Genomic DNA, 72,089 nt, shown 5'->3' on the forward strand with positions numbered 1-72,089 from the left:
CCAGAGATTTCTGTAAGTCTTCAGCTGACACTAGGATTCTTCTTAACCTTATTGAGCATTCTGCACTGTGTTCTTGCAGTCATCTTTGCAGGACAGCCCCTCCTAGGGAGAGTAGCAACAGTGCTGAACTTTCTCCATTTATAGACAATTTGTCTTCCCGTGGACTGATGAACATCAAGGCTTTTAGAGATACTTTTGTAGCCCTTTCCAGCTTTATGCAAATCAACAATTCGTAATCTTTGGTCTTCTGCGATCTCTTTTGTTCGAGGCATGGTTCACATCAGGCAATACTTCTTGTGAATAGCAAGTGAGTGTTTTTTATAAGGCAGGGCTTCTTTAACCAACATCTCCAATCTTGTCTCATTGATTGGACTCCAGGTTAGTTGACTCCTGACTCCAATTAAATTTTTGAGAAGTCATTAGCCTAGGGATTCCAACCTACACTGTGAATGTTTAAAATATGTATTCAATATAGACAAGAAAAATACAATAAGTTGTGTGTTATTAGTTTAAGCAGACTGTTTGTCCATTGTTGTGAATTAGATCAAGATCAGATCAAATTTTATGACAAATTTATGCAGAAATCCAGGTCATTATAAAGGGTTCACATAATTTTTCTTGCCATTGTATATAGAATTCTACATTTTGTTCTGGTTTCTTTCTATTGGGAAGGGCCTGATAGGTAAGCTTTGCATCTCTTCAGCTGCTGATGACACTTATAAATAATGGAAATGTTATCCTGCTAGCTAGTTTTTACAACACTGTTATTGTATATAATGATAGGGAACTGTACAACTACTAACGTAGCTAAAGTAAGTTAATAGTAATCTAACTCTATGTCTTACTAATTGTGTGCCTTGAATTATGCAAGTATTTGCTGTGGATTGCAGTGATTAGAAACAACCCAGGGACCATAGTCCATCTCAACTATTCCTGTGACCCATTTGTACTGCAAGGTAGCTAGTTAGCTAAGTAAAGATGACTAAAACTACCCATTTCATATACCCACTTGATCTACTGTTACCTGTGTGTTTTCTCTATTGCATCCCTCCGCCTCCCCGTTCTACTCCCCACTTCCTGTTTACTCCATTCTAGTTCTACAGAATCTACAGAGGGGTTCTGCAGCGCCAGACAGCAGGTACCTCCAGGGCTCCTTTCCTAACATCCAAAGTCCTCCCCCCTGATCTACCCAACATCACACAACCAAACTTCATCAAGATGCGTCATACTCCTAAATTTCATCTACCGCCATAACATTCTGGTTAAGTATTTTCTCAGTAAATCTTCCCTAAACGTATTTCAGCTGTAGGTGTGTGTGGTGTGTGTTAACGTGTGAAACGATTTTAAAATGTTATGAATGTGAGATGTCACAGGGATTTATTTTTATTATACAATGATTTTTGAACTGCCATTTTCATGTAGTATCTATGATTTACCTTTACTGTCCCTCATGCGGAAGACTCTCATTGTCTCATCCGACAGTTCCCACATCACACAAATCATTTCACTTCTTGCAGTTTTAGAGACCAAAGCCCAAGACCTGAACACAACTGCAGTCCAAAGTACTAGTAACACAACCACACGCCCTTAAGGAGATCACAAATATCATGGACACATTTTTTAAAATGTATTTAACCTTTATTTAACTAGCCAAGTCAGTTAAGAACAAATTCTTATTTACAATGACGGCCTAACGGGGAACAGTGGGTTAACTGCCTTGTTCAAGGGCAGAACGACAGATTTTTACCGTGTCAGCTCGGGGATTCAATCCAGAAACCTTTCGGTTACTGGCCCAACGCTCTAACCACTAGGCTACCTACCGCCCCACGTTAGTACTAGTGGATATATGGAGGCAACAAAAAAACTGACCTAGTGAGATATACATGGAGGAGACTTAATCAAGCTAGCCATCTTGAATAATTGATTGTGTTATTCTCTCTGGCACCAAAAGTTTAAAAAAGTATTGGTAGGAGACAGAATGCGATCGGACCACCATCTAATTAGCCTCCACATAATTCTTACAGAATTTCCATGTGGACGGGGGTAATGGAAATGTAATCAAGGCCTACTGGATGACAATTTGTTCTTAACTAAGACAAAATCATTTATAACTGAATTTTTCACCCACAATATACAGGTACAGCAGATCCCCTTACTGTATGGTACCCTTCCAAATGTGTCTTCAGAGGCCATGCAATGCAATGTTCATCTTTAAAACAAAGCAGTTTCGGTCAAAAGAGTTTATACTGCCTTCCAAGTGGTGCAGCGGTCTAAGGCACTGCTTTGCAGTGCTTGAGATATCACTACAGAACCGGCATCAATCCCAGGCTGTGTCATAGCCGGCCACGACCGAGAGACCCATGAGGCGACGCACAATTGGTCCAGCATCGTCCAGGTTAGGGGAGGGTTTGGCCGGATGGAATTTCCTTGTCCTATCATGCTCTAGCGACTCCTTGTGGCATTCCGGGTCCTTGTGGCTGACTTTGGTCGCCAGCTGGATGGTGTTTCCTCCGACACATTGGTACGGCTGGCTTCCGGGTTAAGCGAGGAGTGTGTCAACAAGCAATATGGCTTGACAGGGTTGTGTTTCGGAGGACACATGGCTCTCGTCCTTTGCCTCTCCCGAGTCCATAGGGGAGTTGCAGCGTTGGGACAAGACTGTATCTACCAATTGGATATCATGAAATTGGGGAGAAAAAGTGGTAAAAGAAAATATATATAAAACAATATTGTCACGCCCTGACCAGGTGAACTCTGCTATTTTGGTCAGGGTGTGGCATTTCTATGGTTTATTTTCTATGTTTTGGTTATAGCCTTTCTTTGTGTTTTATTTCTATGTTGGGCTCGGGGGATTTCCCAATCAGACAGCTGTCGCTTGTTATGTCTGATTGGGAATCACATTTAAGTTCCTTTTCCCCCACGATGTTTGTGGGTTGTTGTCTCTTTGTTTTGAGCACGTAACGTATCGACAGTTTTCTTGATTTTGTGTACATGTTTAATTCCAGTGTGTTCAGTAAACATGTGTTCGCTCCCAGCTGCGTTTTGGTCCGCTTCCTCGTCACCAGGCGACGATCGTTACAGAACAACCCACCGAACCAGGACCAAGCAGCGGGAGGAAAAGGAGCGCGAGAGATGGGCTCGCGAGGGAAAGGAGTTCTGGACCTGGGAGGAGATCATGTCGGGGAAAGGACCCTGGCGGAGGGATTCCCAGGTCGAGGAGGTGATGCCAGCCGGTGGATGGAGTCGCAGGCGGCGGTCGAGGAGGCCCGGAAGACACCCCCAATAATTTTTTTTGGGGGGGGGCTAATGGGGTGGTCCGGAAGGGCAGAGGAAGAGCCCAGACCACTGCTCTCGTGGGGGATAACGGCGAAGGAGGAGGCAGAGATGTGGCAGGTCCTGGAGGACCTGCGTAGGGACAGCGTGGAGGAAGAGCCTTGGGTGGCAGAGGTGCACACGGTATCGCCAGTGCGCCTGCACAGCCCAGTGCGCTCTGTGCCAGCGCCCCACATTTGCCGGGCTAGGGGGAGTGTTCAGCGAGGACGTGTTGTGCCGGCTCAGCGCTCCTGGCCTCCGGTGCCCCTTCTCGGTCCAATGTATCCTGCGCCGAGGACGCGCACTGTGTCTCCGGTACGGCTGCTCAGCCCAGTGAGTTCTGTGCCAGCGCTCCACACTTGCCAGGCTAAGGTGGGCGTTGAGCCAGAACGGGTGATGTCAGCTGTGCACTCCAGACCTCCAGTGCGCCTCCTCGGTCCAGGATATCCGGCGCCGCTTGGGCGCACTGTGTCGCCGGTGTGCGGTCACGGTCCAGCACGTCCTGTGCCAGCACCTCGCCCTTGCCGGGCAAATGTGGTGCGTGTCTACAGTCCAGTCCGGCCCATCCCTGCTCCCCGCACCAAGCCAGTGGTGCGTGTCCCCAGTCCTGTCCGGCCCATCCCTGCTCCCCGCACCAAGCCAGTGGTGCGTGTCCCCAGTCCAGTCCGGCCCGTCCCTGCTCCTCGCACCAAGCCAGTGGTGCGTGTCCCCAGTCCTGTCCGGCCCATCCCTGTTCGCCGCACCAGGTTAGTGGTGCGTGTCCACAGTCCGGCCCGACCCGTCCCTGCTCCTCGCACCAAGCCCACGGTGCGTGTCCTCAGTCCTGTCTGGCCCATCCCTGCTCCCCGCACCAAGCCAGTGGTGCGTGTGTCCAGTCCAGTCCGGCCCGTCCCTGCTCCTCGCACCAAGCCCACGGTGCGTGTCCCCAGTCCAGTCCGGCCCGTCCCTGCTCCCCGCACCAAGCCAGTGGTGCGTGTCCCCAGTCCAGTCCGGCCCGCCCCTGCTCCCCGCACCAGGTTAGTGGTGCGTGTCCCCAGTCCTGTCCGGCCCATTCCTGTTCCCCGCACTAGGCCCACGGCGCGTGTCCACAGTCCGGCACGGCCTGTGTCCGGTCCACCGGTGACCAGTCCTGTTCCGGTCGGCGGCCTCCACCGTGGTCCAGTCCGGGCCAGAGGGGTAGGGCTAGGGTGGAGGCAGGGGGAGAAACACGCCCGGGGCCAGAGCTTCCACCGAGGGTGAGGCGCCCACCCGGGTCCCCCCCCAATAGACTTTAGGTTGGTGCGCCGGGTGTACGCACCGTTGGAGGGGGGGGTACTGTCACGCCCTGACCAGGTGAACTCTGCTATTTTGGTCAGGGTGTGGCATTTCTATGGTTTATTTTCTATGTTTTGGTTATAGCCTTTCTTTGTGTTTTATTTCTATGTTGGGCTCGGGGGTGATTTCCCAATCAGACAGCTGTCGCTTGTTATGTCTGATTGGGAATCACATTTAAGTTCCTTTTCCCCCACGATGTTTGTGGGTTGTTGTCTCTTTGTTTTGAGCACGTAACGTATCGACAGTTTTCTTGATTTTGTGTACATGTTTAATTCCAGTGTGTTCAATAAACATGTGTTCGCTCCCTGCTGCGTTTTGGTCCGCTTCCTCGTCACCAGGCGACGATCGTTACAAATATATAAAAGTTTAGACTAACAAAGGAAATAGAGGAACTAACTGCACAGGTAGCTGGCAATACAAACAGTACTATAGAGGTTAGAGGAAAAACAAAAAGAACTTGAAGAACTTATTAATTAATTTATTACAAAAATAAAGAGAACTGGATGGAAAATGGAGACAAATGCACAACATTGTTCTTGAATCTTCAACATCGAAATGCTACCAAAAAGAAGTTACAGAAACCCATTACCAATGACAGAGTCATCCATGATCCACCAAATTATATTTTAAAAAAGGAAGCAAAATATTTAAAGCATATGTTTTCTTTCCATTCTCCTCCATCTCCACTGAATGATGTTAACTGTAAGGATTTTTCCCCCCGGGTTTAAGTAAAATTAACAAATGTACAGAAAGCCCTGTGTGAAGGCCAACTTACAGAGGAGGAACTTCTTGAGGCAATTAAATACTTTCGGTCTGGGAAAAACCCCAGGTCTTGATGGCATACCAGTAGAGATATATCAAACCTTTTTTTATGTACTTAAAGATACACTATTAGCATGTTCTAACTACTCCTATATAAATAGTCAACTACTCAACAAGGAGGTCTGATTTCACTATTACTGAAACGGGAGAGATAATATACAATAATTACTTGAAACAATAGAACAAAATGAAACATCAAATAAACCAGGCCTGATCTTTATAGCAGATTTTGAAAAGGCTTTTAATAAAGTATCACTAGAATTTATACATAATTGCCTGGACTATTTTAATTTAGATGAATCTCTTATACACTGGATTAAAGCTATGTATAGCAACCCCAGGTGTACAATAGTAAATAATAGTTACATCTCAGAAAGTATTGAACTGTCAAGAGCAGTAAAACAAGGCTGTCTGCTGTCTCCATATCTATTTCTTATGGTTATTGAAATGCTAGCTATAAAAATCAGATCCATCAAGAACATCTTGAAATCTGGTTAGAAATCCAGGGCTTTAAAACAAAAGTGTCGATGTATGCAATCTGGATCCCTGCCCGGTCTCATTGAAGATCACTTGTCTAGCCTCTCTGGACTACAATCAAATTATAATAAATGCACCATATTACGTATTGGATCTATAAAAGATACAACTCTTACATTACCATGTAGTTTAGCAATAAAATGGGCTGATGGTGAAGTATACATACTTGGTATTCATATTCCTAAAGATATAAATGAACTTACCATAACACATTTTTATTGAAAATTCGCAAAAATAGACACGATTCTGCAACAATGGAGAGGTAAATCACACTGATCAATTCTTTAGTCATATCAGAGTTTTACTTCTTTACTTATGGCATTGCCTACTCCAGACGATTATTTTTTTTCAATCATATGAACATAAAATATTTCACTTTATTTGGAACACTAAGCCAGACAAATTTAAAGTGCCTATTTATATAATGAATATTAGTTTTAGGCGCTGAAATTATTAAATATTAAAGCATTAAACCTCTCACTAAAAGCTTCACTCATACATAAATTATACTTAAACCCGAACTTGTTCTCCAGTAGATTACTAAGAAAGGCTCAACCTGTGTTCATTTTGTTTTGTCTTTTTACAGATTACAACTTCTACTTTTTGGTTAATTGAAAAATAAACTTTGTTCAAAGTATCGCCCTTTCTGAAACAAGCCTTACAAAGCTCGTTACAATTTCAATTTTATCCCCCAGAAAAGATAGAACAAATATTACAACAAATATTATGGTTAAACTCAAATATACTCATTGCTAAAAAAAAATACATGATGGACATTTAAAAAAAATATATTATATTTATTAAGGATATTATGTATAGTAATGGTGGATTTATGTCACACATGCAGCTATTGAAAATATATGGGAGTGTTTGCTCAGTCCAAACTTACAACCAACTGATTGCAGCATTACTGCAAAAATGGAGGAGGCAAGTGGAAGGGGGACAAAGTAGAGAATGTGTTAGTCTGCTATATATTAAAGACCAAAACTGTCTGAAAAAGATTGGCATAAATAGAAAAATATACCAGTTTCATTTGAGGACAAAAAATGTTGACAGTTGTGCCATTCAGGTAGCAAAAATGTTTTACTGATGTACCAATTCCATGGCACACGGTATATAAACTGTACACAAAAGAACACTTGATTCAACAGCAAGTTTTTCAGTTTAAATTATTATACAATATTCTTGCGTGTGGAACTCAAAAAGGGGTGGTCTTTGGAGACTGGTGGGATGGGCTGAGAGTAGCAGAGCACTGGGTTTATAAAGCTCATAATCGGTAATAGTTATTATTGAAAACACTAGGTAGGTTGTTTGTATATATTTTTTTTAAATGTTGTTGTTATGTAACTGTAACAAAAAATTTACCGTGTATGTAAAATGTGTGTAAAATGTATAAGTAACAGAAAAAACTGTAAAAGCAAAAATGTAAGGGAATTCTATTGTGTATTGCTGACCATGCAATACACTGCTACAGCAGAACTAACCTTCAGTGTCTCTCTTTCTCTCTCTCCCTCCCTTCCCTCTGTAGTTAGTGAAGCCCAGGGACAGGGTGTTTGTTGGTGGGGGACAAGGTGTTTGTTTACTATGTTGGCATGCTGCTGGATGAAACCCTGTTTTACTCTAGCTTCGAACAAGCTTTCGAGCTGGGCAAGGGTGTGTGTGTCTCAAGTGTGTCTGTGTGTTAGTGTGGGCCAGGCAATCAAGGTGTTGGACCTGGGTGTAGTCACTATAACTGTGTGTGTGTGTGTGTGTGTGTGTGTGTGTGTGTGTGTGTGTGTGTGTGTGTGTGTGTGTGTGTGTGTGTGTGTGTGTGTGTGTGTGTGTGTGTGCGTCATGCAATCAAGTTGTGATACCTGGGAGTGGTTACTATGAAAGAAGGACAACCAGAGTACGACTACGGCAGTCCCCCCAAAGATACCCCTCAACCACGTCTTCCAGGTCTGTCTGTGAGGGATTGAGAGAGTTTGTTTTTTAGCTATACATTCAGTCAACATTGACATGTGTGACTTTGTGAGAGCGCTTAAATTAATATTTTGTTTGTGTGTGTTAGATGGAGCTGTTTGAGTTACAAGGGAGGATGGAGGAACCATCTGTCGCGTCATCAGTAAGGGACCGGGATACGCCGAGCCTAATGAAGGAGCTGCCGTAAAAGGTACACACACACAAATGCACACAAAACCTATCATCATCATCATTAATAAGGATTTGCTTGCCGAGGCTGGGAATAAAGACTCCATCAGGTGCACCCTCTATGTTCCCAGGTAGAGTACCCAAAATGAACAAGACACTAACTGCAACTGCAGAAACCGACCACAAGATGGCAGGCTACCCCTTATAAAAAAAGTACTACTAAATAACTCGATAACAGGATCTTAAAGGCCCAATGCAGTCAAAAACGTGATGGTCCTGTGTTATATATATATATTTCTACACATTAGGGTTGGAATAATACTCAGAAAATTTGAAAATGATGACTGACAGTGGACTTTTAGTGTAAGAGCTGTTTGAAAAGGCTGCCTGAAAGTTCAGCCTGTTTTGGGTGGGAGGGAGTTTTGGCCTTCCATGGTGACATCACCATGTGGTAAGTTATGTAATAGACCAATAAGAAAGAGAGTTCCAATCCTCTCTGCCAATAACAACACATTTTCAGTTTCCCCCTCCCCACTCAAAGCTAACATTTGGAATTGTTTCGCTATTTGATTTAGAATTTTAGAACTTCTTTAGGTATTATTATTTGATAAAATATAGAATTTGGCCTTTACTACTATAGCCCATAGAAACTCTTTGAATAACACATTCATAAATGCCAAAAAAGACAGTCAAAAAATGGATCACAAGGAATACGGTTTTGAAGTGTCTGTTCTATATCTAAGAGATAAGAAAACGTTTATATTTACCCTCCTATTTTGAGTTTTTCCCCACTAAAGGGCTTCATTACAGACAGAAATACTAAATTCTCTAAAATGACGTTTGCGTCTTATGGTAGAGAAATTAACATTCAATTCTCTGGCAACAACTCTGGTGGACATTCCTTTAGTCACCATGCCAATAGCACGCTCTCTCAAGACTTGAGACATCTGTGACTTTGTGTTGTGTGACAAAACTGCACTTTCGAGTGGCCTTTTATTGTCCCAGCACAAGGTTCACCTGTGTAATGATCATGCTGTTTTTTTAATCAGCTTTTTGATATGCCACACCTGTCAGGTGGATGGATTATCTTGGCAAAGGCGAAATGCTCACTAACAGAGACGTAAACACATTTGTGCATACATTTGTTTTTTCATTTCAGTTCATGAAACGTGAGACCAACACTTTACATGTTGCATTTATATTTCTGTTCAGTATCGTTTGTAGCTCAAACAGTTTGGACACCACAGACAGAAGTTTTAGCGTTTAGTTTTAGTGCACTTTAGCGTTGCTGACTGTGGGGTCGTAGAGCAAAATGGAAAACACCTTTGAACACCAACCATTTGGACGCCACAGGCATTTTTGTGAGAAGACCATTTTTCATAATGTCTCATGGTCTGACAAACACAGCTGTAGCTCAGCCACATAAGCGAATTAGATTTCATTTAAAGTTTTGGACAGGTTGCATAGTGGCTGATTTCATAATCGCATTCCTCAGATGGGAGATTTTATGCCCTCTGCAACCCTAAACCTTTGTTTGTGTTGTATTTTAACATGCAGCATGTTTGGTTTATTTTCAGGTGGGCTAAAGGAGTTGGTGGAGGCAGAGCTGCAAGCCAGGGATGAGACAGGCCGTTATTCAACGTTTTTTTGTGAGACTATTAAAGACATAGACAAAGCTCAAAAGAGAGGAAAGTATCTCTATCAGAGGAGGCTATGTGTTGGCATGTCCCCCATCTAGACCTGTAGAGCTGACACTAAATGGTCCTAAAGGCCCCATTTACATTTGACATTTTAGTCATTTAGCAGACGCTCTTATCCAGAGCGACTTACAGTTAGTGCTATCATCTTAAGATAGCTAGGTGGGACAACCACATCTCACAGCCCTGGGGGACACCAGTAGTGAGAGTCCGTGGTGCAGACACAAATCCTCTCTACGTCATCTGGTAGGAGCGGCCTGCCAGGTAGGATGCAAACCAAGAGTGTGCAGAGCCTGAGACACCCATCCCTGAAAGGGTGGAGAGGAGGATCTGATGGTTCACGGAGTCGAAGGCAGCGGATAGATCTAGGAGGATGAGAACAGAGAAGAGTCAGCTTTGGCAGTGCGGAAAGCCTCCGTAACAGAGAAGAACAGTCTCGATTGAGTGACCCGTCGTGAAGCCTGACTGGCTAGAGTCAAGACGATTGTTCTGAGAGAGATAACGAGAAAGTTGATCAGAGACAGCACGCTCAAGTGTTTTGGAAAGATAAAAAAGAAAGGATACAGGTCTATAGTTTTTGACGTCAGATGATGTTTGGATGTCAGATGTTGGTCGAGTGTTGGTTTCTTGAGGAGGGGAGCAACTCGGGCCATTTTGAAGTCAGAGGGGACACAGCCAGTGGTCAGGGATGAGTTGATGAGGGAAGTGAGGAGTGGGAGAAGGCCTCCAGAGATGGTCTGGAGGAGGGGATGGGGTCAAGCAGGCAGGTTGTCAGGCGGCCAGACCTCACTAGTCGCAGGATGAGTGGAGAGAGTGGGGAGAAAGAGGTCAAGGCATAGGGTACTTCTATGTGAGTGAGACCAGTGGACTCAATAGGCTGAGTGAATGAGTAGCGGATGTCGTCAAGCTTTTTTCAAAGTGGACCGCAGAGAGGGAGGAGTGAGGGGGAGGGGTTGGGGGATTAAGGAAGGAGGAGAAGGTGGACAAGAGTTTACTAGGGTTAGAGGCAGAAGCTTGAAATTCAGAGTGGTAGAAAGTGGCTTTAGAAGCTGATACCTGGGAAGAGAAGGTAGGTAGGAGGGAGTGAAAGAATGATAGGTCCTCTGGAAGTTTAGTTTTCCTCCATTTTTGCTCAGCTGCCTGCAGCCCTGTTCTGTAAACTCGCAACGAGTCACTCGGCCACGAAGCAGGAGGGGAGGGCCGACCTGGTCGGGAGGAAAGGGGACAGTGCGAGTCATAGGATGAGGAAAGGGAGGAGAGTAGGGTCGAAGTGGCAGAATCAGGAGACAGGAGGGAGAAGGATTTAGCAGAATGGAGATAGGATAGAAGAGGAGAGAGTAGAGGGAGAGAGAGAGAGTGAAGATTGGGATGGCGCTTGACCATCTGGGTAGAGGCTGAGTGGTTAGGGTTGGAGGATAGGGAGACTGAAAAGGAAACAAAGTATTGATCAGAGACCTGGAGGGGGGTTGCAGTGAGATTAGTAGGAGAACAGCCTCTAGTAAAGATGAGGTCAAACGTATTGCCTACCTTGTGAGTTGGAGGGGATTGGGAAAGGGTGAGGTCAAAAGAGGCAAGGAGGGGAAAGAGAGCGTTGGAAAGAAATGAATCGAAGGCAGACGTCGGGAGGTTGAAGTCGCCAAGTACAAAGACCGATGAATGTTGTTATAACTGTTGCTTCATTAGTTAAGACACCACACCTACAACTGAAAATCATTTAGGGAAGATTTAGTTAGAAAATACTTAATTAACCAGAATGTTATGGTAGATGAGATTTAGGAGCATGATGCATCTTGATGGATGTCTGATGTTGGGTAGATACAGGGGGACAAATCTGGATGTTGGGAAAGGAGCCCTGGAGGTACCCGCTGTCTGGCACTGCAGAACCCCTCTGTAGATTCTGTAGAGATGTAACAGAGTAAACAGGGAGAGGAAAACGCCCAGGTAACTGTACAAAAAGTGGGTTTATCTGTACATCAAGTGGGTATATACGAATTTATAAGAATTTGTTCCTAACTGGCCTGCCTAGTTAAATTAAGGTTCAATAAAAATACAAATAAATAAAAATACATCACACTGACCCTTCCTCAGTCAGAGGGAATTAGACAATCTCACAGAGAGATCAACCCACTTCTTAACTTTATAGCGAGACTCACAGAGAATGATGGTGAATCGTGTAAATTGGTTTCTGTAACAGAGAGAAGGAAAGGGTTATGTGTTAGACAACAGAAATAACAAGCGAAGGACTATGCAATCACATTGTCACAATTCAAATTGTGGTAATGACACAAATAGCACACACCAGAGCTATGGAGGACAACGGCTCTAACCTTAAACTGATCTGTCTTGATAGTTGTGCAGCCCCGGCATTGTGAAGGACTGGTATATAGGTATGGCAACTGCTCGGCCTCCGACCGCAAGGCACTACAGAGGGTAGTGCGTACGGCCCAGTACATCACTGGGGCCAAGCTTCCTGTCATCCAGGACCTCTATACCAGGCGGTGTCAGAGGAGAGCCCTAAAAATTGTCAAAGACTCCAGCCACCCTGGTCATAGACTGTTCCCTATGCTACCGCACAGCAAGCGGTACCGGAGATCAAAGTCTAGGTCCAAGAGGCTTCTAAACAGCTTCTACCCCCAAGCCATAAGACTACTGAACATCTAATCAAATGGCTACCCAGACTATTTGCATTGCCCCCCCCCCCTGATTTACACTGCTGCTACTCTCTGTTATTATATATGCATAGTCACTTTAATAACTCTACCTACATGTACATATTCCCTCATTTACCTCGAATAACTGCCCCCGCACATTGACTCTGTACCGGTACCCCCTGTATATAGCCTCGCTATTGTTATTTTACTGCTGCTCTTTAAATATTTGTTACTTTTATTTCTTATTTTTTTAGGTATTTTTATTAAATTGTTTTCTCATTGTTGGTTAAGGGCTTGTAAGTAAGCATTTCACTGTAAGGTGATACCTGTTGTATTCAGCGCATGTGACAAACTGATTTGAATATCACATAACAACCCTAGAAAATGGATAGTTCAAGTCATCTTTACTTAGCTAACTAGCTACCTTTCAGTACAGACGTAGTTGAGATAGACTACGGTCCCTGGATTGTCATACTCATGGATGGCCAGGCAAATGTTTTGTTGCTTCTAATCACTACAATCCATAGCAAATACTTTGCATTGCAGTCCATAGCAAATGCATACTACTTTGTATTTCATATTTTTCATATTTCAAGGCAGCACACAATTAGATAGCTAACTGTAAAATATAGAGTAACTTATGGTTAACTACGGACCCTACTGAGTATTCCCAATCCCACTTTTACCTTGGAAGCCTTATAGTAACTCATACATGTATACAGTGTATTGCATTGTGGCCAATGGAATGGGTGGAGTAGAAAGTGCTGCTGAGTATTTAGATCTAAGTTCCCCAAAGAAATAACAGACTACTGAGTATTTTCAACCTCACTTTTACCTCGGCACATAGAATAGTATTTTCTATACAGCCCAATGTTATGGGCCAATGTTATGGGCCCAATGTTATACCAGTCTGAATTTTTTTTTTTTAAAGAATACTATCAAAAAATACAATGTTTTTTGAAACATATTTCTAATTGTTTTCATAACTTCCTTCTTGCATTTGCTTATAAGTACAATAAAAAATGGACTTTTCAATGAGTTATCCTCATGGCGATGTTTTTGAAATGGGGGTTTTTATGTTCAAGGTTTCCTCATTACCATACGAACGTGATGTCATAATGTGTTCTGCAGACAGAATACTAGTGGCAGCAACACCAAAAGGGAAGTTTTATTCGAATTCAGTAATTGATTACATAGATTTGAAAAAAAAGGCATGGTTAAAACCTTACAGGTTTTGTATACCAAGTAAGGCTAGAGACGTCCATTTGAAGGTGATACATAATATATCCAACAAATGCCTAGATTTTGAAGTGCAAAGATGTGGACAAGAATTCATTTTTTTGTAGTCATGTCACCTTTTTTAGGAATGTCATGTAATATCCAAATTCTGGGATGATCTTGATCTCGTAATATATTTTTTCAAATAGGTCTGTTTAAAACTTTACCTTGAGCAAAAAGGACATTTTTTTTATTGACAACATTGCTAAGAAGCTAGATTTAATTGTAAACATCGTTCTACTTTTACATTTTACATACATTTTATTTTACTTGTACAGCGCTTTTCGAAGAATCTCAAAGCACATCAAAAGTAAAACAGACCAAAAAAAATGGAAATAGTGGAGATTGAAAGCCGTCATCTTGGGATGAAGTTTAAGCAGTTTGGACTGGAAAGGCAGAGAAGGTTCAATGGAGGGGGGGCATAGATGGGACAGCCAAGGAGAAACAAGGGACAAATCGCAATTTACTGGGGGAGAGGGGTGGTCCAAAATAGGGGAGGGTTGCCAAACTTGTAATTTTGCTTTGGGGTGGGTTGTGTGTTTTTTTTTTTGAGCACAGGGGAGGGTAGTGCGTTTTTCCCCCCTGGTTTGCATTCGCTCTTTTGCAGGTTTTACTATATAATTTATTCCATCCATGTCACGTCCTGACCAGTAAAAGGGGTCATTTATCATTGTAGTATGGTCAGGGCGTGGCAGGGGGTGTTGTTTTTGTGTGTTTTGGGGTTGGTTTGTTTCATGGGGATTTGTTCTAGTTTTCATTTTCTATGTTCATTTTCTATGTGTGGCCGAGTATGGTTTCCAATCAGAGGCAGGTGTCTTTCGTTGTCTCTGATTGGAAGCCATACTTAGGCAGCCTGTTTTTTCCTTTGGGTTTGTGGGTGGTTGTTTTCCGTATAGTCTGTGTTACCTTATGGAAGTGTCATTTTGTTATTTTTGTTTAAGTGTTCACTTTACTTTAATAAAAAGAAGATGAGCACTCTACACGCTGCGCCTTGGTCCGCTCCTTCCGACAGATATGACAATCCAAGCCAAATTTCCTCATCTGCTTGCATGTGCTTGTAAGGGGTGTTTAACTGGTGGCAGAGAAGTCAGATGCAGGAGAGAAAAACTGTTTCCAACGGCTCAGTTTAATCATAAAAACCCACCGGATACAGAACAATAAAATAAATGGCTACATAACCCGACGCACACCAGAACATAACGTGCACAAGCACTGACAACAAACAATTACGGACAAGGACATGGGGGGGGGGGCAGAGGGTTAAATACACAACATGTAATTGATGGAATTGGAACCAGGTGTGATGGAAAACAAGACAAAACCAATGGAAAATTAAAAGTGGATTGGCGATGGCTAGAAGGTCGTGACGTCGACTGCCGAACGCCGCCCGAACAAGGAGAGGGATCGACTTCGGCGGAAGTCGTGACAGTGCTTCCCCTATATCAAGACCTTATGCACTATGCTTTTCCGTATGCTAACTTTTAGTATACCACAGGTCAGCATAGTTTATCAGTCTAACAGTCTATCCTGCCCTCTATCCACAATTCAAAGTGGCAATAATGGTAAGTGGATCGTTTGTCCAGATCTGCAATAAGCTAACTAGAAATCATACCACACATAAAAACATTCAAAGCAGCATACATACATTTTTTATATGAATGGACAAGAACAAATAGGATTAGCTGATAGGCAGCGGAGAGGCCAGGTGCATCATTGCGCATGAAAGAACAGTGAAGCCATGAGGCACACAACTCAAAAATCTTACTTATCTTGTTTAGGGACAATACAATGATCCTACCTATGCTAGCCTACAACACCAGGTGGCGCCGTTTCTGGAGGCGGTGGATCTTCTGGACCGACTGAGGAAGTCCACTAAACCACTCCAACGTTTCTGCAACTACCTCCCCCTAGCAAGCAAGGTTTGAAATATGTTCTATGCTCTTGTGGCGTTGAGTCAACATTCTAGCCTACTCTATGCTGCAGTGAAAGAGTCATTTGAATAACAGTGCAAAAGCACTGTGATATGAATGTTTCATTAGATTTGGATGAGTTGTGGGCTACTCTTGGCAGTTTGTAAGGTCTAGAAAGGAACAGTAGCAGGCCAGTCTGGCTGTATTTTTACTTTTGATACTGAATGCGCTGTTTGTTGAGACAATCATTCACCCAAGTCATCCTATAATAATGTGGCCACATATGCTCCCGGCATGCCCAGTGATCCAGGAAAGTTTAACACGTTCTGCTTCCGCTCCACTCCTCTCCAAACACCTAGAACCTAACGCTTCAATATAGCCAAAATATGTATCATGTAACTGTTTAGATGTATTACCTTTTATATATATATGGCATAAACACATCCAGTTACGATGTTTGAATGAGATTAGGCTACTTCAAAAGCGTCATGTAGGCATACGCACATTCATTCAACATAGAATTCCAACATCCTCAAAATGGCTTGTCATTAACCAGGTTTCCTTTCAACCTTTTTATGCGAGTAAAGTAGCCTACGTGTGTGATAGAAAAATGTCACCACGTCATGGGAAAGCTTGCAGATTATTAGGCTACAGATGCAATAAATTCAAATGAACTTCACATGGTGGTGAAACTGCACAGTGATGAAGTTGATGCTGCTTTCAATAAATATCGAGGGTCTTGTTTTGGTGACATGGTGATCGATGCTTGGCTCCCATTTGAAAAAAGAAAGATAATAATCTCATCATGTAGTAGACTATACCTGCACTGTAAACTGTTGGCTGGAGCGCACCCGCCAATACCAGAGTGGGCACATTCGCTACGCAACATGTTTTGTGACAAAACCATAAGTAAGACTTGAAAATGTGATGGAAACCCGGTACATTTATTCGATACATTGGAATTTTCATGTGCACTACATATTTACACACATACTTTTATCTTCAACAAGTACATTTGATGGAACACTATGACTTTTCAAATCACCCTCTGATGGGAAAATGCTCCATGGGTTCCCTTAGCTGGTAATTGCCTGCATTTGGCTGAGATTTTTTTTTTATTAAAGCAGATAAATAAAATTGTATCAGGACAAATTGTCCAGGAGAGGCTGTCTATCATAGCCTACACCCCGAATTGGCGCTTCAGTACCAATCTCTCTCGCCTTGCGCAGACATGCGCCTGTTGCTGAGGAGAGGGAGAGAGAGAGGAACAGAGGAGCCTTGGCCTAGGCTACAGATACTTGCAAAGATGGAGGCCTTTTTCAAGTCAACCAAAAGTTAGATGAAAAAGAGGATGTCTATACTGAAAAGCCTACAAGAGGTTTTTTATACGAGTTTTAATATTGTAGTGGACTAAGATAAAAAGAATGCAGACTACTGTGCAACTCCCTATTCAGGTAGGATGCAATTTTGGAACTAAAATGTAGTTTAATCATTTAGTTTAATCATCACAGTTTTATCATAATAATTATTATTGTATATCATTGTTATTATTGTAAGCCTATTTATTAATCGAAAACAGTTCTTTAAATATGGAACATCTGTTTTGTTTAATTCTGTTGAGACATTTTCATTGGCTAAATTAAATGTTAACTGTCTTTTAATTTTGAGCTCCGTCTTTAGTTTAAGATATGTTATTTATTTTACAACACACCTACTTATAACCTTAGCCTATTTCTGTCATTTTTGGTATGGTAGGCACTTGCCTTTGTTAGTAATTGCTGCAATATAGCTTGTTCAAAGCTTTTGTTAAGGTTTAAACCCGTTTGCAAGTGTTTTGTTTCATTCTGTTGAGCAATTTCCTTCAGCCAAAGTATCCTGCAGTCAAATGACTTAGTGGCCTCATGGGTGGAATGTTAATAATATTTTTCATGATTTCCTAATTAATACACTTTAAAAAAAAGCTGCAGATAATCTGGTGTTTCTATGTCAAACTGTTTTGTTATATTTCAATCTTCTGTGATGTGTATAAAGTGTAATATTTGTATGCAAACTCAAAATGTAATACATTTCATCTCTATATCTGACATTGTACAGGTGTCTTCTTTTTTTAAGCCCATAACCATATGTTTGAGGTGAATACTTTTGTTTCAAAGTAGACTTGTTTAAGACTACCAAGAAACACTCTGTGTGACCCTGATTTAGCCCACTGCAGTAAAAGGTTATTCAGTTCCAACTGTAATGCTGTTTGCCACAATATAATAGTCCGCTCATATTTTCACTATAAACAATGGCTTGACTCACTTTTTGATATTACCCTAATAAAGTTTAGAAATGTTTGGGAAGGTTTGGTGTGGTTATTATTAAGCTTTAGCTGCTGCAAGCCTATGATATGAAGGCAGTGTGCACCAGCGACAGTTGAAATTCGAGGTGAGGCAGAATGTTTCAGGCCTACCAGAGTTACTCCTATAATCTAACAATATAATACTTATTTTTATACATAATATTAACGAATTAGCCTCCTTCTGTACATCTATATCTGTATAGCAGAGGCAGTAGCCATCTGACATAAATAAGTATGTAAGTATGACATAAGTAAGTATGTCGGCAATGTAGCATGCTGCCAGCATCTCTCTTTCTCTCGCGCGCTCTCGGGCTAGGCCTAAGCTCTTCCTTTATATAGGCTATATATATATTTAAATATTAATAGCATACAATAAACACCTACGCCTGTAGGCTTATGCATACCCTGATGCATTTAGTGCTCAAATCTCCAACAGCTGAACCATGAGGTGGACAACTATTGTTTTAGAAAAGTAGGCTACAAAGCTATTCAAAAAAATTGTTATAATGTTTTGCATATGCTACACATGGAACACAAGGAATAGTGTTTTGTCATTTGTTATAGGCTGTTAAGGACATGTACACGTGGCTCATTTGACCAATATCCCTAGTTTATTGATGGCGCTGGCTGCGGAAAGTCGGATCTGAATGCATATGGATGTCTGGTAAATTTCTCAAATGTCTGGTAAATTAAAATCTTCCCGGTCACGTTGTCCAGCGATAAAATTAGAATTTTAAAACCGTGAAATGTGCATATGTGAAAACTATAGACAATCTAAAGTCGCTGGAAAGTGTTATTGTTCAGTGTCACTTTGATTATGCCTGCACATCACGGTTCACCAGCAGCCACAAACATCTAAATAAACTACAGACTAGTGTAGAATATTTTCCCTGTATTACAAATGTTCCATCCCGAGTATAATCCTTTTTCTCCCGGGTAACACAGTATATCCCGCCCAAACCGGAAGTGTCATTCTGAAGCGTATAAAATATTACATTTTAGTCATTTAGCAGACGCTCTTATCCAGAGCGACTTACAGTAATGAATGCATACATTTCATTTTTATTATTTTTTTGTACTGGCCCCCGTGGGAATCGAACCCACACCAACTGAGCCACAGGGAAGACTAACATATTAACATGTCTGGATTTGATTGGAGTTTTGATCGGCATGCAAATTCAAGTCTGATGCTACCTGAGCCAGATGAGCCATACATTTTATGAGCCCTATATTAAAGATTTTTTTTGTGCCCAAGCCCAAAAAAGCCAATGTGATTGTACCGTTATCCAATACATAGCCTATTAAATAGGCTACCACACATTACGCACGACAGAAAAACATAAAAGCCCATAGATGTTGCTATGTTAAACAATAAGGTGACACCAGAAAGCAAGATGGAGATGTGTAAATTAGACTTGCGATCAGTCCTTATATTACTGTAGCATGTTCTGCATGAAATAGGAACCACAATGGAAATCAGTCCCTGACTTTGTGCCATCCCGGTCACTTTAAAAATGATTGGTGTATACATGTATTTTTATAACTGGCAAATAAAATCAATCAATCAATCCAAACTGTGCAGAGGAAATTTGATGAATGGAAATATACATCTGTTCCAAAACACCAACAAGTGCAATGGCATTCAGAGATTGTCACCAAGTCTTCGATACCCGGCAAGACTACAAGGTAGGGAGGGATGTGTTTTCTGTTTGTCGAGATTGACATAGTCTATTTATTGTGGTGTTGAAACGCAAACCATGTCTGTATCTTTTGTTTATTGGTTGTGTGGTGCATTGGCACAGCAACCTGTTGGTGGAAAATGTGTTGCGTAAATTTTAGACAATTATGAATATGGCACCAAAATGTTGAAAATCTGATCATTGTCTGCAACCGGCTCTGATCGCGAAGAAATGAAGCAAACAGGGAGAGTGAGCTCCTCTGTGGTGATCGGTGAAACCTCAATCTGCGTGGCATCGACACGACTGTGCCACAAAAGCAAAGTAGATATCCACGTTTATAAAGACAGGGTTGATACAGTTATTTGTTGTTGCGGTCTAAGCATTTATTTCAGTTAATTCTATGAGGGGGTAAGATGTTCAATTTAGGGGAGGGTCATGTGAAAACACACCACATGGCCAAAAGTATGTGGACACCTGCTGGTCGAACATCTCATTAAAAAAGTTATGGGCATTAATATGTAGTTGGTCCCCCTTTGCTGCTAAAACAGTCTCCACTCTTCTGGGAAGGCTTTCCACACGATGTTGGAACATTGCAGGGACTTTCTTCCATTCAGCCAGAAGAGCATTAGTGAGGTTGGGCACTGATGTTGGGCAATTAGGCCTGGCTCGCAGTCAGTGTTCCAATTCATCACAAAGGTGTTAGATGGGGTTGAGGTCAGGGCTCTGTGCAGGCTAGTCAAGTTTTTCCACACCGATCTCGACAAACCATTTATGTATGGACCTCGCTTTGTGCATGGCGGCATTTTCATGCTGAAACAGGAATGGGCTTTCCCAAACTATTGCCACAAAGTTGGAAGCACAGAATCGTCTAGAATGGTATTGTATGCTGTAACGTTAAGATTTCCCTTCACAGGAACTAAGGGGCCTAGCCCGAACCATGAAAAACAGCCCCAGACCATTTTCCTCCTCCACCAAACCTTACAGTTGGCATTATGCATTGGGGCAGGTAACATTCTCCAGGCATCTGCCAAGCCCAGATTAATCCGTCGGACTGCCAGATGGTGAAGCGTTATTCATCACTCCAGAGAACACATCTCCATTGCTCCAGAGTCCAATGGCGGTGAACTTTACATCACTCCAGCCGATGCTTGGCATTGTGCATGGTGATCTTAGGCTTGTGTGCGGCTACACGGCCATGGAAACCCATTTCATGAAGCTCCCAATAAACAGTTCTTGTGCTGATGTTGCTTCGAGGCAGTTTGGAACTCGGTAGTGAGTGTTGCAACCGACGACAGATGTGAGCTTGTGTGGCCTAAAACTTTGCGGCAGAGCCGTTGTTGCTCCTAGATATTTCAACTTCACAATAACAGCACTTACAGTTGACCGGAGAAGCTTTAGCAGGGTAGAAATGTGACAAACAGACTTTTTGGACAGGTAACATGCTATGCCGGTGCCTCGTTGAATGTCACTGAGCACTTCAGTAAGGCCATTCTACTGCCAATGTTTGTCTATGGAGATTGCATGGATGTGTGCTCTATTTTATACACCTGTCAGCAACGGTGTGGCTGAAATAGCCGAATGCACAAATTTGAAGGAGTGTCCACATACTTGTTTTTGTATATATAATGTATCTCTCTTTTTCCATTTAAGGCTAGTAACATTTGAATGATATCACTTTTCCTGCTTTATTGTCTCTTGGCATTTGAAGTGCTTCAAAATTGTATGGGCAGCAACTCACTCCCTCTCGCACATCTAGTAGAGACAAACTGCCATCTAGTGGCAAAATGTAGTAGCCTACTATTGATTGCGGTCTGGTAGTGCGAAAAAGGCGCTCACATCAAAGACCCAACATGGCTGGTGTGATGGAAGGACAGTTTTAGCAATTATGATCTATTATATTGACAAGATAGTCGAGTGACCGCTCTAACAATGGAAATGCAAGTCTCCAAAGATGGAAGACAGGCGGGAGGAGGAGCGATCAGGTGGGACTATTCTAGCCAATGAGAGGGGCAGATACGCACGTGAACAATAGGCACAACTGCGATATAAAGTCGTATTTTTTCAAAGTTGACAAAATGCAACATGCGTCCAATTATATCAGTACATTCCTAACAACCTAACCATTACAAAACTTATATTAGACAAATAAGCCTCATGTAGCAAATTAGCAATTACATTTTTGTTGCGTTTGACACTCTCTCATTGACCTACATACAACATTTCCACACTTCGTGGTGTTATTTTCGTGCGCAGATTTTGGGTGGAGTAAATCCTCTTGCTTCGAATCACTCTCTGGTTTTAGCCAATGATGTGTAGACCTATAAACCCTGGATGACTGTATTGAAACCAGCAGACAGCCATTTTGGTACATCATCCATTGTAAAAATAACCAATTTTTTGGAAGCTATGGAAAACCATTCGTTTTTTTCAAATATAATATATTACTGACACCTTAATGTATAGCCTACTTTTAAATTAAATTATGATATGTGAACTGAACATAAAAATATATATTTGTTTATTAAAACATATTCCTTACAGTATTTTTCTTAGATAGTAATAATGTTACTGTCCCCACTACAACAAAGAAGTACATGTTATTTTGAATTCCATTCATTCCTATGGAGGACTGCGCCTTCTGTGGAGTACAAAAATGGCAGCCAGTGCCTTCAAAGCCTCTAAATTGAGACATGGATTGTGTATGTGTGCCATTCAGAGGGTAAATGGGCAAGGCAAAAGATTGACAGTGCATTCGGAAAGTATTGACTTTTTTCACATTTTGTTACGTTACAGCCTTATTCTAAAATGGATTCAATAAAAAAAATCATCATCAATATACACACAATACCACATAATGACAAAATGATAACATGTTTTTGAACATTTTTGCAAATTAATAATTTTTATTTTTTTAAATACAGTAATACCTTATTTACATAAGTATTCAGACCCTTTGCTATTAAAGTCGAAATTGAGCTCAGGTGTATCCTGTTTCCATTGATCATCCTTGAGAAGTTTCTACAACTTGATTGGTAAATTAAATTGATTGGACATTTGGAAAGGCATTCACCTGTCTATAAAAGGTCCCACTGTTGACAGTGCATGTCAGAGCAAAAAACAAGCCATGAGGTCGAAGGAATTGTCCCTAGAGATCCGATAGGATTGGGTCGAGGAACGGATCTGGGGAAGGGTACCAAAAAATGTTTGCAGCATTGAAGGTCCCCAAGAACACAGTGGCATCCATCTTTCTTAAATGGAAGAAGTTTGGAACCACCAAGACTCTTCCTTGAGCTGGCCGCCCAGCCAAACTGAGCAATCGGGCTAGAAGGGCCTTGGTCAGGGAGGTGACCAAAAACCCTATGTTCACTCTGACAAAGTTCTAAAGTTCCTCTGTGGAAATGGGAGAACCTTCCAGAAGGATAACCATCTCTGCAGCACTCCACCAATCAGGCCTTTATGGTAGAATGACCAGATGGAAGCCACTCCTCAGTAAAAGGTACAAAACACCCCTCTTAGAGTTTGCCAAAAGGCACCTAAAGGACTCTCAGACCATTAGAAACAAGATTCTCTGCTCTGACTAAACCAAGATTGAACTCCTCAGCCTGAATGCCAAGCATCACGTCTGGAGGAAACCTGGCACCATCCCTACGGTGAAGCATGGTGGTGGCAGCATCATGCTATGGGAATGTTTTTCAGCGGCAGGAACTGGGAGACTAGTCAGGATCGAGGGAAAGATTAACAGAGCAAAGTACAGAGAGATCCTTGATGAAAACCTGCTCCAGAGCCCTCAGGACCTCAGACTGGGGTGAAGGTTCACCTTCCAATAGGATAACTGTCACGTCTGCTCCCGCTTTTCCCTTCTCCTGGCGCTTGAGGGCGCCAGATTACCCTGCATCACACACTCCTGCCTTCCATCACGCACACCTGCCTTCCCTCGTCACTCGCATCAGCGTTATTTGACTCACCTGGACTCACTTATCACATGTTCATTTCCTCCCCTATATTTGTCTGTTCCCTTGCTCTGTTCCCTGTTGCTGCATTGGTTGTTTTTTGTCTTTAGTTTTTGTCTTTGACGCTGTTCTGTCTCGTGCCATGTCCGTTCTCCATTAATTGTTTACTCCCTGTGCCTGCTTTGTCTCTCCAGCGTTTTTCCGCGTGACAGAATACAGCAGCCAAACATACGAAGCATCGGGGAGTACTGGCGTTCCGGTTGGAATGGTGGCAGCGGCTCTGGGTCGCCATCGATGGAACCGGGGATGCCTAGCCAGCTCGTCGGGCTTCCACGCCCTAGCTGGTTCGAGAGGTTTCCTTGCCCCGGTTGGCTCGGAGGGTGCCCATCCCACGTCGGGCCTCAGCCGGATCATCAGTTTTTGTGCGCCCAACCGGTCCAGGAGTGTTTTGTTTGTGACGTCGCGGTGGAATCCGCTGCCGATGGAACCGGGGATACCTCAGCAGGCCCGTAGGGCTTTCACGCCCTGGCTGGCTCGAGAGGTTTCGTTGCCTCGGTTGGCTTGGCAGGTTTCCATCCCACGTCACGCTCCACTGGGTCTTTGGGCTTCCTCAGTGGGATCGACAGGCGTCTTGCCTCAGCGGGATCGACAGGCTCTCACGCTCCTGCCGGTTCGTCGGGTTTTCACTCCCCAACCGGCTTGCCCAGTGCCCATGTCTTGGCCGGTTCGCCCAGGTGGGACGCCGGGTGGCGTCCCGAGAGAGGGGTACTGTCATGTCTGCTCCCGCTCTTCCCTTCCCCTGGCGCTTGAGGGCGCCAGATTACCCTGCATCAAACACTCCTGTCATCCATCACGCACACCTGCCTTCCCTCGTCACTCGCATCAGCGTTATTTGACTCACCTGGACTCACTTATCACATGTTAATTTCCTCCCCTATATTTGTCTGTTCCCTTGCTCTGTTCCCTGTTGCTGCATTGGTTGTTTTTTGTCTTTAGTTTTAGTCTTCGACGCTGTTCTGTCTCGTGCCATGTCCGTTCTTCATTAATTGTTTACATTTTTACATTTACATTTTAGTCATTTAGCAGACGCTCTTATCCAGAGCGACTTACAGTAGTGAATGCATACATTTCATTTCATGCATTTAAAAAAAAATAATTGTACTGGCCCCCCGTGGGAATTGAACCCACAACCCTGGCGTTGCACACACCATGCTGGCATTGCAAACACCATGCTCTACCAACTGAGCCACAGGGAAGTTTACTCCCCGTACCTGCTTCGTCTCTCCAGCGTCATTCCGTGTGACAATAACGACCCTAAGCACACAGCCAAGACAACGCAGGAGTGGCTTCGAGACAAGTCTCTGAATGCCCTTGAGTGGCCCAGCCAGAGCCTGGACTTGAACCCGATCAAACATCTCTGGAGAGACTTAAAAATATCTGTGCAGCGACGTTCCCCATCCAACCTGATAGAGCTTGAGAGGATCTGCAGAGAAGAATGGGAGAAACTCCCGCAATACAGGTGTACACAAGAATACTCCAGGCTGTAATTGCTGCCAAATGTGTTTCAACAAAGTACTGAGTTAAGGGTCTGAATACTTATGTAAATGTGATTTCAATTTTTTTTTGTTTACTTAATTTGCAAAAAGTCGAAAAAAAAAACTTTTTTTGGTTTGTCATTATGGGGTATTGTGTGTAGATTGAGGGGAAAAACTATAAAATCCATTTTAGAATAAGGCTCTAACATATCAAAATGTGGAAAAAGTCAAGGGGTCTGAATACTTTCTGAATGCACTGTATATGTAATTGGTTTTAGCTAAATATAGGCTGTGTGTGGAAGAAGAATGTGCTTAAAGTAGGACAAGGAAAGTGTGTTTATGTGAGTTACAGAGAGAAAACACACACAGCCTGTTTACTTTTTTAATCGACATACAAGTTTAATCGCCATGGGCTTGCCTGACCACAGAAAATGATGCAAATAGATGAAAAATAATAGGCTATAATTCAAAGTCAGCTCTTGGCACCATGTCATTACCCAGACTCATTGGCGAAAATCTGATATCAACTTTGGAGGGGACAATTACATGAAATTTTCTCAAGAGCAATTCCTGAGGGGGACATCAAAAGTAGTGCTGTAACACATAGCCTACATTGTAATATGGTAAATGTATATTGAGGAACCAAAGAAATAAGGTGTTTGCCGTACTCCTAACTACCGGTACCCAAAACTACACAACTAATCACAACAGCAAAACCATTGCCTTTAACAAATCTTAGTTCAGTCACCAGTTTAAGTTGAGAGTGGGGGTATCCATGGCATTTTCCAATAATGTTCCTATTTTACAAGTCAAAAAAATGGAGAACCTTTCATAATGTTGCCAAACAAAGACTCAACAAACTTACCTGAGACTCCCTGTCTCTGCCAGTCTGTCCCTGCATATTTGTCCCCAACTCTGCTGTCTGTGTGCCATCTGTTGCCTGCTCTGCCTAATGACATCATTGTGAAACATTTCCATTAGAATTTCATTTCTTTCTTATGAACATTTTATCAACTAGTCTTTGAGATATTAGGCTACTAGGGATCTTACTATGCGTTTTGGTGTATTGAAAAATACTCTCATGTCTGTCTTTTATTTTTCTGCCATTTTTCTACCTGGCTGGCTGGCTGGCTACACACAGTGTGTAGGTTATTTACAGTAGGAGATGGGCTTCTATCATCTTCAATCATTCTATTTGGGCTTCGATCTAAAAGGTAGCTAGCAAATGTGAAACGGATTAAAATGACAAGAGTTGACAGCTGTATGAGTTCACCATTTACACAACATATGCTGCAACCTTTTGTAATTTTAATAGTTTGTTTCATATTGGCTGGCTTCCAACAATAGCTGAATTTGCAAAGCTAGCGAGCACCAATTCAGTTTCAGTGGTGTTTGCTATAATCTTTGCTACCCAGGTTAAATAAAGGTGAAATAAAATAAATTAATAAAAGTTCACTTGCGACAATTTAGCTTTTGCAACGAGACCATTAAATATATTTAAGACAATGGTAGGAGAGTGTAGTTCTGTTCAGTTTGGATTTCAGTTTATCGCTAACCTTATCACAGGGACTTTGAAGCACTAACTTACATCATCTGCATGCTGATTCCATCTTTGACGACGCCACATAAATGGAAGAGGTACTAGCTAGCTTAATAGTTAATATTTGCGCGCTAGCTCTGCATATTCAGCTAGTGTGTGTGCGCGATTGACTGGATTAACCTCACGTCAGTTACGTGCATTGAGTGCCTTTCAGACAGTAGATACGACCTCTCTGTTACCTAGCAAGCTAAGGAACTGGCAGTGGATCAAACCATTGTGAGGCAAAGGTTGGGGGGGTTGCAATCTTTTGAAACTTAAAAACGCGCTATTAAGTGTCTATAATCAGCACAATTGCTTTCATTGCGTATTATTAATATTATTTAAATTACATAGTTATGTTTCAGTGATATATTGGGGGGGACAAATCATATTTTTCCCAGGATGGGGGGGTCGTGTGTCCCCCGTCCCCCCCGGGATTTCCGCCCCTGCCCAGACTCCAGACTCCAGCTGACTAAAAGACGAATTTACTTATGATTAAAATCTATATTCATAAATGTACATTTTCAAAAAAGATGCCCAGATTTCAAACCTTAATTTATGAATTTGTAGCCTTACTAGGGCCGTTTTTGCATGAAACTCCCTTCCATCTCATATTGCTCAAATGAAGACCAAACCTGGTTTTATAAAACAGATAAAGCAACACCTCACGGCACAATGCCTCTCCACTAGTTGACCTAGATAGTTTGTGTGTATGTATTGATATGTAGGCTGCGTGTGCCTTTTTAAAATTGATGTAGTTCTGTCCTTGAGCTGTTCTTGTCTATTAATGTTCTGTATTATGTCATGTTTCATGTTTTGTGTGGACCCCAGGAAGAGTAGCTGCTGCTTTTGCAACAGATAATGGGGATCCTAATAAAATACCAAATACCCTCAAGTTTCATAGTAACAAAAATAGTATTTGCACCAGAGAATTTTATAATTGGATTTGATGTACAGGTATGTTGAAATGTGATCTGTCATCTTCCATTTCTATTTATTATATTTCTGGTGGTTGTTCATATTGTTAATTTCCCTGACCTATTTTTTTAATTATTTTGTAACACATTTATTATATATATATACACTATATATATATATACACATATATATATACACTATATATATATTATTATATATATATACTATATATATATATATATATACACACACACACACATTTTTAAATAGTGGCGCGACAGTTTTCGTCAGACCGTCGCGGGTCGTGGGATCAAAAGGGTCTCAGAAGGTGTAGATGGTTAGGGCGGGTCGGCGAGCTATGTTATTAGGGCTGTGTATAATCTTGACCTCAAAGACCATACGGGGAGAATGGGCAGGCGGATAATGGAGTTAAATGGGCACCATTCTATGGGCTTGAATCATTATTCTTTGTGTAGCTCTGGTCATTGTTTTCTTGTCCTCATTGTGGATTTAATCAGGCGTGATGGAGAACGGCCCAGTGACAGACTGGTGATGGAGAACGGCCCAGTGACAGACTGGTGATGGAGAACGGCCCAGTGACAGACTGGTGATGGAGAACGGCCCAGTGACAGACTGGTGATGGAGAACGGCCCAGTGACAGACTGGTGATGGAGAACGGCCCAGTGACAGACTGGTGATGGAGAACGGCCCAGTGACAGACTGAAGGGCTCGTTGAGAGTCCGAATCCTCCTGTGGACAAAGCAAGTGTCATAGACAATGTTTCCTTACATATTTTTTTCAGCACTGAGGAAATTTCAGGTCTGCAAACACTGAGGCTGTACCTGCTTTAAGTAACTTACTGTGGCTAGGAAGGCTACTGTGGCTCTTTGATAATAATGTCAAAAACAATGGTTAAAATGCATCCCATAACATTTTAACAAGAACATAGTTCTATTATTCAGCCTACAGTAGTAGACAACATGGGGTGTTCAATGTAGGCCTACATTCCATGACACCTTTGAAAAAACATGCAGGGTTTGTCATGAACCTGTTTATCCACCTGTTCTTCAGACAAGGATGTCACTGAAAATGCTGTTGTATTGTGTTTTATTTAACTATGCAAGTCAGTTAAGAACAAATTCTTATTTACAATGATGGCCTACCCCGGCCAAACCCGGATGACGCTGGGACAATTCTGCACCACCCTATGGGACTCCCAATCACAGCCGAATGTGATGCAGCCTGGATTCGAACCAGGTACTGCAGTGACGCCTCTTGCACTGCGATTCAGTGGCTTAGACCGCTGCACCACTCGGGAGCACCATAGATTTATGCAAGAAATCATTTTACAAAATAAAATGTATTATTATTCCCATATAATGTTTATTATTACAGAGAATCAGACAAAAATGTATGCTACCCTCTGCCTATTGGCTACTTAGCCAAGCATGTCTCAAAATAGAACACTGCTCTTTTAAGACATAAAAACAGCTACTTGACTCAGATAGTTAGAAATGTACACCGTTTCTGCTTTTGTATGAAGCAATCCCTCCCCTATTGCTGACCAGAAATGATCTATAACCGTGCTAATAACTCACTAACTAGCAAAGAATATCAACAAGTGTGCACACGTGGCAGTACATACAGCTCTCGCTTTTATCTCAAAACAAGCACATCTATCTACTCGCTTGTGCCAGTCGTTGCAATATAATTCTACTCAGAAATTCTCTGCAAAATATCGTGCATAGTTAGTTTTGCATACACCCTCCTACTAAGTCTTGCATAGTTCGTTTTGTTTCATATTTGTTGCATTGAAAGTGGCTAACACTTTGATTCGATCACAATTCCGGCCACAGTATAGGGAAACGTTGATTGTGTTAACAAAAGGGGAAAATTCCAAACCTCCCGGGGGCTCTGCATACCTTTCTGGGATGGTTCGAGTAAGGGAGGCGTCCCTATGTCTCCATACGGGTGAATGAGTGTGTGTGTGTGTATTTAAGAACTGGGGTTGTTGCACAAGTCCCAAAAAATAAGCATAGACGAGTGAGTCAAAATAAGAAAGCTGGCATAGTTTAACTCTAATTAGGCTACATTTACTATTTTTCCAAATTGATCTCAACTTGAACATTGAAAATGGAGACTCAGGTCGCAACCGGGTCCATTGCCAACCCTGTTAAATTTCGGGACCAGGACTATGTAGCCCTCCTAGATGCGTGCGTTAAATCCGGTTCGCTGTTCTCTGACTCAACCTTCACCCCGGACCAGAGCTCAATCGGTATGCCTACCGACCCGGATCCCAAAAAGGAGATCAAGTGGCTGCGACCCAAGGTAGGCTACTGTCCTATCAGTGTATACACAAGCAAGTCGAGATCTACAGCACAGATTTTTTTTAAACATGATTTCAAAAAATGAAATATTAAAATAAAACTGTTCTGGAGAAATGAGATTTGTGCAGCAGTCCAAATACATAATCACAGCATATTGGCTATATGCCTGGCCGGCCAAAATTGTTATTCTTAGGCCATATTATATTTCAAAACTCGAGCTTTGATAACAAAATAGTTCAGTTGTAGCACTTGCGAGGCACAGCATAAATTGAAAAAATGTTTGCTTTTTTTATTTTACTGGACTGATGCTAACTGCCTCTGATGGTCATGGTGCGTTCAAGACAACTGGGAACAAGAAGGGAAAAAAACGAAGTCAAATCATGATATTAGTGATTTTCAGGTCGGAAAGTCAGAGCTCTAGAAATATTTCCGACTTGGAATTCCGAGTTGGATTACCGTTAAAGATTTTTTTCCCCAAGTCGGATCTCGTTCTATTCCGAGTTCCCAGTTTTCTTGAACACACTGAAGTCTGAGATTTCCGAGTTGCTTTGAACACAGCATTAGTCTCAGCTGAGTGAGAGAGAGCAGCAGAGTTCCTGCTCTCTCCTTCCTTTCCTCTGGTGAGACTGACCAGAGAGAGAGGACACAATCTTCCACCTGATGGCGAAACTCGAATCATTCAAACCGCGTCTGCCTCATGCACAAATTAATGTTGTCCCTATGACCAGAGAAAGCTACATATTCCTTGATATTACAAGAGACAGGACGAAATGCTAATAATAATAAAAACGCAGGGCTATTTATAGCCTACACTTGGATACTCATTCATTGCAGCTCCAGTGGAAGTAGGAAGAAGAGCGTTTTGTTTGTAATAGTGTTTTAATAGGGCTCCTGAGTGGCGCAGTGGCCTAAGGCACTGCATCTCAATGCTAAGAGGTGTCACGACAGTCCCTGGTTCACATATGGCTGTGATTGGGAGTCCAATAGGGCGGTGCACAATTGGCCCAGGTTTGGAAGGGGTAGGCCTTCATTGTAAATAAGAATTTGTTCTTAACTGACTTGCCCAGTTAAATAAAACAGTACTGAATAAAAACTTAGACGTGAACTCACTCAGAATAGCAGCTCTTCGCTGTAGGTTATTCTTTGACAGTCTCTCTCTGGTCATGGTTTTAAAAGTTATGAAATCTCACATAGGCTAGTATCAAATTTTGTGGCCAGGGTGACGGAAGCTGTAGGCACGGTGATTTGAGCTACCAGATTGGCCAGTGCTGTAGGCACTCGATTTAGCCACAGATCTCCCGGTCTGCCAGGTTGGCAGAGTTGGCAGAGCAACACACGAAAAAGGAGGCCAAGCCTTTATCGTTGGCTTTACTACAGGAATGTTTGGTGATCGTCTAGGGATGCCTTGAAGATGGACCAGTCGATCGTGATCGACCGATTGGTGACAACTGGGCTACATCAGGTTTCCCCAAACTCGGTCCTGCCCACCCCCGTGCACATTTAGTTTTTTGCCCTAACACTATACAGCTGATTCAAAAAACAAACTCATCACCAAGCTTTGGATTATTTTAATCAGCTATGTAGTGCTAGGGGGAAAAAAATGTGTAGGGGGGGCAGGACAGAGTTTGGGGAACCCTGGTCTACATGATAGCCAGCCATGTGGTCACTCAAAAACACACTTCTAAATTGCAATAGTCAATTTTCTTACTCAAGATAGTCAAGCTTATTTTAGGGATATCTGTAGCCTACGTTATCATTTTTACAGTGACATTATGAATTGAGGTTGATGAGGATATGAGTAGGTCTAGTTGTGTACAATTGGATGATGCTCCTGGACAGATGTAGGCTACACCGGAGCTGACTCACTGTCAGGTGTGGTTCTGAGGAAGATAGATTGATCTGCTGGAGCATGTTCAGAGAGAGGAGAGAGAACGGACAGAATGGAGCATGTTCAGAGAGAGGAGAGAGAATTGACAGAATGGAGCATGTTCAGAGAGAGGAGAGAGAATGGACAGAATGGAGCATGTTCAGAGAGAGGAGAGAGAATTGACAGAATGGAGCATGTTCAGAGAGAGGAGAGAGAATGGACAGAATGGAGCATGTTCAGAGAGAGGAGAGAGAATGGACAGAATGGAGCATGTTCAGAGAGAGGAGAGAGAATGGACAGAATGGAGCATGTTCAGAGAGAGGAGAGAGAACGGACAGAATGGAGCATGTTCAGAGAGAGGAGAGAGAACGGACAGAATGGAGCATGTTCAGAGAGAGGAGAGAGCGAATTGACAGAACGGAGAATGTTGAGAGAGAAAAGATAACTTACAGAGTCTGTGCCAAACAGCTGGACAGGATATCACTAAAAGCAGAAAAGACATGGAATGATGAGAACAACCGAAGAAGCCATGAAACGTTTGTGATGCAGTTGAAATCATGAACATTGCTTTTGTCATCATCCAGTCAACTGTTATGTGAATGAAACAAGAGTTACACATTCCCTCAGACAGTGTAAACTGTAGTCTTGAACTCTGCCCCGTGTCTCTCTCTCTGCAGGAGATCAGTGTCAATGCTGTGTTTGTGGAGGACACAACCTGCACCACCGATATCTGCCAGGGCCAGCTGGGTAAGTGTGTGTGTGTTTTAAACATCGTAGGATGGGGTATCATTGCAGTAACCGGTAGACACTTAACTCAAACTCACAGTTCTCATGTATAACTAGATTGACCTCACCTCTCCCAACCTATTCTCCTGGGAATGGTGTCGAGATGATATCCTGGTTCTACTGTCACGGTTGTCGTAAGGAGAAGCGGACCAAAGTGCAGCGTGTGTGTCGTTCCACATTTTATTGTCACTGTGAAACTTTGCAATACATACACAATAAACTGAACGAACAAAACAACAAACTGTGATGCAGAGTAGAAACATACACTAACTCAGAAACAATCGCCCACAAAACCCAGGTGGAAAAAAACCCTACTTAAGTATGATCTCCAATTAGAGACAACGAGGACCAGCTGCCTCTAATTGGAGATCATCCCAAACAAAACCCCAACATAGAAATACAAAACTAGACCCTGACAACATAGAAATAGAAAACCTAAAAAAAAACACTGTCACGCCCTGACCTACTCTACCATAGAAAATAACATCTTTCTCTGGTCAGAACGTGACATATACTATCTGTATGGTTCAGACTCTGATAGATATCCTCTAATCACATTGAATATGTCACCCCTCCACACTGCCCCAGGGGCTCCGCTCCAAACACATGTCCCAACAGTATGGGGATCGGGGTGACATTCTGTGCTCTCACCTCCCAGTCCCAACCTCCTCGGAGTATCTGTGGGTCTAAAATGGACCCTGTGATCACACCCCTTTCTCCCATGAAAAACAATGTGCCTTCTTTATCACCGCTTTTCATGCGATGTCCAGTCTGTTTTTCATTGTTGTGAAGTAGGGAGAGTTCTCATGTTGCTTTCTTTGTTATTGCTTCATTATTTGTCCTCGAGGTTTGTGTAATAGTTCTGGTGGCAATGTGGCATCCCTTGTGTGTGTGTGTGTGCATATGTGCATCAAACATCAATACCTCTTTCTTTCCTCTACATGGACACAAAGAGCAGCTGTTTACTGTTAGAGAGGAATGTGCCTGTGTGTGTACAGGCATGTTTGTGTGCGCTCGTGCATGTGTGTGTGTTTGTGAGGGTGAGAGTGTGCGAGTGTGGGAACTCTGCAGTGTTAGAACTTCCTCAAACGTCAGGAAATGATTTGAAATGAAGAAAAAACACCCCATGTAGAATCAATTGAAATAAAATTGAATTCATACCGCTAGTTATCATGCCATTGGCCTGTCTCTTTCTTTTTCTAATAGGTGACTGTTGGCTTCTGGCTGCCCTGTCCTGCCTTACCATGCACCCCAATCTCTTTGTCAAAGTGGTACCACCTAATCAGAGCCTGACAGAATCCTATGCTGGCATCTTCCACTTTACGGTAAAGCGTGGGGAGGGTTCATGTGCTTGCTGTGTACATGTGTTCTGCATACTTACTTTGTGTTGTTACAATGAGAATGTCCCTTATTAATGCAGCATGCCATGTAAAAGAGTGAGAGTAGCAAAAGCAGGACTGAAAAGGAGTAGTGTCAAGTTTTAAGGTCACATGCACAAGTACAGTGAAATGCCTTTCTTTCAAAACCCAACAATGCAGTAATCAATAGCAAATGTATTAATAGAAAAAAAACACACGAGAAATAAGAATAAGAAATATGAAATACACAATAAAGTAAGTAGGTAAGCGTGCTATATACAGGAAATATTTTAAAAGTAAATTCCAATACCATATTTACATGTGCAGGGATACTGGAGTGATGGAGGTAGATATGTATTGGGGTAAGGGGACTAGGCAACACGATATAAGATAAACAGAGTAGCAGCAGCTTGTATGTGAGTGGTTGTGCGGGTGTGTAGAGTCAGTATAAATGTATGTGTGAGTGGGCAAATAATGGAGTGAGTGTTTCTGTGTGCGTTGGAGTGACAGTGTGTGTGAGTGCGTAGGGCCCTGTGAGTGTGCATATAGACAGAGCAAATATACAAAGATACAAGGTAAACTCGGTCTATGTAGCTATTTTGTTAGCTCTTTCTCAGTCGTAAAGTGGAAATAAAGAGTTCTTAAGGGAACAAACCCTAATCAGCCACCCTCCTTTTGTTTTTGCTTTTAGTAACCATCTGTCTTATGTAACCACACGAAACATGACATATCCTACTAAATGGAGTGGTTCGGGTTTACGTACAGAATAATACAAAATGCTTTGAGACCAGGTTGGGTAGTGTAACTAATATTCCTCTCCAGCCATTACCACGTGCCCGTCCACCCCAGTTAAGGTGCAAAACAACCTCCTGTGATATGGAGATATATGTGATCGTATAGAAATGTAAGCAAAGTTTGAAAGGGTTGTTTTAGTCAAATATTATATCTGTTCGGGCTTCTTGCGGTCATTTTGCAGTCTACAAATAATTTGTTGTTATGTTCTGGCCCCCTGACCATCCACTCAAGAAAAAATGGGCCTGTGGCAAAATCTAGTTGATGATCTCTGCCCTAGATTAACTTTGCTTGTACTAGTGTGCTTGTACTGCTGTATAATTACTTTACTAGATTTATGACCCCCCCACACACCTTTAATCCCCCCTTCCCATCACTAATGAGGGAGATCTCTAATTACTACCCCCCCCCACACACACACACATTTTCGTACACACACCTCTAAACCCTTCTATATCTTGTCTCTGAAAACTTGCCCCTGGCGTCATTATCATTCAATTGGTTTCAATTGTGTCAGGTTAAAGGGATTGATTACTAAAACATTGTCTCATGAAATAACATCTGTGAAAAGACATGCAATGGAAACATTAAAACATAGAGGTCATGAGTTATGACTCAGGGATTTTCTGTAATTGCTTTAATATTTTCTCATGTCCTCTCAGTGAAGTATGTGTGGCATGACTTAACATGTTTGTCGGAAGGAAGGGGGATAAATATGTGTAGACTTAGAGAGCTGGAGGGGTTATGTTGGAAGTGTAGTCCGTCCAGACTTGTAGGTAGCTACTAACACACACACACACACACACACACACACACACACACACACACACACACACACACACACACACACACACACACACACACACACACACAGCCTTGCTTATAGGCAAGCAATTAGAGAACATCACTAAGTCATAACTCATGACCTCTATGATGTTTTAATGCAGGCCTGTACTTGCCCAATGTTATGCAACACATTCAATGTAGATGTCTCTCTCCCCTTCTCCCTCCTCCCTCCCTCTCTGTCTCCCTCTCTCCCTACATCCCCCTCATCCCTTCTCCCTCCCTTACTGTCCACCCTCTTTATGCCTCCCTCTCCCTCCCACCTCCTCCCTCCCACCTCCTCCCTCCCACCTCCTCCCTCCCCCTCCCTGTGTAGTTCTGGCAGTATGGTGAGTGGGTGGAGGTGGTAGTGGATGACAGGCTGCCTGTACGCGGCGGCCGCCTGCTCTTCAGCTACTCCTGTACCCGCAACGAGTACTGGAGCGCCCTGGTGGAGAAAGCCTATGCCAAGTCAGTCAACCGGGGTGTGTGTGTGTGTGTGTGTGTGTGTGTGTGTGTGTCTGCGTGTGCGTGTTCGCGTGCGCGTGCGTGTGTGCGTAATATGCTACGTGGTTGTAGTGTTTGTGTGTGCCTGATAATGCCCTTATGAGGTTTCAGCCTCCTCATTTGAATGTGTTTATCGTAAGGCACTTTGAATAAGAGCATCTGCTAAATGACAGAAAATGTCCATCTAGAAAATGTCCCCTTCCTTTATCTCCCTCATTCCTCTCTCCTTCCTCCCCCCCACCATTCTATCCCCTCCCCCTTTCTCTCCACACACCCCTTTCGCCTGCTCCCTCTACCCCTATCTCGGAGCAGGCTGATCGGGTCATATGGCAGTCTGAAGGGGGGTAATATCTCTGAGGCGATGGAGGACTTCACAGGCGGCATAGCCTACTCCCTCCCTGTATCCTCACGCACCCCCAGGATCATGTGGAAAGCCCTCTCTGATGCCCTGTCCCGTGGCAGCCTGCTCAGCTGCTTCATACAGGTGCAGCACAAACATACGCATGCAAGCGAGAACGCACACACACACACACACACACACACACACACACACACACACACACACACACACACACACACACACACACACACACACACACACACACACACACACACACACTTCCACCCATGGCACATGGTGAATTCTGTACCAACATAGCTACACACCTTTCTGACACCCACACCTCTCCTTCGTCAATAGCTACTGTGATTGCAAGTGTGACTTTCACTGTGTAAGAATGTGCTGTGTATCTCTCTCTATGTGCTGTGTATCTCCACAGGCTAGTAACTATCTTGAGATAGGCACAGTGACTGCAGAGGGACTGGTGAAGGGCCATGCCTACGCCATCACAGACACTGACACGGTATGTATCATACTGAGCTTCCTTGAACTAAAGTCATCACAAAAGAATCCACTTTCCCATTTTGCTAACATAATTGTTGGTGTGTGTGTGTGTGTGTGTGTGTGTGTGTGTGTGTGTGTGTGTGTGTGTGTGTGTGTGTGTGTGTGTGTGTGTGTGTGTGTGTGTGTGTGTGTGTGTGTGTGTGTGTGTGTGTGTGTGTGTGTGTGTGTGTGTGTGTGCGTGTGTGCGTGCGTGTGTGGTTCAGGTGAAGAAGTCGGCTGGTGAGGCCTTGTTGCTGAGGCTGAGGAACCCCTGGGGCTTTGTGGAGTACTCTGGACCCTGGAGTGACAAGTGAGGAAGTGTGTTTGTGTGCGTGTGTGTGTGTGTGTTTCATTTTGTTGTTACACAGTAATCCTGTGCTCATTTTCCTGTGTGCGTAATTGCAGGAGTAAAGACTGGGATGATGTGGATGCTGCTGAAAAGAAAAGGATTGAGCTGAAAAACAGTGAGGATGGAGAGTTCTGGTAGGTTCTGGCATTACAATCACACGTAGACACAAACACACATAGACACAAAAACACGTAGACACAAACACACATAGACACAAAAACACGTAGACACAAACACACATAGACACAAACACACATAGACACAAACACACATAGACACATACATCGACCAGTTTCACCTTATTTCTGCTGTACTTTGTTTTGGTTTATGCACACATGTGTAAATACAATGTAATGTATAATAACTGATACCAATAATGCATAGATGATGTAATGTATTATAGACGACTCCAAATGAAATACTGTACCGTGTTGGACTATGGCTGCTTTTTCACGTCTCAAAACTCTATTTGAGTGGTCCACAATGTGGTCTTTTAAAATCATTGTGGAATGACACTTTAATAAATGTCTCTAACTCGAACATATCATCTAGTTTCACACAATACAACAACAGCACACAAACACATTCTAACAGTGTGCATCCCTCTCCGCGTGTCAGGATCAGTGCGGAGGACTTCAGCAAGCTGTTTGGCACAGTGGAGCTGTGCAGTGTGGACCCTGACCCCATAGTGGACGAGGATACACCCACCGACCCCGACTCCCCTGCCGCCCCCATCTCTGCCTGGACCCTCAGCTCCCACAAAGGCTCCTGGGTATCGGGCTCCACCGCAGGGGGAAGCTGTACTTACCCTCGTGAGTGTGTGTGTGTGTTTCCAAAAGCAGAACGTTTGTAATTTCATCTACTTGTCATTTACTACCTTCCTTTTCACCAATCCCTCCTCTATTGTAGGATCTTTCTGGAAGAATCCCCAGTTCCAGCTGATCCTTGCAGAGCATGATGATGATAATGCGATGACCCCGGAGGAGAAGAAGGTGGCAGGGAATCAGAAGGAGAAAGCGAAGCAGTGCACCGTGTTGGTGGAACTACTGCAGAAAAACCGTAGAAAGAAGGATAAAATCAGCTTCCTCCACATCGCCTTCCACATCTACAGGGTGAGAGAGGAAGGGAGCGCGAGGGAGAGAAAATGTGTTGTCCCTGTATGTGCTGTGAATCTGAATGTTCTACATGTTCAGTTAGTCTGACGTTTTTCCTGTCTCTGCAGGTTCCTCCAAAGGTGAGTATCATGTTGTGAAGTATTTGAAAAAAACGACATATTTTCATTAGTTAGATAATGTCATCACTTTTAATCTAACAACCATGTCTGCTGCCCCCTCTCTCCAACCACTACCTCCCTCTCTCCCCCTTTTCTATATCTGCCTTCTTCTTCCTCTCTCTCCTCTTCTCCTCTCCTATCTTCCCCGCTCCCCCTCTTGTAGCTCCAGGGCCTGTGTCTGGACCAGACCTTCTTCTCTTCCCAGCAGCCTGTGGGGAGTTCTGGGAAGTACCAGCCCCTGAGGTATTGTACCTCAGCAGCCAGTCTTCACTGCAAATACGGTGTGTCACATTTTCATGAAAACAGTCTATAAAGTTGTATCTCATCTCTTCTTCTTGTCTTTTGTCACCGTAGGGCTGTGTGGAGGGAGGTGAGGCTGGACCCGGGAAACTATGTGATTCTGGCCTCCACCTACAGTCCCAACCAGCCTGCGGAATTCTTCCTCCGCATCTATTCCAAGACTGGCAACAATCTGGGGTGGGTGGGGGCGGGTGATGATGATGATGCTGATGATGACAATTCAGTGACAATGTCATATTGTGTTGAGACTGATGGTGCTCCTCCTTGTATTCCAGGACCAAAGATTTCACCTGCTCCACTGGCTTCCTCATGGTGCGTTGAACCTTACAGAAGCATACTTCTACTGCACTACTGCTCTCCAGTTCAGAAAGCCAACTGTCTCTGTGTGTGTGTGTGTGTGTGTGTGTGTGTGTGTGTGTGTGTGTGTGTGTGTGTGTGTGTGTGTGTGTGTGTGTGTGTGTGTGTGTGTGTGTGTGTGTGTGTGTGTGTGTGTGTGTGTCCTTCACAGGTAATGTCAATGCCACCAGTCTTGCCAGAGGATCGCAAGAGAGTACAGAAGACCTTTGATGAGATGGCGGGGCCTGTAGGAATTCTCTCATCTCAAAATATAACTCAACCATAGAAGAGAAATATCTCCCTTAGACAGTCTTAACCTCCTGTTCTCTCTCCCTGGCAGGATGACAAGCTGAATGCAAAGGAGTTCATGAAGCTGGTTAACTCAGGTTAGATCGTTAATGAACTCGGGTTTTCATTTATATGGTTAATTTAGTCAAACCATGTTGCAGAACTCCCTCAACTGCTGTGATGAAGGGTACCACTATTGTATGTTGGTGCTATTGTGGGGAATATTCTTACAATGCAGTACCAGTAACAGCCAGTAGGTGGGAGCAGAGTAGCAAGGTTTCCTCTATCAGGTGGACAAACTTTTTGGGCAAACAGAGATGACTTCTCTAGGCATAACCTCATAGCTGATATACCATTAAAATCATCTGCCTCTTTCACTCCTCCCCTCTCCCCCTCTCTCAGTTCTGGAGAAAGACTACCAGCTGCCACTGGAGACATGCAGACAGCTCATCTTTGGAGAGGATGTATCCTTTTATTTGGCCAGTTGTCACAACCTTACCCCATACATCTCACTGCCTTTGTTTTTCTTGCCAGGGCCCGTATCCACAAAGCATCTAAGAGCAGGAGTGCTGCTCTAGAATTTGTCCATTTAATCTTATTCATTGTGATCTAAAACACTAAACTGAACCTAGATCAGCACTCATACTCTGATATGCTTTGTGGATACGGGCCCTGGTACTTTAGAGCGCCTCTGTCTGTGTCTGAGAGCTATCCCTAACCCACCATTCAGACTGGGGGGCGTAGCAGTCTGACCCGGGAGCAGACAGAGCCTGTGCTGGCATCTCTTCGCAGTCTGCAGGTACGACTGTGCTAGAGGGACAAGCCCCAAGGTGTTAAGCAATAAAGCCAGAGGGGGTGTGGTATATTGGCCATTATAAACTGCCAATCAACCCTGAATGCTGATTGGCTGAACGCTGTGCTATATCAGACCGTGTATACCATGGGTATGACAAAACATTTATTTTTACTGCTCTAATTACATTGGCAACCAGTTTATAAGGGCTGTTTTTATGCACAATGCGAAGCGGAGTGCCTGGATACAGCCCTTAGCCGTGGCCTTGGCCTTATACCACAAACCCCAGAGGTGCCTTATTGCTTTTATACACTGGTTACCAACATAAATAGGAGTATTTTTGCTTCATACCCATGGTATATTGTCTGATATACACACAGCTGAAATGCTGTTTCAGCCAATCAGCATCCAGGACACAAAATACCTGGTTTATAATTAGTAATATTACTTAGCTACAGTTACTCAACCATCTGTCATTGACCTCTCACGCTCTCTCTCTTTCAGTCCATCTTCTTCAAGTTTGATCAGGACTCTTCAGGGACTATGAGCCCCTTTGAGCTTAGTCTGGCCCTCCAGGCTGCTGGTTCGTACACACGCACACACGCACGCACGCACGCACGCACGCACGCACGCACACACACACACACACACACACACACACACACACACACACACACACACACACACACACACACACATCCACACTCTCTCTCTCTGCCTCTTACTCTCCCTCCCTCAACAATCTCTCACTCACTCATTCACTCACTCCCTCCCTCACTTTCCATATGGTGTGTTACATTTTACCCTCTACTCCATTCTTGAATGGATAATAACCCATTTCTCTCCTCCCCTCTCGCTCCTGCTAGGGGTGCAGTGTGATGGCCAGGTCATACAGGTGCTGTGGGAGAGGTTTGGCTCTGGGGAGCCGCATCTGCCTTTCCATGGCTTTGTGGCCTGCGTCACCAGGCTGCGCAAGCTATTTGGTATGTCAACACACATGCACGCACACACCTAGGTGAGTTATGTTTTGTTGTCGGTTATGATGTTCTGCCTTAATATTGTGTGTGTTTGTGTCCCCTCTCCCCAGCCCTGTATAAATCAGAGAGCAACCCAGAGGTCAAAGATGTGGGAATCAATGCTGTGAGTCCTCCTTGACTATGAAATCAACCAAAACCCTGGCCCTAACCCTAACTTCACATCCACATCTGGGTTCAACCATATCCTTACCCTCAACCCTAACTCTAGCTCAATGTCTACATCCCGGTTCAACCCTAACCCTACCCTCACCCACAACCCTAGCATAATGTCCACATTCCTGTTCAACCCTAACCCTAGCCATAACCCTATCTTGACAGGAACCATGACCCTAAACATGAATCATAACTTGACCCTAACCCGTCCTGTGCCAGACCATATCCTCAAGCCTGATTTATACCTTGTCCCTGACCCTAACCTTTATACAGGCTATACCCTTACTAATGCCCTCTAACCCTAACTGGTTGCTCCTCTCTTTGCTGTTTTTTTACAGTGGCTGCTCCAACTCCTGGCCGTGTGAGTGTGCTCTGCAAAAGGGGTCTCTGCTTGGGCACTGCAGGGGCATTCTGTCTGACCAGGACCATATGATAACATCATGCTTCTGTCAACAATCCCTGAACTTTGTCGCCATACTATACACCACTGCCATATTGTGTTATAGTGCTTTACATTCATTTACATGGATAGTACCTCTGGAGTTAGTGTTACTACTAATGTATTTGATGTGTACACAGGTATGAATCTGTAAATGTTAATTTGTTTCAGCTATTTCCGCAATTGAGTCAAGTATTTTCAGTTTTACAGCCAAGTTTTTCTTAAAACTCAAATAATGAAAGAGGTTAAAATAGTGAAAATGTAGTTAAAGCTCTGGAAATTAAAATGAAAAACACAATAATGAAATGTATCCAAAAATAAATCTTTGCAAACATGAATCTGCTTTGATAATGTAAAATTATTTCTGTGTATATAAATACAGCCCAGCCTCACACACACACACACACACATGGTGAGTACGGCCTGCCCCGGTGAGGGATTGAAGGTGATGTCTCAGCTGCGCTGCACTCACCATCTCTATTCTTATCATACTGACGCCACGTACAGCATCAACACGTACTCGCCGCCTCCTCCACTACGTTCCCTCGCTCCCTCCCTCCTTTGCTCCATTCCTCCCTCCCTCACGCTCTCTCTAGGAACTCTGTCTCACAATCTGCCCCCTTTTCCCTCTGTTACCCTCTGTGCTCTGTCACACACAAACATTTATGCTCTTGTCCTTTCTCCTGATTCTCCTATAAATAGAAGCTTTGCTCACATCCTGTTCATCTTTATGTGACTACACACAGGTTGCTAGGTTGCCCGTGGCAACAGTCCATCCTCCTCGGGACAGAAAGGGAGCGTAGTAGACAGATATGTATGTGACTCTATTTCTCCACCTTTGTCTCGCTCTCTCTCAATTCTGGTTCAGCTGACTGAATTCTGTATGAGGTGAGTTAGTGTGACAGCTGTGGTCTGGCCCAGGGTGGAAAAACAAACATCACTGGGCCCAGGAGACATAATACACATGTACCAGGATGGGGCACTCCTCTCTGTGTCTCTCTTTCCACTAATAAACAAATACAACACACACACCCTAGGGGCTGCATCAGTTCAACCCAGCACCATATCATTACAGGCATTGCACTGTATTGAGTCATCTGAAATTCAACAGCTGAATTTCAACCAAATTTGAACTGTTCTTTTACCCCTACCAAATGTATCCATCTTCTCCTTTCATCTCCCCCCACTGCCTTTCCCTATTTTTCTACAATTCTTCCTAAAATGGCCCACTAAGCCCCCCATCACCTGCTCTATGCATCCACCCCCCAACCCACTGGTGAGGTGCTGACTGTGACGCTATAGGCTACATTAGCTGTTCCTGCATGTAGGCCTATAGACAGTGGTGCAAAGTACGGAAGTAAAAAATACTTGAAAGTACTACTTAAGTCGTTTTTTGGGGTATCTGTACTTTACTATTTATATTTGACAACTTATACTTTTTCTCCACTACATTCCTAAAGAACATAATGTACTTTTTTAGTCCATACATTTTCCCTGACACCCAAAAGTACTCGTTACATTTCGAATGCTTAGCAGGACAAGGAAATGGTCCAATTCACTCACATCAAGACAACATCCCTGGTCATCCCTACTACTTGTTATCTGTCAGACTCACTAAACACAAATGCTTCGTTTGTAAATTATTTGTGTCTTGGAGTGTGCCCCTGGCTATCCGTAAATAAAACGTGAAAAAATAAAATCGTGCCGTCTGGTTTGCCTCATTATAAGGAATGTGAAATGATTTGTACTTGATACTTAAGTATATTTTAGCAATTACATTTACTTTTGATACTAAAGTATATTTAAACCCAGAAACGTTTAGACCTTTGCTCAAGTAATATTTTACTGGGTGACTTTCACTTTTACTTGAGTCATTTTCTATTAAGGTATCTTTACTTCTACTCAAGTATGTGAATTTAGTACTTTTTTCACCACTGCCTATAGATGACGAACAGGCTATAGTCATAGAAGGAAATAAAAAATGGCCTAGACTTATTCGTAGACATACTGTATCTCTCCTTTCCTAGTAACATTTGCGGATGATAACACTTTTTCTGCTTTATTGTCTCTTGGCGTTTGTAGTGCTTCAAAATTGTGTGGGCCGCAACTCCAGTTCCCTATCGCACATCTAGCAGAGACAGACCGCCATCTGGTGACTAAATATAGTATTCTACTATCGATTGCAGTCGGGTACTACGAAAAGGCGCTCACGTCATAGACCCCACATAACTGGTTTGATGGAGAGGACCGTTTTAGCTAAATATAGGCAATGTGTGGAAGAAGAATTGTGAAAGAACGTGTTTAAAGGAAGAAGAGGAACGTGTATGTGTGTTTGAAAGAGAGAGCAAGACGTTTTAATAAACAGCAGTTTATAGGCCACCACACATTTCATCGATATGGGATTAACTAACCACGGAAAATGATGCAAATCGACGATAAGCAATACAGTAAACTCCTGGCACCATGTCATTACTTCAGCTGACTAACTTCCTAGAGGCTCTGTATACCTTTCCCGAATGGTTCCAGTAAGTGGGTGGGTAGGCCTATGCATGTATTATGAACTGGGTTTGTTTGTTGCACAATTCCCCAAAACTGTTTAGACGAACAAATCGAGATAGGCATGTTGGTTCAATCTGATTATATTTGCTAGGCCTACTTTTCCAAATTCATCTCAACTGCCATTGAAAATGGAGGCTCAGCAGGTTGCACTTGGGTCCATTGCCAACCCGGTATCATTTCGGGACCACAACTATGTAGCTGTCCTAGATGAGTGCGTTAAGTCCGGTTCGTTGTTCTGACCCAACTTTCGCCCCGGACCAGACCTCCATCGGTATGCCTACCGCCCCGGACCCCAGCAAAGATATCAAATGGCTGCGACCCAAGGTAGGCTACCGTCCTATCAGTGTCTACATGATAGCCAGCCATGTGGTCCCGCTCAAAAACATACTTCTATATTGCAATAGTGAGCTTCTTACTCGTGATAGTCATGCTTATCTTACGGATATCTGTAGCCTATGTTATCATTTTTATATTGACATTATGCATTGAGTTTGATGAGGATATGAGTACGTCTAGGTAGTTCAAGGCAGAGTTTGTAAAGGTGGGTGTTGCTCCTGGACACCTGAACTGATTCACTGTGAGTGTTGCCAGGTCAGGGTTTTTTTGGCACAATGACGACTCAAAACCAACCCACAAGGCCTGAAAAGTAGGCCAAATTTGTTTTCCAGCGACAAGTTTGCACATGTATCCAATAGGTGTCTCCATAATTACAGTCTAAATACTTATGGTCAAATTGCTTTACCTTGTTCCCTTCATTTCTCCCTTTGTTATTGGTTAATCACACCAAATGATTTAATCTTAACTATAGAAGTGAATGGTTAGAGGTATGTTTTTTTCAGAAAACATTGTTCTGAAATGGTGTTTTCACAATGTTAATCATTGTGAAATAGTGTTAATACAAGTCACATTGCTCTAAAATAATTGCATTCCTTCAAACTGGACTATACAAATCTCAAAGCCCCAACAGTTTGCTTTTTGGCTTCTTTTATTTCATAATAAATGTAAATTAATGTGTGGTTGCAGCCTGATGTCCCAGTCAAATCAAATCAAATAGTATTTGTGGGCCAAATACAACAGGTGTAGACCTTACAGTGAAATGTTTACTTACAAGCCCTTAACCAACAGTGCAGTTTTAAGAAAAAAAAGGGTTAAGAAAGTGTTAAGAAATTATTTACTAAAATAAACTGAAGTAAAAAAACAAAACAAAAAAACCCAAATAATTAAGGAGCAACAATAAAATAACAGTAGCAAGGCTATATACAGTGGGTACTGGTACAGAGTCAATGTGCGGAGGCACAGGTTAGTCAAGGTAATTGAGGTAATATGTTCATGTAGGTAGAGGTAAAGTGACCATGTATGGGTAATAAACAGAGAGTAGCAGTAGCATAAAAATGAGGGTGGGGGGGATGCAAATAGTCCAGGTAGCCATTTGATTAGCTGTTCAGCAGTCTTATGGCTTGGGGGAAGAAGCTGTTACAAAGCCTTTTGGACCTAGACTTGGCGCCCCGGTACCGCTTGCTGTGCGGTAGGCAGAGAGAACAGTCTATGACTAGGGTGGCTGGAGTCTTTGGCAATTTTTTGGGCCTTCCTCTGACATACTGGACTCAGTCATCCATCCTCCCTCTGGAGCATGAAAAGAGAGAGAGAGGAGATCCATCATGAGTCCAGTACATCAAGATAGCGTATTCTACTATTAATCAATCGATCACTACTATAATGTGATAGTCTGTAATGGATTTAGAGATAAGTACTCACCAAGACAGTAGGGCTGGTTTGGTAGTAGCCCTCCTCCTAGAGGATGAGGTGAGCCCCATACAAATTGCTGCTGCTGCCATTCCCCATGTTGCTCGACAGAGAGTAGAGCAACAGACAGAGAGATAATGAGGGATGAGGTAGAGAAACAGGGGTAAACGAGACTTCACCGGAAAGATGACTGAAGGAAGTGTGTGTGCAGACCCAAAAATAACACTTATAAAAGTTACTCACCTTTCTTTTTTCTTGTGTTCAGCAAACTCCCTGCCCATATCCAGAGCACTCTCCTCCTGCTGTGAACTGCCACTATAACTGCCACTCTGTTCTCTTTTGTTCCAGGGATCCAAAATATTTGCATCAAATTGAACTATTTACAGTCTGTTTCCTCTCTTCTGTTAGATAAGAGGGTTGTCCTCGTCTACCTCAGCCAGTTGTGCTGAGTAGATGTCAGCGGTGAGCAATGAGAGCATCCTCGCTGATGGCCTGAATTTGTGGCAGTGTATGTTGTTCCTTTGCGTGTGGGCTCGGACTCCGCCGACCCTCATGATGTTCTCAAAGGATATTTCCTGCATTCTGTTTCTCAGCTTGTTTTTTTATCGATGCCATCTGGGAGAAGGCACGTTCAACAGCAGCATTGCTGAATGGCAAAGAAAGCATGGAGAGAGGAAAACGTTAAAGTTACTGAAAATCTTTCTCCCCAGCGGCATCAGTGTCAAAGCCACCTCTAACCAGGACCCTTCTATTTTACTGACTTCTTTGTTGGTTCCATTCTTGAGATAGAAGCATACACATCACTGACAAACTGAAATGATCCACCCACACAGACAGTGTGGTGAAGAAGGCGCAACAGCAAACTACCTGTCCTCCAGGAGACCTACAGCACCCGATGTCATAAGAAGGCCAGAAAGATCATCAAGGACAACAACCACCCGAGCCACTGCCTGCACCCCGCTATCATCCAGAAGGCGAGGTCAATACAGGTGCATCAAAGTTGGAACCGAGAGACTGAAAAACAGCTTCTATCTCAAGGCCATCAGACTGTTAAATAGCCATCACTAGCACATTAAAGGCTGCTGCCCTAATATACATAGACTTGAAACACTAGTCACTTTAATAATGGAATACTAGTCACTTTAATAATGTTTACATCTTTTGTATTACTCATCTCATATGTATATACTGTATTCTGTACTATTCTACTGTATCTTAGTCTATGCCACTCTGACATTCCTCGTCCGTATATCTATATATTCTTAATTCCATTCCTTTACCTAGATTTGTGTGTATTGGGTATATGTTGTGAAATTGTTAGATATTACTGCACTGTTGGAGCTAGAAACACAAGAATTTCGCTACACCCGCAATAACATCTGCTAAACACATGTATGTGACCAATAACATTAGCTTTAGATTTGATTTGGGGGGTGGGGGAAGAATGAAGAATGAGATGTGGCTTGACGCTACTGAGCAGAATACTCAGAGGGAGAGACTTGAGTGCCTCCAGATGTTTGATGTTTTCCGGAAGTCTCTTCTTGATCTCCCTTGTCAGGACTACCATGTAGTCTCTGCACCGGGTTCTCATGTCCTGTACTATTTGTGGGTCTGTTCCTCTGGCTTCAGAGAGAGCAAGGCGGAACTGAACCCCGAAGTCCACAGCCTTGAGCGGCAGGCGATGCTCATCTGTCAAGTCGAATTCCATGAGTTCACTCCTGGTCTGGAATCGTTGAGTACCATGACTTGCTCCACAAGAGAGCAGTAGAAGGTAATTAGATCAGATAAGAGTTTTCCAGGAGTCTAGCCGGATTTTTTTTTGGGGGGGGGGTTGCCTGTTCTGCATGTTATTTTGGCATTAATATGTGCCACATAAGAGATTGCAAACAATGTAAAAAAAATCATTGAGTTAATAAAGCCTTATGCAAACTTGGTCTCTTTTTGTTTTCTTGAGTAAGGCAGCTCCAAAATGAAGGTGTTTCAGCCTAGCTCAGTGCTTTCTGTGGTGGTGGGGCAACCAGCGGAAAATACGGTGCGCAGGGGTTGGTAATATTCTCTAGTTGCGCCGTGATTGGTTCACTGTTCTGTCACTCATGGGGACACTACATCACCTCCAAATCTAAGGGTAGAGCTCAAAAATTCAAGCCCCTCGGGTGCTGCCATAGAGTTACATTAGAAGTGTCCATTCAAGAAGAAGGTCATTGGCCACAGATAAAATTATGTCAAATAACGTTATAACTACAGTAGCTAGCAGTCATCATCATGAATCAAGTCGACAATCTACTGGCAAATCCTTTTCAATCCTTGTCATATGAAGATAAATTATAGATAAAACGTATCGCTGCTCACCGGCCATTGGACATAAACATTACACAACAAGTTGGAAATCGCAAATTCAACAATGAGTGGTTTTGTAACGCCCTGGCCATAGAAAGGGTTTTTTTGTTCATTATTTTGGTTAGGCCAGGGTGTTACATTGGGTGGGCGTTCTATGTTCATTTTTCTATGTTGGCTGGTTTCTTTTGTTTGGCCGTGTGTGGCTCCCAATCAGGCACAGCTGTAGTTCGTTGTTGCTGATTGGGAGTCACACATAAGTAGCCTGTTTTTTCTTTTGGGGTTTGTGGGTGATTGTTTTCTGTTTTGTTCATGTAGGATCAGACAGGACTGTTTGCTGTCGTTTCTGTCGAGTATTTTGTTTATAGTGGTTCATTTGATTAAATCTTTAATATGAGTACACATCCTCCGCTGCATCTTGGTTTTCTTATGACGACAGCCCTTACAGATTTGGAAGGAATCAGTGGCTAACTGCAAGCATTGCAAAGCAATCACTAGCCTGCTATTCAGTGGAGTGGGTGTGTGGTCCCAAGTCTGGGTTTAAGGGTCTCTTTTCCAAGCTTAAAAGGATAAACATTCAACATTGGCCATGCTGTCAATCCAGCATTACTTCTGCCGCTCTCAAAACAACTGTTAACTCTGACTTCAGTGAGTTCAAGACAACTGGGAACTCAGGAAAATACAAGCTCAGACTGGGAAAATATGTTTTGAACGGTCATCCAACTCGGAATTGTAACTCTGGCCTCTTTCTAGAGCTCTGACATGAAGATCACTGACGTCATCATGATTCTGTCACGACTTCCGCCAAAGTCGGTCCCTCTCCTTGTTCGGGTGGCGGTCGACGTCACCAGCCTTCTAGCCATCGCCGATCCACTTTTCATTTTCCATTTGTTTTGTTCTACATGTACTTGGTATTTTGAGTAAAGTTACTTTAATTACTCATCTCTGCTGTCCTGCGCCTGACTCCTCTGCACTAGCTACACCCACACCATTACAGATTCGATCTTGAGTTCCCAGTTGTCTTGAAAGCACCATAAATCCAGAGAATGACAGACTTTGATGACAAAGTTTGATGACAAGTTTGCCCACGTAGGACTGCCATGCCACCTTCCTGTTCAAGTGAGCACACCACAACAAGATGAGTCCAAAAATGTCTTGTATACTGCTGCATAAATGTAATATGCCAGGGAGATATGTATACTAAGAAAGTAATGCTATGTTAATGTTGTGTAGTTAGCTGTTAGTAGCCCAAGTGCCCCACCCTAATAATTTGGCCCCTTTTCGCCCTCTTAATTTTGTCTACTGTTCTGACTTGGTGGTGCACATGTAACCTATAGCCTGTTTTAGAGAAATGTTATCATTGAATATTGTAAGAGCTTTCATTATCTGCCTATATGCCCCCATTATTTCTCCTACAGTTCTGACTTGGTGTACAGGGAGAATACTGTAAGGATGGCCCATGTTCTGAATTCTGTTGCTGTACATTTCAAAAGTACTGAACAAATAGTTATATTGACTATGTTCGTCCTAGCTCGCTCATTAATGTCTTAATCAAAATTACGGCTTGCCTCTTATCCGCCCATCGTCCCCTTATGCCATAGCATTGGAGAACCATGTATATGTCTGTGACACCATATAATAAACATTTCATGGAAGAAAATTCACTGCTTTGGAGGCACAGAGTTGCAGGGAATGACACACATTTTATGTAGACGATATTCGGATTACATGCTTGAAGTTTTGTCAGGACGGAATTGTTTTTGCCACACACTGTATTGCAGCCATTTGTGGCTAGACCGATGCAGTTGTCAATGGGCAATTTATTGTCATTAACAAACTTGAACAAGCCATTGGCAATGGTCAGTAAATCACCAGCTGGAATGTTGCTTATGATTTGAAAAAGTTTCATGCTGTGTTATCTTATCCCACACACAGTTGCTTCTTGGTTGTGGCATCAGTACTTTCATCAATAATCAACAAGTAAGACTCATTCCCAATGTCCTTTATTAGTTCCTCATGCACTGTGGGCCCTATAACTGCATTTATGAGCACTGTGCATTTTGTTCTGTGGACATTGATTCCTATCTTTACAGTGTCTTCAACAACACATCGCAGGTGATCTACAGTTCCAATGCTGGAGTGTCATGCAATATGTGTAGCCATCTGTAACTCTGATCGTTTAAATGTGTTATTCTCTCTTACAAATGTAGTTCCTGTGTCAAACAATGTTCTTACATTAGAAAATAGAGCAGCATTTCTCTTGTGTTTCTCCGTTTGTTCATGAGAAATAAGATCGGCGTGGTGGGCTGGCATTTCTGATTTGCAATACCTATAGACAGCTTTTCTGGGATGCTCTTAATCCATTCCATTATACCCCGTTCTCTTTCCCAGTCTTTGCAATATTTTCGCCCATATTTTGCCCATTTTGCTGGCATTCTGACAGTAAAATCGTGTCTAGCCAATAAACTAGTGTGTCAAATCGGTTCCTACGTCCTCGTCTCTGTGCCGCTGCACATCGCTCTGACTCTCCTCTGACTTCAACTTTCTGGCAGTGGTAGCCTGAGTTCTTCTGCCCAAAATATTGAATCAAAGTTGGATGAACGTAGATAAACATGGGTCGATTTTTTTTTAGCAAGGACTTACACAGGATACTACCCTCTAAATCCAAATTCCAAAACTACAACCTTAATTTTGGACAAAAGTCCTTATAGTAAGAATCCTTCAAGGTAATATCAAGAAAAAACGTATAGCAAACCAAAATACCATCCAACCCAAAACTGAGTGAGTAATGTTCAGTCTAAAGCTACTTCTGAAGCCCAAAAGTTACAATAACTAAGTAATTATGTTATGTAGAGCTAAGTAGAAAAAGGCTACTAAGCAACCAAGCTGCTAGGACAGAAGAGACCCGGCTGCAACTTCAATTAGCACTGAAGTGTGAAGTGAGATGTGTGAACTCTTGTGTGAACTCCAACAATGGCAGCAGCGTTTCATAGCCTCCCCCACCAAAATGCAGAGGAGTTTGACGCTCCCTGCTCCATGGCTTCCCCCTGTGCAGAGGTCACCTTGAATATAAAAATAACACTGCACACAATAAGTACAAAAAGAAGCTCCTTAATAAATCCTCTTAAGGATCTGACCCTATTTTTTTCTTCAATTTTCACCTAAAATGACATACCCAAATCTAACTGCCTGTAGCTCAGGACCTGAAGCAAGGATATGCATATTCTTGATACCATTTGAAAGGAAACACTTTGAAGTTTGTGGAAATGTGAAATTAATGTAGAAGAATATAACACATTAGATCTGGTATAAGATAATACAAAGAAAAAATCATACTTTTTTGTATTTTTTTGTACCATCGCCATAATGAATCATTCTAGCCGAGGCGCAATTTAGACTTTGGCCACTAGATGGCAGCACGGTGTGTGCAAAGTTTTAGAGTGATCCAGTGAACTATTGCATATCTGTTCAAAATGTTGTATCAAGACGGCCCAAATGTGCCTAATTGGTTTATTCATATATTTTTAAGTTCATAATTCTGCACTCTCCTCAAACAATAGCATGGTATTATTTCACTGTAATAGCTACTGTAAACTGGACAGTGCAGTTAGATTAACAAGAATTTAAGCTTTCTGCCCATATCAGATATGTCTATGTCCTGGGAATTTTTTGGGTTTCTTACAAACTCATGCTAATCATGTTAGCCTATGTTAGCTCAACCGTCCCGAGGACGGGACACCGATCCGGACAATCCAGAGACACTATTTGCTGACTGCTACAAAGAGGGGAAGGTAAGCAACTTCATTTTCCACACAGACCATCCCCTGACATGGCACAGTGCTATCAGAGCACACTACCCCTATGTCAAGATAGAGGTTATTGGCCCAGAGTGGAAACAAAGAATACTAGACATCGAGGAAATTGAAACAACCTCTGTCAACGTGTACAAGTCTGGGACGGTAATGGTGCAGGGCATCCTCATGCAGTTTCAGCAGGACTTTTACACTATCAATTAGAGAGCACAGCAGGAAAAGCTCTCTCTTGGTGACGACTCCCCATTCCTAAGTGAGTCTGATCACACCTCATCCTCAAACGAGGAGCCCCAAGAGGAGAGTCCAGCTAACAGCACTGAAGGAGGAGAGAGAGGAACACACAGCCCAGCTAACAGCGCTGATGGAGGAGAGAGAGGAACACACAGCCCAGCTAACAGCGCTGAAGGAGGAGAGAGAGGAACACACAGCCCAGCTAACAGCGCTGAAGGAGGAGGGAGAGGAACACACAGCCCAGCTAACAGCACTGAAGGAGGAGAGAGAGGAACACACAGCCCAGCTAACAGCGCTGAAGGAGGAGAGAGAGGAACACACAGCCCAGCTAACAGCGCTGAAGGAGGAGGGAGAGGAACACACAGCCCAGCTAACAGCGCTGAAGGAGGAGAGAAAGGAACACACAGCCCAGCTAACAGCGCTGAAGGAGGAGGGAGAGGAACACACAGCCCAGCTAACAGCACTGAAGGAGGAGAGAGAGGAACACACAGCCCAGCTAACAGCGCTGAAGGAGGAGAGAGAGGAACACACAGCCCAGCTAACAGCGCTGAAGGAGGAGAGAGAGGAACTGGTAAGAGAATTATCTATTAAAGGTAAATGAATCAATAGACCATGATGAATTATTAGTCATACAGAATGGTTAATGAATAATCAATGTAATGATCAATGTAGGGATCTATAAGTTTGAATATTTCTGGAAAGTCCAGGAACCATGGGATAGGGAAAGAAATGTGTGTATACAATTAGGAGGGGCACCAGGAGACAGATGGTCCTGGGAGTAAAAGCTTCAAAGCATTTCTAACCTTGAGGGAAAGGAACAGGCGAGCTCGGGATAGTGATAAAGAGTGTGAGAAGTTTGTGGGGGAAGCAGGTCACCAACAGTTTGTGTGTAAATGCATGTGCGTAAGAAAGCAAGAACTATATAATGACTGTTTTGTTATCCTGACCTCAGAACGTTCTCTGAATAAAAGCTACAGATACCTTTTGCAGAAAGCTGAGTCCTTGCCTAATTATTTTAACCCATTGTCTTACAAACCTTGGGCATTAGTCAAGGCGAATTGATTATTGATTATTATCATCAAAGATATAAAATTCCTTTAACAATTGGTCCTTCGAGACGGATCTCAAACTGCCGCTGTCGTTCCAAGGAGACACCGAAACCGTGCACGGGCGGATGAAATATCCGTAAATCAAAGACCTGGCCCTTTTCTGTGGGTTCTTTACAGGCCGGTGGCAAATTGGTACGCGACAGAGGTGGTGACGAGATTCAACGAACATTGAAAAACTCAGCTGCAAATGATAAGGTCAGTAGACTTTATTCATACTTTTGGGGAATAGCACCTGTATGATTACATTAAATAAGGGGTGAGTGATATACCTATAGGTTTGCATTGCATAGTGAAATGAGTGATATACCTATAGGTTTGCATTGCATGGTGAAATGAGTGATACACCTGTGTGTCTGCATTGCATGGTGAAATGAGTGAAATGAGAAATACACCTGTCTGCATTGCATGAGGGAATAAGGGACACAATTGGGTGTTGGCATTTAATGAGAAGTGAGTGAAAGACAAAAGCGATTGTTGAGAGTGCAAGGCAAAGCGATTGTTGTGAGTGAAAGACAAAAGCGATTGTTGAGAGTGTAAGACAAAAGCGATTGTTGAGAGTGCAAGGCAAAGCGATTGTTGTGAGTGAAAGACAAAAACGATTGTTGAGAGTGTAAGGCAAAAGCGATTGTTATGAGTGAAAGGTACTCTGGGTATGAGACGCTGAGATTGATGAATGTTATAGCTGGTGACCTGGGCTCAGAAGTTCGTGCGGAGAAAAATTGGTTTTAAAGGGAATCAAGTATTCTGCGCGAATAGAAGACAGGAATCAGTCGTAAATTCAAAATCTCATTGATGTAGAGGATTTTAATGTACTCTGGGTGTTAGACGCTGAAAGTCGGGGATGTTATAGCTGGTGATCTGGCTTCGGAAGTTCGATTGGAGAAAAATCGGTTTTAAAGGGAATCAAGTATTCTGCGCGAATGGAAGGCAGAAATTAGTTGTAAATCCAAAACGACGAATTCGAAAACGACGGAGGGTCCGAAATAGACCCTCGGCAACTGTGGCCACTGCATAAAACTAAACTCGGTCTTATGGTGAGAACCTGATAATGTAAAAGGGTTAATAGTCCATAGGGGGATAGTCGGTACCTAAATACGGCTTTGGGTCTGATATCTATGGGTGAGGTGAGACCTAATATGGTGGAGAGAGATACAGGTATTGGTGTCAAGAGTTACATGAAGCAACAGATAAATAGGCTGTTAACTAGGGCTTTACGACCCCTGGAAAGTAGTTTATAGTTGCATACGTATGCGACCTAATGTCTGATCGACAGTCCCCGCTGTAGATAAGGTTTCGAGAGAGATAGAGTGATTATGCTGGGATGAGGGATTGCGTGTGAGGAGAATTCTGTCGATAAATCGCGAGGAAAAGACAGACAATAAAACCTAAATATAAAACGGGTTGCAGTGTTTGCCTATGAGCGAGATAAAGACCGGGTTAGGATAGATACGTATAAATCATTCTAGCAGAACTACTCTATAATTGAAAAGAAGGTTAATAACGAAAACATCTTGCTAGAATCAACAGTCGCAAGAAAAAAGCCGTTTGTCCTTTTTGAGCGATGAGATAGAAGCAATTTGTAATATAGAAGAATTATTCCCCAAATTGAATAGTTAATAACGGAAACATATAGCTAGAATCAACAGTCGCAAGAAAAAAGCCGGTTGTTCTTTTTGAGCGATGAGATAGAAGCAATTTGTAATATAGAAGAATTATTCACTAAATTGTATAGTTAAAAATGAAAACATATTGTTAGAATCAACAGTCGCAAGAAAAAAGCCGTTTGTCCTTTTTGAGCGATGAGATAGAAGCAATTTGTAATATAGAAGAATTATTCCCCAAATTGAATAGTTAATAACGAAAACATATCGTTTGTTCTTTTTGAGCGATGAGATAGAAGCAATTTGTAATATAAAACGATTATTCCCCAAATTCTAGGTTAATAACGGTAAAATAGCATACACCTAAAGATTAACAACGAGGAGACACTGATCGTATTTGGTTCGGAGTTGTATAAATTAAAGCACATAGTTTAAGGTTCTTACGAATAATATTTCTAAAACTCTAGATTGGGAGAAGAAGCAGAATAAATACGAGTGTACTTTAAACGATTTAAGCAACATGGGTAGTAAATCCTCTAAGGAAATCCCGGTATTGACGGGAGATGAACGTTTTATGCTGGGAAAAGATAAAAGGAACATTCATTTTGGGCCGAGATGGAGGAAGAAGTATGATTTTGATGGATGTTTAAATGTTGAAAGATTGGAATTAATGGTAAAACAAATACATAAGGTCAGTGGGGGTAAGACGGAGAAGCAGCGCACAGAGGGGCTTGACACCGCTCGGGTTTGGCTGGCAGAAGCTAGAAAGAGAGCGGAGGGGGCCAAAAGTAAGGGTGTTACTAAAAATGAATGTTTGGGTAGCCAGGAGCAGACAGAGAGGACTCCCACGGCTCCCACAGAGACACCATCCAAACCCGAATTATACCACTCCCTGGCTGACCAGGGATGGCGAGAGAACCCAGATAGGGAGGTGGTGGTAGTGAGAAGGAGGCTACCACATCAAGTGCCGCCCGTACCAATACCCCCTCCCCCATATGCTGGTCCTCAGGGAGCCGAGGGAGGTAGAGAGGAAGAGACACAGGGAGCTGGACAGGATTTAGCCACTTTATTGAAAAAGTGGATAGAAACGGAGGTAGAGAGAAAGATGAGAACTAGGGGAAGAGAGCTTGTTGGTGGTGCTGCACAACCCAGAGCCCTCAGTAGACTCGTTTACCATAACCAAAGTCCGGATAGGAATAGACAAAAGAAAGGGAGAGATGGATGCTTTAACTGTAACAAACCGGGTCATTTTGCTAGAGAATGTGAGGTTCTGTGTAAACACTGCAATAAAATAGGTCGAAACCGCGCCATTAAACAGAACCTCGTAGTGTGGGGGCTAGCAGATTTGAGGGAAGTAAAGAGATATGCTGTACACTATGAGAAACTTCGCAAAGGTGAGAAAGAGAAGAAGGAAAGGAAAGGAGCAGAATATCTGATGGCCGCTCTAGGAGAGATTGCAGGGAATGGTAGAGGTGACAAAAGAGAAAAAAATAGCAAGGCAGGAGAGAAAGGGGGAAATAGATGTTACAATTGTGGCGAGACAGGACATTTTGCTAGAGAATGTGAGGAGCCGTGTAAACACTGCAATAAAGTAGGCCATAATCACCGAGATTGCAAAAATAACAAAGACAGGAGAGGCCAGAGAGGGGGTCGAGACAAATACAGAGAGAAGAAGGTCAGGCGCCCACAGAAAGGTATGGTCAATCACATAAACCATTGAGGAAGTTTAAAACTAATGATTGGGGGGAGTACAATGGAATTTTAAGTATTATTAGGTTTTGTTTATAGTCAACTGTTGGGTTTTTGAATCAATGTGATAGGATGAAACATTGACCAAGTGGTTATTTTATGGAAAAAGAAGCGCTTAGCTCTCTTGGGAAAAAAATAAATAAATAAAAAAATTCCTAGGGACATGATATCTTAAAGGGGTATACACAAATGGCATTTTGGAAGTTTTGTTTTCAGAGTTTTAATAAACACACAAAATTCTTTTGATAAGGGATGTTCTGGGAACCTGGGATACAAATGTAGATAAAGTTCTTAGCTTTAATTTGTTTAATGTAGTAAGAAACACGGTTCTGAAAGGGTGGTATGACTTTTAAACCCCTCTAGTGGCTTCCCTGTGTGGTCTGATCAGCCACATTGAAAAGTCATTTGGATGGTGAATTTAAGGTCATTGGTGATATTGATTTTAAGGGAATTTGTAGAACTGATAATTATGATGGAGTTAAAGCTCTTAGACACAATTGATAATTTGAACCAATGATAGGACTAAAAGGGCAAAGCCTTAGACTAAGGGTAGGCTTCCTTAAGTCTATTTTCCTAGAACAATAAGGGTAAAATAGTTTTTTCTGGGTGAAGGAAATCAGATTAGTCATTTTGATCTGATTATGTAATTTGAAAATATTTTGACCAGTAGCAGGGGTATTTTTTACATGATCTAGATATGTTTATTTTCCCTTAGGAAGTCAGCTGTTGTTGAATTCAGTATAAGAGATTTAACACAACAAGGCTGTGGAATTGATATACTAGTATTACTATATTTTGTTGTGAATAAGTTTAATAATGGTAGACTTATGTCAACAGGACAGGGATATATGACATCTGTAGGTGATCCAGGATTATTGAGGGTATCGAGATAAATTTAAGTAGATATGCAATATCTAGACAGGTTGATTTTTCTAAAGTTCAGGAGTGCAACCAAGGAGACAATGAGACATTTAGTCGATATTTGGAAACAACCCAGATTTGATACTTTCTGTTATGAGAAAAAGCTGGAGACAGATAGAAGGGCAGACAGAGAGATCCTCCCCTGCACTGCTGAAACCTTGAGGGTTGGGGAGTAGCAGGAAGAAAGGAGGGGGGGGGGCAGCAGGAGTAGATAGGAAGAGAATTTGGTTCACTTAGCTTTAGGATATTAATTCATGGAGAGACTATCGGCTCCATTGGCAGGCATGTATTTTAGTTTTGATTTTAAGTTTATGTTTGGTAAATTCGATAGGAGGAGATATGATCATTTTGTTGAAAGTAATTGTTACCCTAACTAAAAGGGCAATGAAAGCTTAGTTGGTTTCAGGTGTTAGACACTGAACCATTGCCCAGACACTATTCTACACAGTAGGCCGAAATAGTAGCATTGACTAGAACCGGTGAAATAAGAAAGGAGAGAAAAGTTACTATTTACACAGACAAGCACATAGACATTTAAAACCATACAAAACAGCACAGATACATCTTAAAGAAGATAAGACACTTGACAGAGGATTGTTAAATGATAGCCAAGGATGAAGGCCCCAGGGAGAATTGGACATGTGGAAAATGAAAGGGGGCATCCTATAAGAGAAGGTCTGACATAAGGATAATTGACTTATCCTACCAAAGACATTGTATGGATACGCAGCAATATTGATACATAGGCTAAGCAATGTATCAAGGGGAAGGAAGTATAGTAGAGTAGTTAGGAAAGAGTGATGGCCTAGAGGATAATTACTTAAAAAACATTTTTTTTGTAAGATATCCATTCCAACAGTTGGAAATTAACCTTATTGAGATATTCCGAATTGAGGGGAAGAAGGGGTGTTTAACAGTAACAGATAAGTATAGCAAATGGGTAGAAACGTTCCCAACTTACTTGGTGGACATGATTATGGTAGCTAAAATATTAAGTCAAGATATTATCCCTAGAGTTGGTTTACTAGGAGCAATCTCTTTAAATGATGGATGACAGTTTAGCTAATCAGGTAGAGCCTATAGAATGACAGAGTTAGAAATACCAGAACTGGTAGACATAGAAGTTGAAGAAATACTAGCAGAGCACATGAGAAGACTGTTTGTTAACCAAACCCGTATGTCCAAGATTTTGTGTCCAACAGGTGAATTACAGGAGAAGGTGATTCACTCAATCCAACCAGGAGACTGGGTGTGGATCCAGTCCCTGAGGAAATTGGAAGCAGTCCCGTTGGGAAGGCCCATACCAGGTTCTGTTAAACCACTGCCTTTGCCATTAGAATAGCTGAGAGAGTCACTTGGGTCCACGTTACCCACTGCAAGGAGGTATGTACACATATGAGCACTGTTGATCACACACAGAGTTAGGAGAAGAACCGATACCAACAGGGTCCGGGGGTTACCTCCTTAACGAAGATTTCCTATCCCGACCGTTCATCACTGTGTGTGCTCCTAGAGGTGTGAGTCTTGAAGGAGGAGAGAGAGGAACACACAGCCCAGCTAACAGCGCTGAAGGAGGAGAGAGAGGAACACACAGCTCAGCTAACAGCGCTGAAGGAGGAGAGAGAGGAACACACAGCCCAGCTAACAGCGCTGAAGGAGGAGAGAGAGGAACACACAGCCCAGCTAACAGCGCTGAAGGAGGAGAGAGAGGAACACACAGCCCAGCTAACAGCACTGAAGGAGGAGAGAGAGGAACACACAGCCCAGCTAACAGCGCTGAAGGAGGAGAGAGAGGAACACACAGCCCAGCTAACAGCGCTGAAGGAGGAGAGAGAGGAACACACAGCTCAGCTAACAGCGCTGAAGGAGGAGAGAGAGGAACACACAGCCCAGCTAACAGCACTGAAGGAGGAGAGAGAGGAACACACAGCCCAGCTAACAGCGCTGAAGGAGGAGAGAGAGGAACACACAGCGCAGCTAACAGCGCTGAAGGAGGACAGAGAGGAACACACAGCCCAGCTAACAGCGCTGAAGGAGGAGAGAGAGGAACACACAGCCCAGCTAACAGCGCTGAAGGAGGAGAGAGAGGAACACACAGCCCAGCTAACAGCGCTGAAGGAGGAGAGAGAGGAACACACAGCCCAGCTAACAGCGCTGAAGGAGGAGAGAGAGGAACACACAGCCCAGCTAACAGCGCTGATGGAGGAGAGAGAGGAACACACAGCCCAGCTAACAGCACTGAAGGAGGAGGGAGAGGAACACACAGCCCAGCTAACAGCACTGAAGGAGGAGGGAGAGGAACACACAGCCCAGCTAACAGCGCTGAAGGAGGAGAGAGAGGAACACACAGCCCAGCTAACAGCACTGAAGGAGGAGAGAGAGGAACACACAGCCCAGCTAACAGCGCTGAAGGAGGAGAGAGAGGAACACACAGCCCAGCTAACAGCACTGAAGGAGGAGAGAGAGGAACACACAGCCCAGCTAACAGCACTGAAGGAGGAGAGAGAGGAACACACAGCCCAGCTAACAGCACTGAAGGAGGAGAGAGAGGAACACACAGCCCAGCTAACAGCACTGAAGGAGGAGAGAGAGGAACACACAGCCCATCTAACAGCACTGAAGGAGGAGAGAGAGGAACACACAGCCCAGCTAACAGCGCTGAAGGAGGAGAGAGAGGAACACACAGCCCAGCTAACAGCACTGAAGGAGGAGAGAGAGGAACACACAGCCCATCTAACAGCACTGAAGGAGGAGAGAGAGGAACACACAGCCCAGCTAACAGCGCTGAAGGAGGAGAGAGAGGAACACACAGCCCAGCTAACAGCGCTGAAGGAGGAGAGAGAGGAACACACAGCCCAGCTAACAGCGCTGATGGAGGAGAGAGAGGAACACACAGCCCAGCTAACAGCGCTGAAGGAGGAGGGAGAGGAACACACAGCCCAGCTAACAGCGCTGAAGGAGGAGGGAGAGGAACACACAGCCCAGCTAACAGCGCTGAAGGAGGAGAGAGAGGAACACACAGCCCAGCTAACAGCACTGAAGGAGGAGAGAGAGGAACACACAGCCCAGCTAACAGCGCTGAAGGAGGAGAGAGAGGAACACAGCCCATCTAACTGCACTGAAGGAGGAGAGAAAGCTGAGGTGTGACAGAGAGTAGGACACTACCTCAGAGAAGCCAGCAGAACAGCCGACCTCAGACCCGGACCACAACCGCAATACCAAAATGGGACAGACAACACAGGACCCACCAACCCAACAGACCCCATCCCCTCCTAACAGCCCCCCTGTCAGCTTCCCTGATAGCCCTCCTGACAACTCCCACACATCCACCGAGGACACACAAAAGCCAGAGATTGTGCTCCTCATGGACTCAAATGAGAAATACATTCAAGAGTAAACACTTTTTCCCAAACACAAAGTGGCTAAACTCTGGTGCACAAACACTAGGTATGCCCTGGAGCTGTTGTCAGAGGACAGACTAGGGTCCCCCAGCCACATCATAATTCACACCGGCACAAATGACCTGAGGGCCCAGCAGGAAAGGGTGGCCACAGCACTCACGGGAGTGATTGAAAAAGCTTCTTCCACTTTCGCCCTGCCACCATACAGCAGGTGAATGCAAGCATTTTCCAGGACTGTGCCTCAAAACCTAATGTCTACCTGGCCCACCACTCCACCCTGAACTTGAACACCTTTATGACCAGGTCCACCTCTTCAAGGCAGCAGTCCTAACTTTTGCCAGGACCCTGAAGGCCGTCACCCTCAACCGTGGCCCCAGCACCTCACACAGGAACAACAAAGCAATGGACACCAGCCCCCTCCCGAAGGACCTGCACCGCGAGAACCCACGCCAAGAGGACCTACACCCAGACCACAGCATCACCAGCCACACCCCCACCCCCATCACAACCAGCCAAGACCCCCCCCCCCCAAACAAACGCTGGCCACACCCTATATAGGCCCCCCCAGATCAGACATATGCCTCCCACCCCTTCAGAAAGAACCTCAACATGACAGAAGGACATATGCCCAGGCTGTGAGCAGAGCAGGCCCAACCGCCACTATTACACCCGCCCAAGCCCCATCCTGCGACCTAAGAGGTCTGTATCAGATGCTCAACATGCTCTGCTCACACTTACTGTGATGGTCCGGCCCTAAACCACACGAAAATAACACTAGACACTATGGAACACAAAGCTTTTACTGTCTCATCCTGGAATATAAAAAGGTCTGAGGTCATCTGCCTTTGGACTAAAGAGCAGGAACCCAGACTTCATCAAAGATGGTATTGAGGAGACAGGTGCACTGGTTGCGCTCTAGGTTACAGAGAGCTGGTAGTCCCATACACCGAACTACCAGGTTTGAAACAGGGAAGAGACTCTGGGTATGCTAAAAACAGACCTAACCCACTCTATTCAATTATTCAAAACAGGGACATTTTACGTCTGGCTAAAAATGTATAAGGAAATTATCTCAACAGTGAAAAATGGCCTCATGTGTGCTACCTATATCCCCCCCAATAGAATCCCCATACTTTAACGACGACAGCTTCTCCATCCCAGAGGGGGAGATCAACCATTTCGAGGCCCAGGGACATGTACTAGTCTGTGGTGACTTAAATGCCAAAACTGGGCAAGAACCTGACTCTCTCAGCACACAGGGGGATAAACACCTACCTGGAGGTGACAGCATTCCCTCCCAAATATGCCCCCCTAGACACAACTATGACAAAACAACCAACAAAAACGGGTCACAACTCCTGCCGCTCTGTCTCACGCTGGGTCTGTACATAGTCAATGGTAGGCTTCGAGGGGTCTCCTATGGTAGGTACACCTATAGCTCATCTCTTGGCAGTAGTACTGTAGATTACTGTATCACTGACCTCAACCCAGAGTCTCTCAGAGCGTTCACAGTCAGCCCACTGACGGCAAAATCACTGTCTACTTGAACAGAGCAATACTCAATCATGAGGCATCAAAGCCAAAGGAACTGCATAATATTAAGAAATGCTATAGATGGAAGGAAATTAGTGTAGAAAACTACCAAAAAACAATTAGGCAACAAAAAATTCTATCCCTTTTAGACAACTTCCTGGACAGAACATTTCACTGTAATAGTGAAGGCGTAATCTTGGCAGTAGAAAATCTAAACAATATATTAGACCTCTCAGCTTCCCTATCAAATCTAAATATTTCAAGCAGACAACCTAAGACAATTAACAACAATGAAAAATGGTTTGATGAAGCATGTGAAAACCTAAGAAAGAATTTGAGAAACGTATCCAACCAAAAACAGACCCAGAAAATCTGAGCCTACGCCTTCACTATGGTGAATCACTTAAACAATACACTATGGAAAAAGAAGGAACACCAAGTCAAAAATCAGCTCAATGTAATTGAAGAATCCGGTGGTGTAAATTACTTAAGTAAAAATACTTGAAAGTACTACTTAAGTAGTTTTTGGGAGTATCTGTACTTTACTTTACTATTTATATTTTTGACAACTTTAACTTTTACTTCACTATATTCCCAAATAAAATAATGTACTTTTTACTCCATACATTTTTCCTGGCACCCAAAAGTACTCGTTACATTTGGAATGCTTAGCAGGACAGGAAAATGGTCCAATTCACGCACTTATCTCTGGTCACCTCTACTGCCTCCGATCTGACGGACTCACTAAATACATATGCTTCTTTTGTAAATGTTGTCTGAGTGTGCCCCTGGCTATCTGTAAATAAAAAATGAACAAGAAAATTGTGCCATCTGGTTTGCTTTATATAAGGAATTTGAAATGATTTATACTTTTACATTTACTTTTGATACTTACGTATATTTTGACTTTTACTCAAGTAGTATTTTACTGAGTGACTGTTACTTGAGTATTTTCTATTAAGATATATTTACTTTTACTCAAGTATTACAATTGTTTTTTTTTCCACCACTGGAATAATCCATAGAATCTAACCACTTCTGTGAAAATTGGAACCACTAAACAAAGAACAACATGAAGAGTTATCTATCCAAAATGGAGATGTATGGATAAACCATTTCTCCAATAATTTTGGCTCTTTAACAAAGAACAAACAGCAAAAACATATAGATGATCAAATACAAATCTTAGAATCAACTAATAAAGACTACCAGAACCCACTGGATTCTCCAATTACATTGAATGAACTATGGGACAAAATACAAACCCTCCATCCCAAAAAGGCCTGTGGTGTTGATGGTATCCTAAATGAAATGATAAAATATACAGACCACAAATTCCAAATAGCTATACTTAAACTCTTTAACATCATCCTCAGCTCTGGCATCTTTCCCAATATTTGGAACCAAGGACTGATCACCCCAATCCACAAAAGTGGAGACAAATTTGACCCCAATATCTACCGTGGGATATGCGGCCTGACCCTACTAGAATCTGAAATCAAATGTCTACTGTTTGCTTATGATCTAGTGCTTCTGTCCCCAACCAAGGAGGGCCTACAGAAACACCTAGATACTCTGCACAGATTCTGTCATACCAGGGTCCTGACAGTAAATCTCATTAAGACAAAAATAATGGAGTTCCAAAAAAGGTCCACTTGCCAGGACCACAAATACAAATTATATTCTAGAAACCGTTTCCCTAGAGCACACAAAAAATTATACATACCTCGGCCTAAACATCAGCGACACAGGTGACTTCCACAAAGCTGTGAATGATCTGAGAGACAAGGCAAAAAGGGCATTCTGCGTCATCAAAAGGAACATAAAATTCAACATACCAATTAGACATACCAACATACCAATCTGGCTAAAAAAATACTTCAATCAGTTATAGAACCCACTGCCCTTTATGGTTGTGAGGTCTGGGGTCTGCTCATGAACCAAGACATGGGACAAACACCGAATTGAGACATGCAGAATTTATTTTTTTTGCATGCAGAGTTCTGCAAAAATATCCTCAGAGTACAACATAAAACACCAAATAATGCATGCAGAGCAGAATTAGGCCAATACACGCTAATGATCAAAATCCAGAAAAGAGCCGTTAAATTCTACAACCACATAAAAAATAAGCGATTCCCAAACCTTCCATAACAAAGCCATCACGTACAGAGAGATGAACCTGGAGAAGAGTCCCCTAAGCAAGCTGGTCCTGGGGCTCTGTTCACAAACACAAACAAACCCAACAGAGCCCCAGGACAGCAACACAATTAGACCCAACCAAATCATGAGAAAACAAAAATATAATTACTTGACAAAATTGGAAAGAATTAACAAAACAACTGAGCAAACTAGAATGCTATTTGGCCCTAAACAGAGAGTACACAGTGGAATAATACCTGACCACTGTGACTAACCCACAATTAAAGAAAGCTTTGACTATGAACAGACTCAGTGAGCATAGCCTTGCTATTTAGAGAGACCGCCATAGGCAGACCTGGCTCTCAAGAGAAGACCGGCTATGTGCACACTGCCCACAAAAGGAGGTGGAAAACTGAGCTGCACTTCCTAACTTCCTGCCAGATGTATGACAATATTAGAGACACATATTTCCCTCAGATTATACAGATCCACAAAGAAAACAAATCCAATTTTGATAAACTCCCATATCTATTGGGTGAAATACCACAGTGTGCCATCACAGCAGCAAGATTTGTGACCTGTTGCCACAAGAAAAGGGCAACCAGTGAAGAACAAACACATTGTAAATTCAACCCATATTTATGTTTATTTATTTTCCCCTTTGTACTTTAACTATTTGCACATTGTTACAACACTGTATATAGGAACTTTTGTGAGTTTAATGGTTACTGGTCTTTTTTTCTTTCCGCTTTGGTTTATCATCTATTTCAATTGCTTTGGCGATGTAAACATATGTTTCCCATGCCAATAAATCCCTTTGAATTGAAAAATTAGAAGCACATTGGTCAATCTTCTCTTCCTCGCTCAGAAACTGTTGGATGATTCATTCTCAGTTTCTCTCCCTTGCTGTTGTTGGCTGTAATGATTGGTAGGACTTGGGGAAGGTCAGAAAACAAAAGAACGAGGCAAAGAACATTTTTGAGAGAAAAGTATGCAGCTAGCCAGGGCTGTTTTGTTGTTGAACCTCACATCACTTGTCATGATGTGTGTGCTTACTGCTCCCCTCTCACTGATGTGACTCAGCTGCCTGCTGCAGCAGAAGCGCTCTCTGTCTCAACAGTACTACACACAAACACACCCCTCCGGCCCGCCCCTCCCTTCCAATGACTGTATATGAAACTCCCTCCCCGACACCACTCACTCAGCAGCAGCAGCCTGCCTCACTGCCTGAAAGTCAGCAGCAGCAGGTCACAGTGAAATGAATAGATAATGAAAATATATAAATGCCATGTCAGCCGCGGTGCAATTTAGAAGACACCCAAAAACCTGCAACCAATACACTTTCACCCTCGACATTATTTTAAAAGTAGTCCACTAGCATGAAAACCGCGAACATGGCAACCCTGCTCACTGTCAGGTGTAGTTCTGAGGAAGATAGATTGATCTGCTGGAGCATGTTCAGAGAGAGGAGAGAGAATGGACAGAATGGAGCATGTTCAGAGAAAAGAAAGAGAATTTACAGACCAGACTCCGAGTCTGAGCCAAACAGCTGGACAGGATATCTCTAAAAGCAGAACAGAGATGGAATTATGAAATAACAACCGAAGAAGCCATGAAACTTGTGATGCGGTTTAAGTCGTTAACATTTCCTTGTCATCATCCAGTCAACTGTTATGTGGAAATTAGTGTTGTTGGTTTCACATTCCCTCAGACTCAACGGGCAACATGTGCTGTGGTGTAAACTGTAGTCTTTAACTCTGCCCCTTGTCTCTCTCTCTCTGCAGGGTGATGAAGTTGAAGGACATTTCGTATTTTTTCCTCCCAGCTTTTAACCTAAATCCACGTTAGTGGACATTTCAATTAAATGTAAATCAAAACTAGACTTTTAACTGATATCTGTGCCCAGTGGAATGTTTCTGCTTATCATTTCTGACATTTTGGTAGGCTATTTGTTAGTCAACTTAATTATTCTATAATTAGATATATGCAGCTTCTCTTCTATTCTCTCCTTTGCTCACCAGAAAATATGTCATACATTGATAGAATGAATGCTTCAATCTAGTGATATTCTTAATCTCTGTGTCTCTAGTGCAGGGAAGAGGTTAAGGGACCAGGGAGAAAATGCAATTACAAAAAAAATTTGAAAAAATTTCCGTGCTAAATTTCCAAATTACATCAGTATAACTGGGAATGAAAAGTTCTGAAAATGACCCAACATGTTTCTGATAAGATTTCAGTTTGGCTTGGATGCATATTTTATGTGTTTGAAGTACAGTACTATCAGCTTTTATGATGCTGATAAAGATAGCGCCTTTACAGATGCCTTTAACCGCACATCCATTCTCTCAATATGCTGAAAGGAATAAATAATATTTCTCCACTCCTGTTCCTGAGTGAAAATGTACATTTGGTGTACCATTTTACTGCAAGAACTGCTTAATTCTGCAGGAGTACATATTATATTAGGCTATGTGAGAGTTTCCCACTGGGCAAAAACTGGTTGAATCAATCAACGTTGATTCCATGTCATTTAAACCTAAGAATTCAATGTGATGACATCGAATCAATGTGGAAAACTGGTTGGATTTGCAAAAAGTCATAAATGCAAGGGAATTTATATTTTTTTCACTCAAGTTTTAACCTAACTCCAATGACAGGGTAACATTTTTGGTTGATTTCACGTTGAATTCACGTCGGTTGACAATCTGTGGATTCTATACGATTAGATAGATTCAAATTGTATATTAAACATCACAGGGATTTTTAATGCATTGTTTTCCCTTTATTCAACCCGCCCACCACCTACCCGTGCTTCATCTACACAATATTTCATGACCCTAAACCCGCCGTGGGGACTGCATGTTATAAGTCAACCCGCACATCACTAGGGTGTGTTTGTGTGTGCGTGCGTTTTAAACATCGTAGGATGGGGTATCATTGCAGTAACAGGTAGACACTTAACTCCAACTCACAGTTTTCATGTATAACTAGATTGACCTCACCTCTCCCAACCTATTCTCCTGGGAATGGGCTTGAGAGATCCTGGTTTTCTTCTCTGTATGGTTTAGTCTCTCAGTGACTTTGGAGGATCTCTATCAAATCTCTATCACCCCTCCACACCGCCCCAGGGCCTCCGCTCCAAACACATGCCCCAACAGCAGGGGGGATCGGGCTGACTTTCTGTCCTTTCACCACCTTCTCCTGGTCCTAACCTCCTCAGAGTATCAGTGGGTCTAAAATGGACCCTGTGATCACACCCCTTTCTCCCATGAAAAACAATGCTATTTGTTTTTTCACCGCTTTTCATGTGATTGTCCAGTCTGTTTTTTATTGGTGTGACATAGTGAGAATTCTCATGTTGCTTTCTTTGTTATTGCTTGAATATTTGTCCTCAAGGTTTGTGTGATGGATATGGTGGCAATGTGGCATCCCTTGTGTGTGTGTGTGTGCATATGTGCGTCAAACATCAATACCTCTTTCTTTCCTCTACATGGACACAAAGAGCAGCTGTTTACTGTTAGAGAGGAATGTGCCTGTGTGTGTACAAGCATGTTTCGTGTGCATGTGTGTGTGTTTGTTAGAGAGAGAGAGAGTGTGTGCGTGCATGTGGGAAATCTGCGGTGGCAGAAGTTCCTCAAGCCTCAGGAAATGATTTGAAATTAAAAGTATGGGAGAGTGGGGTAAGTTGAGCCATTTTCAGCATCACCATGTCAAGGGAAATATAGTATTCTTTGTAACAAAGATATCTACATATAATTCACGATGTTGTGTATCCCTGGAAATAATCAATATTCATGTAAATATAACAGTTTAACAACATAGCTTGTCCAAAAAAAGTGGTCTCTTGGCACAACTTACTCCGGGTATGGGGTAAGTTGATCATAGGGACAGGGTAAGTTGATCATAGGGACAGGGTAAGTTGATCATAGGGACAGGGTAAGTTGATCATAGGGACAGGGTAAGTTGATCATAGGGACAGGGTAAGTTGATCATAGGGACAGGGTAAGTTGATCATAGTTACAGGGTAAGTTGATCATAGGGACAGGGTAAGTTGATCATAGGGACAGGGTAAGTTGATCAGAGTTACAGGGTAAGTTGATCATAGGGACAGGGTAAGTTGATCATAGTTACAGGGTAAGTTGATCATAGGGACAGGGTAAGTTGATCATAGGGACAGGGTAAGTTGATCATAGGGACAGGGTAAGTTGATCATAGGGACAGGGTAAGTTGATCATAGTTACAGGGTAAGTTGATCATAGGGACAGGGTAAGTTGATCATAGGGACAGGGTAAGTTGATCATAGGGACAGGGTAAGTTGATCATAGGGACAGGGTAAGTTGATCATAGGGACAGGGTAAGTTGATCATAGGGACAGGGTAAGTTGATCATAGTTACAGGGTAAGTTGATCATAGGGACAGGGTAAGTTGATCATAGGGACAGGGTAAGTTGATCATAGGGACAGGGTAAGTTGATCATAGGGACAGGGTAAGTTGATCATAGGGACAGGGTAATTTGATCATAGTTACAGGGTAAGTTGATCATAGGGACAGGGTAAGTTGATCATAGGGACAGGGTAAGTTGATCATAGGGACAGGGTAAGTTGATCATAGTTACAGGGTAAGTTGATCATAGTTACAGGGTAAGTTGATCATAGGGACAGGGTAAGTTGATCATAGGGACAGGGTAAGTTGATCATAGGGACAGGGTAAGTTGATCATAGGGACAGGGTAAGCTGATCATAGGGACAGGGTAAGTTGATCATAGGGACAGGGTAAGTTGATCATAGGGACAGGGTAAGCTGATCATAGGGACAGGGTAAGCTGATCATAGGGACAGGGTAAGTTGATCATAGGGACAGGGTAGGTTGATCATAGGGACAGGGTACGTTGATCATAGGGACAGGGTAAGCTGATCATAGGGACAGGGTAAGTTGAGCCGCCTTGCGGTAAGTGGGTGGTGGTGTCCTGTGACGGGGGTGATGATGCTGGTAGGTCAAAGTTGAATTAATCAAATCAAATGCTGTTGGTCGCGTACACAGTTGCAGGTGTTATAGCGGGTGCAACGAAATGTAAAAATGGCTGTAAAAATGTCAAACAAGTAAGCGAATAATAATAAAAAACGACAAAACAAGAAATCATGAATATACGGACGAATATCCTTTAATCCAAAAGCAATCTATGCATATATACACAAACAAATATATACTTAGAATGATATGTACAGGTGAAAATATATAAACTGTCAAGAATCCAACATATACATACAGGCGGTATAAACAGTGTAGCAAAAATGCTATGTACAGTAGGAGATTTTAGAATGAGCTGTGTGGAAAATACAGTATATAAATACACAGTGTGAAAAACAGTATAAAAGAAATGGTCCAGCGTTATTAAATGTCTCATTGAAAAACCCTCAGTAAAAGTGCATTCGGAAAGTATTCAGACCCCTTGACTTTTTCCACATTTTGTTACATTACAGCTTTATTTTAAAATCTATTCATTAAAATTTCCTCTCATGAATCTACACACAATACCCCAAAATGACAAAGTGAAAACAGGTTTTTAGAAATGTTTGCAAATGTATAAAAAAATTCAAACAGAAATATCTTATTTACATAAGTATTCAGTCCGTTTGCAATGAGACTCGAAATTGAGCTCAGGTGCATCCTGTTTCCATTGATCATCCTTGAGATGTTTCTACAACTTGATTGGAGTCCAACTGTAGTAAATTCCATTGATTGGACATGATTTGGAAAGTCACACAACTGTCTATATAAGGTTCCACAGTTGACAGTGCATGTCAGAGCAAAAACCAAGCCATGAGGTCGAAAGAATTGCCCGTGGAGCTCCGACACAGGATTGTGTCCAGGCACAGATCTGGGGAAGGGTACTCAAAAAGTTCTGCAGTATTGAAGGTCCCCCAGAACACAGTGGCCTCCATCATTCTTAAATGGAAAAAGTTTGGAACCACCAAGACTCTTCCTATAGCTGGCCAAACTGAGCAATCGGGGGAAAGGGCCTTGGTCAGGGAGGTGACCAAGAACCCGATGGTGAATCTCACTCTAACAGAGCTCTAGAGTTCCTCTGTGGAGATGGGAGAACCTTCCAGAAGGACAACCATCTCTGCAGCACTCCACCAATCGGGTCTTTATGGTAGAGGGGCCAGACGGAAACCACTCCTCAGTAAAAGGCACATGACAGCCTGCTTGGAGTTTGCCAAAAGGCACCTAAAGGACTCTCAGACCATGAGAAACAAGATTCTCTGGTCTGACTAAACCAAGATTGAACTCTTTGGCCTGAATGCCAAGCATCACGTCTGGAGGAAACCTGGCACCATCCCTACGGTGAAGCATGGTGGTGGCGGCATCATGCTGTGGGGATGTTGTTCAGCAGCAGGGACTGGGAGACTAGTCAGGAAAGTACAGAGTTCCTTGATAAAAACCTGCTCCAGAGAGCTCAGGACCTGACTGGGGCGAAGGTTCCACTTCCAACAGGGCAACGACCCTTATGGGGTATTGTGTGTAGATTGATGAGGACATTTTTTTTTAATGCATTTTAGAATACGTCTGTAACAAAACAAAATGTGGAAAAAGTCAAGGGGTTCTGAATACATTCAGAACGAAGGCGCTATGTGAGTACGTAGTCTGCATGTGTATGAAGTGTGTGTGCGTGAGTCTATCTTTGTCTCTTACTTACTACAGGAGTACTATTTTCTACTCTCACTTACTACAGGGGATGGCGTGATGGCTGTTCAACAGTCTGATGGCCTATCTTTCGGTCCCTGCTTTGATGCACCTGTACTGTCTCTGTCTGCTAGATGATAGCAGAGTGAACAGACCATGACTCGTGTGGTTGACGTCCTTGATGATCTTCTTGGCCTTTCTTTGACACCAAGTGCTGTAAGTGTCCTGGAGGGCAGGCAGCTTTCCGGTGATGCGTTGGGCTGACCACACCCCCCTCTGGAGAGCCATTCTGTTGAGGGCGGTGCAGT

The 72,089-nt window shown here is 43.0% G+C and overlaps 2 protein-coding genes and 1 long non-coding RNA gene across 3 annotated transcripts; all 3 read left to right on the forward strand.

Annotated features, from left to right (window-relative positions):
* The first annotated feature begins 7,724 nt into the window (after positions 1–7,724).
* Positions 7,725–9,798, forward strand: LOC115205919 (uncharacterized). Its single transcript, XR_003880707.1, has 3 exons — positions 7,725–7,923; positions 8,036–8,137; positions 9,693–9,798. It is a non-coding gene; the product is annotated as an uncharacterized LOC115205919 (long non-coding RNA).
* Positions 9,799–29,584: 19,786 nt separating this feature from the next.
* Positions 29,585–42,301, forward strand: LOC115205920 (calpain-8). The gene is made up of 22 exons (XM_029772356.1): positions 29,585–29,981; positions 32,525–32,594; positions 33,840–33,958; positions 35,943–36,076; positions 36,425–36,596; positions 36,892–36,975; positions 37,220–37,305; positions 37,401–37,478; positions 37,963–38,156; positions 38,254–38,456; positions 38,567–38,578; positions 38,781–38,860; positions 38,972–39,094; positions 39,193–39,229; positions 39,426–39,500; positions 39,594–39,639; positions 39,944–40,005; positions 40,272–40,340; positions 40,839–40,917; positions 41,201–41,317; positions 41,422–41,474; positions 41,863–42,301. Exons 1-22 carry the CDS (start codon positions 29,787–29,789, stop codon positions 41,887–41,889), a joined length of 2,115 nt encoding a protein of 704 aa, XP_029628216.1. The 5' UTR covers positions 29,585–29,786; the 3' UTR covers positions 41,890–42,301.
* An 8,481-nt stretch (positions 42,302–50,782) lies between these two features.
* LOC115205921 (uncharacterized) lies at positions 50,783–57,073 on the forward strand. Its single transcript, XM_029772358.1, has 3 exons — positions 50,783–50,786; positions 54,387–54,392; positions 55,968–57,073. The coding sequence occupies exon 3, from the start codon at positions 56,023–56,025 to the stop codon at positions 57,070–57,072; it is 1,050 nt and encodes a 349-aa protein (XP_029628218.1). The 5' UTR covers positions 50,783–50,786; positions 54,387–54,392; positions 55,968–56,022; the 3' UTR covers position 57,073.
* Positions 57,074–72,089: the final 15,016 nt, after the last annotated feature.

Source organism: Salmo trutta, chromosome 13 (assembly GCF_901001165.1).
Source record: "Salmo trutta chromosome 13, fSalTru1.1, whole genome shotgun sequence".
In the NCBI taxonomy this organism is placed as follows: domain Eukaryota; kingdom Metazoa; phylum Chordata; class Actinopteri; order Salmoniformes; family Salmonidae; genus Salmo; species Salmo trutta.

Bases quoted from the DNA above. Each gene is read 5' to 3' on its own strand.
- LOC115205920 (XM_029772356.1), top strand. From the start codon at position 29,787: ATGGAGACTCAGGTCGCAACCGGGTCCATTGCCAACCCTGTTAAATTT. The intron at 37,306-37,400 runs GTGAGGAAGTGT...GCGTAATTGCAG, and splicing joins TCTGGACCCTGGAGTGACAA to GAGTAAAGACTGGGATGATG. The intron at 39,640-39,943 runs GTTAGATCGTTA...CCCCTCTCTCAG, and splicing joins CATGAAGCTGGTTAACTCAG to TTCTGGAGAAAGACTACCAG.
- LOC115205921 (XM_029772358.1), top strand. From the start codon at position 56,023: ATGGTAAAACAAATACATAAGGTCAGTGGGGGTAAGACGGAGAAGCAG.